At 46.4% G+C, this 72,089-nt stretch overlaps 3 long non-coding RNA genes across 3 annotated transcripts; 2 read left to right on the forward strand and 1 right to left on the reverse strand.

Moving 5' to 3' along the window:
* The first annotated feature begins 5,296 nt into the window (after positions 1–5,296).
* On the forward strand, positions 5,297–14,457 carry LOC144112900 (uncharacterized). Its single transcript, XR_013310533.1, has 2 exons — positions 5,297–5,398; positions 9,320–14,457. It is a non-coding gene; the product is annotated as an uncharacterized LOC144112900 (long non-coding RNA).
* Positions 14,458–20,818: 6,361 nt separating this feature from the next.
* Positions 20,819–26,089, reverse strand: LOC144112901 (uncharacterized). The gene is made up of 3 exons (XR_013310534.1): positions 25,949–26,089; positions 24,620–24,772; positions 20,819–22,011 (listed from the first exon to the last, which is right to left on the reverse strand). It is a non-coding gene; the product is annotated as an uncharacterized LOC144112901 (long non-coding RNA).
* Positions 26,090–59,517: 33,428 nt separating this feature from the next.
* LOC144112902 (uncharacterized) lies at positions 59,518–64,161 on the forward strand. Its single transcript, XR_013310535.1, has 2 exons — positions 59,518–59,638; positions 63,573–64,161. It is a non-coding gene; the product is annotated as an uncharacterized LOC144112902 (long non-coding RNA).
* The last annotated feature ends 7,928 nt before the right edge of the window (positions 64,162–72,089 follow it).

The raw sequence follows: 72,089 nt of genomic DNA on the forward strand, positions 1-72,089 counted from the left end.
TCGGTGTTCTGCCTTCATGTATACCCCGAACCAGACGGGTTTCTGTCTAACCCTCGACTTCATCAACTTACGCCGGTCGTATGGCCAAAGAGCAATCACCGAAATCTGTCGATTTACTTCCGTGACTACTCGAGTGGCATCATTCAAAGGGCACTTGACCTTCAACATGACATGCAAGACACTTGGCCTCATTCCTCGGCCCCTCCGCCTCAACAGGCCCGTTGCAACAAGTTTCGGCTACAGCATTGTCGCCAAGGCTGAACGACTTCTACTACAGGCAAGAATTTTGGATTGCAAACAAACGATTAGGAAACTAGAAACCAAAGCTTTCTTTGCACGGTGCCGGCTAGAGCACCAGTACTCGGCAGTATTCCCAAGCGTGCAGCTACATGCCAATTTTCAGGCCAAATTATCTGCTGCCAGAGCAGAACAGTCCCACGAAAACAAACTCAACAGGCTCACACATCAGGATAGGCCTGCACGCACCAACGTCACTTTGTCAACAGTCCACAACCTGTCCGCTTATAAGCCTGATCCTGCTCAAATGTCTGCACTCAACCTGGGCCTAAACTTCAATGTGGCACTGGCCCCAGACCGCAGAAAATATTGTATGCACGGTGGAGAACGCAATCAGCAAGGTGGAACCTTCCCGCCACGAAGAAGCACGTACTCGTGCACTCGGCGTTTCGAGGCTGCAAACGCTTCAGGCCTCCTCGACACTCTTCAGTTCAGTGCAATGCCATCAAGCAACTCCACGCTAATGCCGGTTTGGTCATTCTACCAGCTGACAAAGGAAATGCCACTGTTCTCGACAAGGTCTACTACTGTGCCAAAATGCTGGCCCTGCTGAATGACCGGAGCACTTACGTGTCTCAAGGAGGATCCAATGCCAAAGATACAGACACAGTTGCAAAAGCTTCTGTCGGAAGTCTTTCGCGTGCTGCCACCCCAACATAAGTCTCTCTACTTAGCTCTACTATGTCACAATGACTCAGCACCGGCGTACTATGGCCTTCCTAAGGTACACAAAACCGATGTTCCAATGAGGCCTATCGCAGATTTTACCCATTCACCCCTCTACAAGCTCTCCGGCTTCCTGCACCGCATACTGGCTCCGCTCATTGGAAGAACCCCCACCAATGTGCCTCATTCTGCTGACATTATATAAAAAGTTCGAAACGTGCATCTTGAGGACTGTGACATGATGGTCTCTTTTGATGTCAAGTCGCTCTTCACGAGTGTTCCAACTGACTTAGCAGTCGAGGTTTGCGCGGCGGCCCTGGAATCTGATGCTACTTCGCCTGGCAGGTCGCCAATCGATGTGCCAGATCTCAGGCGACTCCTGCGTTTCTGCCTGAGTAACACATATTTTACTTTCGACCAGGTGTTTTACAAACAGGTTCACGGCGCAGCCATGGGTGCTTCAGTTTCTGTAACCGCTGCAAACCTAACAATGGAATAGCTGGAAAGCCGCACACTAGATTCATTCAGCCCACAGCCAAAGATTTTTGTGCGGTACATTGATGATTGCTTTGCTATTATCAACAAGGATGTTTTACTTTATTTTGCAGCAAATCTGAACAGCATCGAAAGAGTCGTCCAGTTCACAGTCAAAAAAGAAGAGGATGGACAGCTTCCGTTTTTGGATGTCTTAGTGAAACGAAGCCAATCCATGCTCTCATTCAAAGTGTACAGGAAGAGCACTCATACTGGCTGCTATCTTCACTTTCACTCCCTTCACCCAGCCTCTCACAAAAGATCAGTGGTTGCCTCGCTTTTTCATCGAGCATACCGGATCTGCACAGAGCCAGAGGATGTGAAAGCCGACCATCGAAGTGTTCGCAAGGACTTCTCCGAATGTGGCTACCCGTTGCCTTTCGTCAACGCTGTGGAACGCAAACTGCTGCAACCCCCACGATCTGACAGTAGCCCAGCCGCCAAAAAATGTGCACCTGTGCCATACATGCCCGGGATCAACGAAGCCTTGGCACGCATCTTGCGATCTTATGACTCTGAGGTGTCACACGTGCCGGCAAAAAAGTTGCGGCAAGCCCTCGTCAACGTAAAATACTGCCTGCCGAAAGAAAAATTTCCGGGCATAGTGTACACTATACCGTGCAGAGACTGTAACCATGTGTATGTGGGGGAAAGTGGAAACTTTGTTAAAAGGTTGAAACAACACCAGCATGATGTTGCAAACAAGAAAGCGTCGTCAAATGCACTCGCCGAACATTCTGAAAGCCAGCAGCATGATGTAGATTGAAGCAATGCACGCATTTTAAAAACAGAAAAGAACCTCTAGAGCCGTCTATGCCTAGACTCCTTAATCATTCAGACAACCGAACACACTCTTAATCGCACTGACGGGGCACTTTCTAGAGCATACGCCTGCTGCCTAGGGCACATTTTCAAGCTTAAATAGCCAGCCTTACACATCTGCACCTGTTTGTGAACAAGGCTCCCGTGTGGGAGCTGAAACATCATTTAGGAGTTTATTTTATTTTGCCCGATGTTCTGCCTTCTCCACGTACAGCCCCGACCAGACAGGTTTCCGTCCAACCCTCGACTTCATACAGCAAGCATATACTTTCTAGAGAGCCCAACAGGGGACCTAAACTCAAACGCCTGCATGTGTTAGTTCAAGCTCTAAGTCATCCTTTTAGTATTGCAGCCACGGCAAAAAAATGTGAAGTTGCTTCCGTGCATGTTGCACAAAGCATTATCTAACATTGTCTCTAATCCTAAGTTTCAGTGTACTTCAAAAATGCAGAAAGATGACACTGAGAAACTGCCAGAAAGCACATGTTAGGTCCAACAGGTTTGCAGCATAAGAATCCAGTTATCTAAAAGCTTCCTGCTATATTTTATTCCATTGCAAGGAAAGTAACTTCAAACACTCTGTGGACTGCAGCTACTAGCCTGCTAAATATACCTATTAACTGAAACAGGTGCTATCAGACTCCACAGCCTTGGCAAAAGAAGAATAGGAAACTGGAAAGGGGTAGGTAATGCAGGCAGCACTGCAGCAAAAACGCTTTTATAACCAAAGAGTAGACATGAAGACGTGAGAGGCACTGAATGGAACTGTAAAGTGAGAGTGCGATTTATTTGTGTCCTAAGTCTGTGTACACAGTGCTGTATCAAAAATATCGTTACAATAGCATGCATATATTCTTAAAGACTGAATAGAAAATTCCTGTTGACAGTGTCAGCATGGAGCCTCTTGTTTTGTTTTGAGTTTCAGATTGCTAACTGTTTTAGGGCAAGGATAATATTGGGGAATGGAAGATGCTCTTAGAATGCACATTCACAATGTAGTCCAAAGTGTTTAAGGGAAACACTAGAGGCGAAGTGCATTTCAATTAGGCAGCAATTACTCGTGAGTTTCAACTTGATCGCAGTTATAGGGTTGCAAAGCAAAGCTAGACAGCTTTCTCAGAAGCTTTGCAGCTGGAGGAAAATTCGTCTTAGTCTTGGGATAAAACCAGGGACCACTGCTTGCTTGGGTAGTCACTCTACATTTAAGCTAACCAGGATGCCTAGCAGATGTCATGGTGAGGTCGAATTTGTCAACAACCTGAAGCAAGAATGGTGTTAGTCTCTCTCTGAGCTGTTGATCAATTAGTTCTCTTTACCTAAATGGTTTGAAGCTTCTGACACCATGAGACACTAACTACGCAGGAAATAGTTCGGGATAGCCCTTCGCCTTTTGCTTCTGACAGCCTATGCAAAAGTTCTGGAGGCAGCATGGTCACATTGCATTAAGTGTATGTCTCTTCAGTCTTCTTTACGTGCTTGAAATTAATCCGGAGCCCTCCACTAAGGCGACCCTTGTAGCCGGCGGGTTGTTTTTGGATGTTAAACCCTACAATTTACAAATTTTACACGTGCGGTATGCAGGTGCCGTAGATGGGGCAGAGAGAAAGTCAAGAAGAGAGGCAATCCAGTGATTTTTACGCTGCTCAGAAGTCAAGTCGCATGTGTTGAGCGAAGGCACAGCGGATTCGAGGGCAGAGAGGCTGGCAAGCTCGGCCAGTAGTGGAGAGCGGGACAAGGCATCAGCATCATGGTGCTTGCAGCCCGAGCGATATACGGCACGTATGCTATATTCTTGTAGATGGAGAGCCCATCGAGCCATGGCAGGCAACCGGAGGGATCTTTTAGCGAAGAAAGCCAACATAGGGCATGGTGGTTGGTGACCACGTCAAAAGGACAACCATTATGATAAAGTCGAAACTTGCCAAGGGCCCAGACAATGGCCAAGCTAGGCCACCTTAGCCAAGCACTCTTTAGTATACTTCATACACTGTCTGGCGACTTACTAGCGAAGTGGAGCTGCAATAAACGTTTTTCCAAGAACTCTCGTCCCGCAAACTTTTGTGCCCGATAGTACATATGTGAATAGTGGCGTGTCGCGTCCGCGAAATATGCGGTGCGGCACTGCTGTATTCTTGTAAACGCGGCTTATCTCAGCCTGCAATCTTTGCCCGTCCAATTGTGAAACGAGATATGACGCATCGAGAAAAGGGGTTGAGACTGCACAATTATAATAGCTTCGCCATATCTTCCATGTACCGCCATGAATGCTAGCACCTCCGTTCAGCCGCTGCTGTGGTTATTGTGCTCGGCTCCTGACCCGAAAGACGCGGGTTCGATCCCGCGGCGGCTGTCGCATTTCGATGGAGGCGTTAATGCTAGAGGCCCGTGTACTGTCTGATGGCAGTACACGCTATGGAACCGAAACCAATCTTGTTTCGGTTACGAGAGAGCATTTGATTCAAGAAAGAGTATCTAGACCTACGGTGTACATATGTAGCTTGTAAATTTCTGCTTGAAATACTTTTGCCTGGCAGATCTGCCGCTGCCGTGATGCTGGCGCTGTCGCGACTCGGACAGGAAAAAAAAATGATGCCGGTTTTAGGAATAACATTTTCACGCATCAAAATTGAGACTCAAGTTGGTGCAGCTGTAGGTCAACGCGCTTCGATCACAAAAAAAAAGTTGAAGTTGCCTTCCGAGTGCATTCTTTGCAGAGTTTCGGTTTTGATTTTACGGTTTGCAGTTTTGTCTAAAATCTGTACTTTCGTTATTTTTGCTGTCAGCTTTCATTGTTTTTATGGTGCTATTGTGGTGTCATTTCTTAATAATTCTGAGCCATGTTTCCAGCGCATTTTGTATCACTTGCAGAAAAAGTTCATTTCGTAGGTAGCGTTGTAGCGCCATCTGCCTGGGACGGCCTGCCCATCGACATCAGCATCATCCGTCGTGCCGCGGGTCGTTTGTATCTGTGGCTGGATTGGGGCTGTTCTTGCGTTTGTTGTAACACTAAGTGCATTTTTAAGCGCAAGCAAAAAGTTATGCTGCAGTGTTCAAGTATGACACGTTGGAGCAAGTTCAGGTGAGCTCTCCGTGCTGCGCGGCTACCTACACGGCCTTCGTCAGTACTGTACTAATTTTTGGGAAAACAGCAGTTGAGGTACCATATGGTCACTTTTCTTTTCGGAGGCTTTTACTGCTGCGTAATCCTACCAGGCAGGGTCGAGTTCATACCGCGTAAATGTATGTACCACCAGCAGCAAAAGTTATTGGGGTGCGTGTTCTCGGGGAAGAAAAGTTATTGTGGGGCTTCCTCGCGACCTAGTGCTTTAAAAATGCTACCAGCGTGTGGCGAATGCAAGTCCCCTCGTTCAGACACTTCGAGCGATTGGCTTACGTGGCGCTTGGCTACTGTGCCGGAGTTCCCGGGTTCGAACCCGACTGCGGCGGCCGCGTTATCGAAGGAAGCCAAACGCAAAGGCGCCCGTGTGCTGTGCGATGTGAGTACACGTTAAACATCCCTTGGTGGTCGAAATTATTCCGGAGCCGTACACTACGGCACATCTTTCTTCTCTCAGTCCCTCCTTTACCCCTTCCCTTACGGCACGGTTCAGTTGTCCGACAAGATGCGAGACAGATACTGCGCCATTTCTTTTCCCCAAAAACCAATCTTCTTCTTCTTCCCGGTACACTCCCACCTCGTAAATTTTGCCTGCCGATAGTACCTCCGTGTGACGCGATTCGAAATTGATCACTTCAGGCCTGACCTGTTCAATTAAGCGAGTTCACACAGTTAATTTTCTTTGAAATACTGAGCGCAGTGTGTGAGCTCAGCCACTGTGACCCTGTATAGTAAACGGGTACCGCACAAGGGAGGGGGAGAATGGTAGGGTTTTAACGTAGTTAAACCGAGTATATGTGTGCTTTGCTTTGGTTTTGCTTTGCTAGGTCGTCGGCAGTTCTGGCGACGAGACTAGTTCTAGAGTAGTTGTTGATGGAAGACGACGACATGCAATGCACAGCGCGAGCGTGTGTTGCAGTTTAACGCGAACCGGGGTCGTCTGCGGCAGCAGCATGGTGCTCTCGTGCACAGGCCAGCGAAATTGATCTGCTCGCGCCTTCGCGGGTTCGAATCCCAGTCCCGGCAATATTTATTTTATTATGTTTGCCAAGGTCATCCTCAAGGTCAAGCTTCACACTAACTCTGTAAGCCAGTTAGACCTCATGAAGTAGTACTTTCACACTAAAATATTAGCCCTCCTGAGCCGAAATGACAGTGACAACGTTTACAATTGCTGTACAGTTGATGCCTTCATAACCGTATAAAGACACTCCATAAGCACATTTCTGACCAGTCCAGCTCGATTCAGCACCTCAAATGAGTGTGAACGCGGCTACCAGTTTAGTTTGACATAACTAGTGTTAACAGAGGTCATCAACATGCTTCAGCAAAGCATCTGTATTTGATAGCCTCTTCTCTCTCTTTTTTTTCTTACTGTAAGTGTTGTTCACCACCACTGCCTGCTCATAATGACAACAGGTTAACATGTCTTGTATTTGGCAACAGCATGGCAAGACAGCATAATACATTTGTAGCGAAGTCTGCCAAACAAGTTGTGGTACTATGTATTGCTGAACTTGGCATCACCGTATGCTGATATTGTGAAATAACATTGAGTGGCAGTTAAGTCTTGGTGCGTTTTTCTCAGATCTATCTGCTGTAGATCAAAGTTTGGGCACATGAGTGCAAAACAGATTTGTTGAAAATACTTTTCATGAAAACAGTTACTTATGGTACTGAGTACTATGTAACAAGAAAGTATCTGCTGAGACTATGTTCAACTTTTAAAAAATGTCTGAACAGTGAAAAGTAAATCATTCATAGTGTCGTGGCACAGGGGTTCACTCGAACCCGGGCTCCGTTGGGTAGCGGGTCCGAGCCTTCGGGTTGAAGAAATATGGAACTTCAAGCTTGGGAAAACGAAAAACAAACGGGTTTCCTGGCACTTTTCAAGAAACTTGATTACATAATTTAGAAGGAAACAAAGAGCAAACAGTCAAGAATTAAAAGTTGATAGCGTCGAGCAACTGGGTGAGCCTTGTCGTCAGGGCCCAGAGCGATCGTTCGTACTCAGGACACTCGTTAAATACACTGAGGCTCCGCCGCTTTCACCACACGATTCACAGATCGGAAGAGTCGCCGCACATAGCACGCTGAGCCCTGTAGGAATGGGCAAGGAGGATACGGAGGTCCGCTGCTACTTCGTCCTCGGGAATGCGCTTCTGCCCACTTCCTTTCGTCATCTTGTCCATCGTTGGTCGCGTCTCACGGTCCGACATAGGGGAGCATGCGTGGGAGATTCCACGGGTAGTTTCCCCGAGACATCTTTTTTTTCTTTTTCGTAAGGTCAACGAGGGGTCAAACAACGTGCCCCCAGCAGGGTTGTAAAATTGAGAATAAGAAAAGGAGCATTACAAAAAAACCTGTGTTTGCTTATAAGAACAGATAACAGTGTCCCCAAAAATATCTGGGAGGAATGTATGCAAAAGGACGTAGCAAACATGTTTGAAGTTATCTGCCAGCATCTCGCCTTCCCCCCCCCCCCCCCCCCTTTTCCAGAAAAAAAAAAAACTTGAAGCATGTTATGAGTAATACAAGAATGGGTACAAGTGTTTAAGTTCATTCTAAATATAGATTTTTTAAAGTATTTGCAAGATACCAAGTTATCATGAGAAGTACTGATTATAGAATATTCAATCTGCGGTAGAAGCACCAAAAGATATTGACAGAAGAACTAGGGGGCTGTGCTGATCCTGTGCCATTGTCTTGTGGTGCTGCTGTTGCCATGGTATACCAACAACTCACCAGTGTACGGTTCTCCTCTGTTGTATGTTAACTATGTGCTTGTTTGACACAGAGTATTCCATGGCCACTTTTGTTAAATCCTATCATCCAGAAATCTTTAGTCACAGTCTTGATCTTGTGCTGCACTGCTATCTTCTGTTTTGTCAGCCTCAAAGGTTTGCAGAATGTGGCTGTGTAGGAAAAACTTCATTGGTGTGCTGGTGCCTTGTGTACCAATTGCCTGGCATTATGCCAGTGAATGGAGCGTGCATGTTCCCTCATGATTGCCTTGGAAATGTTGCTATGGGTTATGGCGCATGTATATGGGTTTTTCTGCGCACCCAAATTTCGTTGACTTTTGTCAGGATCATACATGTCAGAAGGGCTGGTAGTTATTATATCAGAGCAGTGTGAATGTGAAAAAACAGTGCAGTGGGTAAATGAAAACTAAAAAGACTGGTACGATGTAAAGCTGCTCAAACCGCTCACCAGTTCTTGAAAAAGTGAACATATCACCTCTAAATTAAAGCTTCTGTTTGGGCGAGTTGGTAATGATCCATTTGCTTCAGTGGTTGTGTTGCATGTCTTCCTTTCATGTGTCCTGTCTTCCCGCACTCTTTAACAATGACATCACTACTACGCTTCACAGTTTTTTACCTAATGTGTTTGTCTTGGGTGGCTTCCAAAAATTGCTCAAGCTTGCAGATCTGCAATGTCAACAGGCCGGCATATCAAGGTCCACAGAATGTTAAATTATAGAATAACTTGGACGGTGATCTGCGTGCATTGCTAAATAATCAATTTCAAAAAGAACTGCCTAACTATGTTATTGACATTGTTGTAATCAAAAGCTGTGTAGCCCACCCCTGTTACGCCTCTAAAAGAAGAGACAGCAGTGTGTGTAAATAAATAAAAAAATACTCGAATGCTTCCTTCCCAAAAAATTGATGCCATGCAATGACACCATTTTTTAGACATCAACTGATAATCCTTATTGCATGCTTTGTAGCATTTCCAGCCTTTGTAGCGTTTCCAGCAGTCAGCCTGTCTGTAAAGGTGTTTTTTGTTATTGTTTCGGCGATGTAGGTGCCGAATGGGCTCGGCAGCACTGCAACGATGTCCACGTACGCTCACCTGCGTCGCCTTTTTGTCGTGCAGGTGCTGGCGCTCGTGCCTTTCAGTCCGCCGGCTGGTTCTTGTGCTGACGCGAGCTGGGCCATCGGCAACACCCTCCTGCCGGTACCATCGCCATATCATCCGTGGAGCAACAACGCCTGGTTGTGCATCCCGGCCGGACCCTAGTCGGCTGGATCACTAGGGTCGACCCAGTGCCATCTACGCCCTCCCTCAAGTAGGCCTACCTTGGAATACTGCCCAAACACCAGCTTTGGTTCCTGTCTGAGTACAGCGCATGTGCCACTCTACCCACCCAACCTCCCCCCAACGATGATAGCCAGCATGTCTACGTCACCGCAGCGTCCACACTACTTAAGGACAGCACCAACGCCGAACGCGCTTAATGGGCTCGGCAGCACTGCAACGATGTCCACGTACGCTCACCTGCGTCGCCTTTTTGTCATCTAGGCAAACTATGAACACTCATTATTTGTGCGGCGTACCCGTTATGCGGCATTGCTAGTGCTGCCGAGCCCTCAGTGTTGTGTCGCGACTGCCTTTGAATGCCTCGGTGTCATCCGCCAACTGCTGATTTTGGCGGGTGATGTTGAATTAAACCCCGGTCCAAACACCCGCGGTGCTGCTCCGCAAGATTCTTCCGACATAATGGAAGCTTTGAATGAACTTCGATCTGGACAGGCATCTTTGCTGGCCGAAATGAAAACAATTTGCAGCACGTTAACCCAAAATGACAAAGCGCTAGGTGAAAAAAGAAGCAGACTATCTAAAATTGAAAAAGATTGCGAATCATTTGGCGCCATAAAGGATGATATAAGCGAAGTTCGGGAGCTTGCGGAGCAAAATGCAGGTGAAATATCGAACATTATGTCTAAGCTGGCCGACTGTGAAGACAGGGCACGCCGATCCAATTTGTTGTTTTTTTGGCTTAAAAGACACTAACCAAGAAACCTGGGCTGAATCTGAAAAGATTGTCACTGAAGTATGCAAAGAAAAACTAGACGTCACAATCAACCCAACAGACATTGAAAGAGCTCACAGACTGGGAAAGTTTGATGCTAACAAAATCAGGCCGATTATTGTTAATTTTGCTCACTATAAAACAAAAGAAAAAATTCTTTCTTGTGCTAGCAAACTAAAGGACAGTGGCTATAGTGTTTCTGAGGACTACTCTAAAACTACTCTCTTGGCAAGGAAGCAGCTACTTGCATTTGGAAAATCGCTAACCGAAAAATACAAACTCCGGTATAATAAGCTCATCATTGGTACCACTACGTACACTTATGACCATGTTACAAACAAAGTCGTTCCCCGCACTCCATAGCTACCCAATGGCCCTTCCGAAAAGACTAAGCTCCGCCCCTTGACCATTCTTTACACTAACATCCGCAGCCTTCCACCTAAGCTTGACACCCTCGCCAGTCTCGTACGCACGACGGAGAGCAACATAATTGTACTAACCGAAACATGGCTAAATTCGTCCATAGGAGACTCCGAGATACTTTCCGTGTTTCCAAATTTCAATTTCTTTCGACGTGACAGGATAAACAGGCGAGGAGGTGTACTAATCGGTGCTCATCAGTCATGTCGTTGTTCCGAGATTAATCTTGCATCCCCTCTAGAATTGCTTTTCATTCAATGCCATGCTTCGTTCCCTCCAGTTATCATCGGCGTTTGCTATCGACCACCTGATCTAACAGATTCCTTTGTGGCTCACTTCCATGAAACACTCCGCGTCATAACTACGTCACATCAGCACATTCCCATTCTTCTTTATGGTGACTTTAATTTTCCCGATATTACCTGGTCTGACCTCCCTGCCATTCCATCCAAAGATAACATCGAAAGTGACTTTGTTAACACGTGCCTAACCTTCGGCTTGTCCCAGCTCGTATCTAACCCTACCAGGCAAACTGATCATTCTTCTAATATTCTTGACCTTGTATTCACTTCCCACCCAGATAACGTGTCACTTCTGCTTCATTTACCTGGGTTTAGTGACCACTCCGTAATACTAAGCACATTTTCCTTCAAACTGCCATACCTGAAAAAGCAAAAAAAGACACTAACCTTATATGACAAAGGGAACTACACAGCCATGAACGCAGAACTGTCCGACTTTTGGGCGTGGCTGGTCCTTGACTTCTCAAGCCGGTCTATTGAAACTAACTGGTCTCTCTTCAAACACAAAATGCATCAACTGATTGATAAGCACATCCCTACTATCACCATCACAGAAAAATCATCGTCACCGTGGTTTAATAACGAACTGAAGCACCTCAACAAGAAAAAGAAAAGACTTTTTCGAACAGCCAAACGCCTGAATAGCGCTTGCACGTGGAAAAGGTATCAGTCTGCGGAAAAAATATTCCAATCTTTAGCAAGCCAAACCAAACGTTCCTTTTTTTCATCTCTTTTACCGTCTATGCTGCGCACCAATCCTAACAAGTTTTAGAAAACTATTAACCCTACACGCCACAAACCTCTAACATTACACAAAGATGGTAACATTCTCATACCGGAACAAGAAGTCTGTAGCACTCTTAACTCCTTTTTTTTTTGCTCAGTTTTTACTAAAGAACCTGAAGGCAAATTACCATACTTCCCTGTCTTCGATCACCCTGTTATGCTAGACATTCTGTTCGATACCAGTGGAATTATGATACTAATCGAATCATTGAAAGTGCCCTCTTCATCTGGTATTGATGGCTTAAACTCTAAAGTTCTAAAAAATACTAAGAACATTGTTAGTGTCATCTTATGCCACCTTTTTCAACAGTCTCTAACATCAGGTGTGCTGCCACAAGACTGGAAAATAGGTAAGATCGTCCCAGTCCCCAAAAAAGGTTCATCTTTTTCTTGTAAAAACTACCGCCCTATTTCCCTCACAAGCATTTGTTCAAAACTGATTGAACATGTTATTTATTCTCACATCATTAAATTCCTAGTCTCAGTAAACTTTTTTCACCCTAAACAACATGGTTTCTTAAAAGGACTTTCCTGTGATTCCCAACTAGCCCTTTTCATCAATGACCTTAGTTCGCATCTTGACTTAAATATCCCTCTTGACGCGCTGTTTCTTGACTTTGAAAAAGCCTTCGATAAAGTACCGCACAAAAGATTACTACTAAAACTCTCGCGTCTAAACCTTAATCATTTAGTGATGAACTGGCTTCAAAACTTTTTGACTAACAGAGAACAATTCGTCTACGCTAACAAATCGTCGTCCCCTCGTTCTCCGGTTACTTCAGGTGTTCCTCAAGGCACAGTGCTCGGACCCTTGCTTTTTCTCATTTACATTAATGATCTTCCTTCCAACGTTACCTCTAACATCCGGCTATTTGCAGATGATTGCGTAATTTACTGCCCGATTTCTACAAGCACCGACTCCGACACCCTTCAACAAAATTTAACCCGAACTGAAACCTGGTGCAAGCCGTGGTTAATGTCCCTTAATATTGCTAAAACATGTATGATTTCCTTCCATCGCGGGCAATCCCACATTCCCTCTAGATATGTTTTTTTTGGTTCTGAAGTGCGTTCCGTTCTTACCTGTAAGTATTTAGGCATTACTTTAACTCATACCCTAACATGGTCTTCACATATAACGAACATCGCTAATGAGGCTAACCGCACCCTTGGCTTCCTACGTCGAAATCTTCGTTTTGCTACCCCTTCCATTTAATTATTAGCTTACCAAACTTTCGTCCGACCTAAATTAGAATTCGCTTCAGCAGTATGGGACCCTAATCAGTCGAACCTCTCGCTAACACTTGAAAAAATACAAAATCGCGCTATCCGCTTTATTTACTGTGATTATTCATATTATACTAGTGTGTCTTCTCTAAAATCTAGAGCCTCTTTGTCTAGTCTTGAAACAAGAAGAAAAATATCTCGATTATGCTTGTTCCATAAGTTTTATCATTCATCTTTAGGAGCATCGATCATATCAGCAGCACATCATCTGTCCAGCCGCATTCACCACAGCAAGACAGTGCACCCTCCCCCTGCGAGAACCGCATCTCATTTACGATCTTTTTTTGTCAAATCATCTCGGGACTGGAACGATCTGCCGCCGGAAGCCATACACCTTACCAACCCCACCAAATTCAAGAAAAAGATTGAGGCCATCATCTTGTAGTCTGTCATGCCCATCCCTCATGTAATGCCCCATATCTGGGGTCTTTAAGGTAATAAATAAATAAATAAATAGATTAAACCAAGGTGCAGTGTTAGTGCATGAATCAGTCAATAAGAACAGCATGTTTATCAACGTGTACTGTACGCGTTAAGTGGCATATGAACCAAGTCACTCACACATGGATAATCTAGTCCGCAGAAAATGTTGCTTATTTCGCACGAAACGCGACCACAGAATGGAAAAAGCCAATTCAGCAGCGAGAAGAGGTAATTGATGTGTTGTGGATGTGAAAAATGAGATCCAGGCATGGGGACAGAATGCCGAAAAGAAACTCCGGACCATAATCAGCTCGGCATTTTTTCCGGCTTTCCGCAGCAGCGCCTCGCGGAAAGTCAACTTCACGCGACTGCATGTTCCCTTTAACAGTGTACCATACTGTACAGAAAACTAACATCCATAACGGTGTGACGCTGCATGTGACCGAGGGTGTGGTTTGACTGCCAATTTATGAGGACTGGAAGGAATACATCACTCATCTGACATCCGCACTGTGCAGAAAGTTGTGCGGACTCTTGTGCAGCTCCATAGCCGCCGTGGTGGCTGAGTGGTTACGGCGCTCGGCTGCTGGCCCGAAAGACGCGGGTTCAATCCCGGCCGCGGCGGTCGAATTTCGATGGAGGCGAAATTCTAGAGGCCCGTGTACTGTGCGATGTCAGTGCACGTTATAGAACCCCAGGTGGTCGAAATTTCCGGAGCCCTTCACTACGGTGTCTCTCATAGCCTGAGTCGCTTTTGGACGTTAAACCACCATAAAACCATCTTGTGCAGCTCCTGACCGCAGCAGTGGCCAAGTGGTTGAGCATCCGCCTCGGATGCGGGAGGTGCGGGGTTCGATCCCGTGCCGCCGGGTACCCACCGGTGATACAATGGGTACAAGCTTTCCCCTGGTCTGGTGCTCGGCTTATTTAGGGTGAAATGCTTGGAAAACGGGTCCTTGACCCCACCTTGAGAAAAAGAAAAATACCTTGTGTCATGGCGCTCTTTGGCCTTAGATGCCCTTGCGCCATAAAAATCCATAATCATAATCATAATCTTGTGCAGCTCCTTAACTTATGTTTCAAACAGAAAACTCGCAGTGCCTTGGTGTGAAGTACCTTGTAGGAAATGGCTTGTTTGATGAGAAGGGGCCTGGTCTTGCAGCGTTGGTAATCGTAATTTTTATTTTTGGTTAAGTACATAGACAGTGAATACAGGGGAAAGGATGATGCACTACTGCTGCTGCTTGCCATTTACTGTTCGCACTCTTGCACAGACTTATGCAGTAAAGAGTGCTGGCACTGTGAATGAATAAGAATCATCATCATGACGACATGTTTCTGTAGTAAAATGTCGGCCGGAGTAGATGTGCAGTTTTCTCTTTTCAGACTATGAATTATTTCTGTTCAGACAATTTCTCGGGTTATCAGATATGCTTCTTCTCGTTACAATATGTCAAAGATATGTTGGCATCTGCATACTCTGCAATGAAAGCTGAGGAAACCACCATTCTCTGACTTTTACATTTTTGCAATGCTTATAAAAACAATCATTTAAATGTACCCCAGTCTGCCGTTAAAGAAACTGTACCTAAGACAGTGGGATCCAATGTACAATGAATCCTGTGCACTGAAAAAATCTGATGTTATGTTGTTTTTTTTCGCATTCTATTCGTGCAAGAAATGGTTGGCCTAGTCATCTGGCACAACGATTGCAGCTCATTTGGCACAGAAAACAACCACTTTGACATTAAATCGCTGTCCGATTTTCTCTTGGCTATATACATATATGGCAGTTTGGTTGCGCTGAAGAGCAATGAGGAGACAGTGCTTTTATTAAAGGACTGCTTCAATACAATTCATTCCACCGTAAACTTGCCAAGACAGCTATCATGAAGACATCTCTTCAATGTCATGTTCACACCATGTTGGCATCAGGTCCTTAAAGGACGCACACTTAGCAGAAGCACAGTACCTTAACTACGTTTTGGCCAATGTTGCTGAAGGGTTATGGGGGTTAACGTCCCAAAGCGACTCAGGCTATGAGGGACGCCGTAGCGAAGGGCTCTGGAAATTTCAACCACCTGGGGTTCTCTAACGTGCACTGACATCGCACAGTACAAGGGCCTCTAGAATTTCGCCGCCATGGCCTGGATCGAGCCCGCGTCTTTCGGGTCAGCAGCCAAGCGCCATAACCACTGAGCCACCGCAGCGGATGTTGCTGAAGGCTTCATGGTATAGTCTCCAGGGCATTTCAGCTGTTGCATAGCTTGAAAATCAAGCAGCAAACTAATGTCAGTGTTTTTTTTCTGCACAGCACTAGCTGCATTACTTTGTAGGGTGAGAGCAACCACTTCTGGGAAAAAAGTGTACAAAGAAATATGTAAGGAAAAAATTCCACTGTACATTATTCGGTGTATTAGACCCTGCTGTCATCGGGCAGGTGTTCAGAAGAGCACACTGGGGTACATATTTTTTCCGCTCCTCACGCCACAGTTTCACCTGAGGCTGCAGGATGTGAAAATAAATAAATTTTCAAATGACCACCTCCATAAGCATTTCAACATTGTAAAGAAAAGAATGGAAGCTTCTTCAACCTTTGTTGCGCCAACCTGCGCGTGCAAAGAGAACAAAGCCACTCAAAAAATAATGAAAACAAAGCTGTTCACTTGCAGTGTGATGACCACTCTGGAAAAAAAAAAACACACAAGAAAAACAGTTGCGGTGAAAATTAAGCGGTATTTGGTCTTGAGATATGACTGCGGTTAAGCGCAGAGGAACTGAGCTTAACAGCAGTTGAAAGCTCTAAATTTACAAGTATAAGCAGCAAGAACAATTTAATTTAGTCCAACCAGTGAGGAATGAAACCGAAATTAAACTTTGGGAGTTAGGCAGGTCCAACACTTGACCTCAGCTTTGATGCACAGACTCTAGCATCGATACTGCCAGATTCGGGAATAGCTCAACTCAGCAGTGCAGTGTCTGTCATTGTGCAGACATCCTGCACAAGAATTGGAATTTCGTTATGGAACATGCAAATGGTGCTAACATGAACACAGAACCATATGCAAACAGATAGGTGAACCAGGGAACCTAAAACTCCAGTACAAAAAGTGCAAACGCACACAGAAACCTGGAAGGATTCTGCATAGCCAACAAAGCCCACATATACATTGGCTCACCATCGATGTCACAGAGCAGCCAAGAAATCGCATTCCTCACAGGGAGGTCACAGGCAAATGAATGTGCTCATCAATGACATGCTCCTCATGAGTCTTCAGGAATGCCTGCAGCTGATGCAGTAGACCAGGAAGTGATGAACAACTGGTGAACAAGCAAGGCGTCTGCAGGGCCACTGTGGATACAACAGCAAACAGAATCGGACACCCAGTGCGAATCCTGCCATCATGTCTCTCACGGCCTGTGAGGCACTTCGCACCGCAGTACAACTTTTGCGACCGGGAAAATGTTCAAGTTTCTAAGATTATAATTTGAAATTCACTGCTTGTTGTTATGCAGAAAAGCATACTGTAATCCCAGTGTATATATATGAATAAATGTTTTTTTTTATTTTTCTTCCCAATTTGTTATGGACAGTTTTGACGGGGGACGAAAGTACCATATTAACGAGGCATGCCTCTATAACCATGCAGTATTCGAAAAACACCACCTGGTTTCGCATGATATGCATGGCCTTCCTAAGGAACGTCCCTCATCCCTGCTATGACAAAAAAATACAGAAATGGTAGGGCAGTAAGTTGAGCACACAGAAAAGGTATTATGCAAAACTTTCTGAAGTAAACAGCAACCAGCCAAACAAGCTTCAGTGTTCATTTTGAGAGTCCTTTCAATGTTCCTGTTATGAGGAAGCCCACTAACTTTGCATGCATCTTCTAATGTGGCTGTATCAAAAGACGAACAGCATGATAAACACTGCCACTATAGTGGGAGCGATGCATAGGGAGACTCTTTGGATACCAATGATGGCAGGGGAGTCACCTTTATCTCGGCCATGGAAGAACAGATGTGGTAACTTGCAGACAGTGGCTACATACAGAGTGCTACAATGTGGCGTTTCTGGGGTGCACCCATGGCAATAAACAGTCTCACAGTAAAGTATTCCTGCATCATAGTCAGCTGCTGAAGTGTCAAGCAAGAGTGATTTCTGCATATTTCCAACCAGTCTGCTGGCACTTAGTGATTGCCAAATGGCCACTATTTCAAACAACATTTCTCGTCATGTGCCACTCTGTGTCAAAAAGAGGTGGCACCTTGCCCATTTTCAAAGTTCACTCGCACTTGACAAGCAACTGCGAGAACCAGTCAGAAAGTCAATGCAGCAAGCAATACGGCACTTGATGTAAACATTAGGATTTCAAGTCAGCATGATATGTCCGGCAGTCTGTCCCACATTTCCATTTAAGAAGGGACGCAACTTTCAACAAAATTGAGTTTATTTCTAGAGTATTTACATTAAATTTTTTGAGCAATTTAAAAATAATTTTATAACAGCTCATCAAATGTCACTGTTTTATGTGCAGAACATTATTTTCTGATATATATTTTTATTAAAACCTGCAAAGCTAAGAAAATGTGGCAGAAGGCTAGTTCAACATTCATTGTTCTTGCAGGGTGAAGTCATTCTTGTAATTCTTTTTGTTTTGCAAAGCTCAAATTTTCGTTTTGAATTTTTGAGATTCAGTGTTTGTTGACATATTAAAGTGAGAAGAAAATTTCATACAAGTAGTTTAAAATTCATAAATTTGAAAAAACGGTTGTCTAGACCTGCGCTGCGGTCCTAGGAGTGCAACGAAACAAGTGGTCCAGAAAGCATAAAACTGTTGGGGACAAGTATGCTCCGTAAGGCATGTATCTAGGCAGAAAACCTTAACAGAGAAAATTGCCCGTTTCTTGAATGTTTCGTCACTATTCACAGCCGCCGAGGTTCATGAAACAATTTTTTTTACAGTACTTCCCAGTCGATTTCAAGAGTTAAATTTGGGGACAGCAGAGTCATTCCACGCGAAAGGAGATGCACCAAATTCTTGGTATTGTAGATTTCGCTGAGAAAATTCATGGACGACCAGTCCCAACAGAAGTGTAGACACCTTCTTTCAAAGAAAAAAAAATTTTTCTCCATATATCATGCTCCAAAGTGTAAGACATCACCTTCATCTGGGCATTTTGCAAGAATTATTGCTCAGGAAACGGTCCTTGTCAGCAAAGTTTATCTCCGCATGTAGTCTGGTATTGAGATGCCCTGTCATGCCTCAAAAAATAAACTGGATGATGCCATTTTGGTTTAAAATGGAAGTGCTTAACAGGAGAAAAATTTGAAGATTTCCGCATTTTTAAAACTAAACTTGGAGTCTAAATTTAACCAAACTTTTTTGGAGTTTTGCCTGAAACCTTGATCTAGCATTGTTTGAATTAAACTTGAACCTTGCGTTGTTCTGTAATTTAAGAAAAAGTGCACAGATTTCTGTGGAAACGGCCACATTGAGGACCAGAAAACGCTATGTGGGCAACGGTGCTGGACAAAAAAATTAGCCAAATGGTCAACCCATTTAGTTTCGCATATTAAAAAAACTAGAAAAATATTTTTTGTTGCCGACAAATAAATTTTTATAAAGGAGTTCCAGCGATGTGGTGCCAGCACCTGTTACGGTCCGTCCGGTAAAACCCTGCTTTTATTTCCGGCCTTGCTAAACTCTAGCAATTGCCATTAGCATTGGACATATTGTGAGAAGATGGCGCAATGGAGCCATTTCAGTGTTTTCATTTATTCTTAAAGAATATGTTTGGGCGGAATACTCATGGTATACAGGGTGTGCCATGTTATTCCCTATAGATATGACCTAAACGCAGGATTTAAAAAGCCAATCTGAAAGTGTTATATGGATAAGCATTTATTATTTACATTGCACTTGACTGAGGCATCAGCCTCGCCGATTATTCAACTTCCAAAGCTGTGGTGTACAGCATATGCAATGTTTAATCAACCATTTGCATTGAATTAAATCGGACACCTTGTATATGCACAAAATATGAAGGGGAGACTGCATACTACAGCAAAAAAAAAGGGTTATAACATCATGTGGCCTGAATTACAAACAGCTGGGGATAAGAGTTAATGGAGAATACCTAAATAATCTGTGATTTGCTGATGACATTACCTTGCTGAGTCACTCACGAGATGAATTGCAAAGCATGATCAATAATTTAAACAGGCACAGCAAAACGGTGGGTCTAAAAATTAACATGCAGAAAACCAAAGTAATGTTCAATAGCCTAGCAAGGGAACAGCAGTTCACAATTGGAAGCGAGGTGCTGGAAGTGGTAAGGGAATATGTCTACTTAGGGCAGGCAGAAACTGTTGACCTGGATCATGAGAGGGATATAACTAGAAGGATAAGAAGGGTGGAGCGCATATGGGAGGTTCTCTCAGATCATGAATAGCAGTTTACCAATATCCCTCAACAGAAAAGTGTACAACAGCTGTATCTTGCCGGTGCTCGCCTACAGGGCAGAAACGCGGAGGCTAACGAAAAGGGTTCAGCTTAAGTTAAGGACCACGCAGCGAGCCATGGAAAGAAAAATGTTAAGTGTAACATTATGAGACCGGAAGCGGGCAGAGTGGGCGAGGGAACAAACACGGGTTAATGACATCCTAGTCGAAATCAAGAGGAAGAAATGGGCTTGGGCAGGGCATGTAATGCGAAGGCAAGATAACCGTTGGTCCTTAAGGGTAACGGAGTGGATTCCAAGAGAAGGCAAGCGTAGCAGGGGACGGCAGAAAGTTAGGTGGGCGGATGAGATTAGGAAGTTTACGGGGATACGGTGGCTGCAGCTGGCAAAGGACAGGGTTAATGGGAGAGACATGGGAGAGGCCTTTGCCCTGCAGTTGGCGCAGTCATGCTGATGATGATAATGATGAAGATAGCGTGCTCATATATTTTTGTCGGCATTCTTGGTGATATGAAAGCCCCAGTTTTACCTCTTGCCTTTGCAAAGAACACTGTAACACTGTGTTTTCAAGGGCAGGGCAGCAGCCATGTTTCTTGCATTTGCTACAGTGCATTGCCAAATGGGCATACTCCCACACGGTAGGCGAATCTCTGCCTGTATTCCAATTTGTGTCCCTTTTGAAAACATCCCTTTCAGCGAAACCTAATTGGCCAAAATGCCAGAAGCAGATGTGCATCTACTTCCGCCATTTGGGGCAGTCAGGTGTCACCGAATGAAATTTTGAAAAAAGACAATGCGCAAAACTAACAACACAGGAGAAAGACAGACGTAACAAGTGCAACTCTGCAACTGTGTATTCACTTGAAAGCGAGTGAATAGATCAGCAAAAAGGCAAGACCAGGCTTCAACAAGCTGGCTATCCTACTCTGCTCAGTTGCCAAAGTGTTACTGAAAAAGGTTAAAAAAAGAAAAGTGTAATAACTGTGCAAGAAACGATGTTGCCAAACAGAAAACTAAACCTGTGATAATTCCTTATATTCATAAGATGGCACACAATCTGAAACATGTTGAGGCAAAGTTTAAAGTTCGTGTAGTTTTTCCACCCCCAAGAAGCTGTTCTCCTTGTGTGGCAAAATGGATTCAAACAAACCGAAACAAGCAGAATGCCAGAAAAAGCATGTGACGCCGTTTGTGAAATGTGCAGTGGGCGTAGTTTATCAGATCCCATTGACGTGTGGGAAATCTTACATTGACCAAACGGGCTGATGTATTAATGATAGCCTTGCTGACCATAATCACGCATTAAAGAACGGCACGGGTTCTTTCTTACCACATTACTTTAAATCCTGCAGTGAAAAAGAAGAAAAAATGCCAGGCGAAGCTGAAGAAAACAAAAATCTTAAGCAGGGGCAAAGATACTACAGCCCGTGAACTTATAGAGGCGTTCCATATCAACAAAGGCGAAGAAAAGAAAGTGTGTTTTTAGATATGTGCTGAGCCACATTTTTTTCTATAGCCATTTGTTACCTTTTTGTTTCTACTTGTGCGCATGTGTGGGTCCCTCTCTGCTCTTGCCTTTTTGTCTATATATTCACTTGCTTCAATAGGTGAATAAACAGTTGCACTTGTTTCGTCTGTCTTCCCCCAGCATTGTCTGTTTTGCACGTCTGTTTTCAAAACCATGCACCAACTTAGCCCTACAGAGAGTATTACCAAATGGGATGTTTTTGAATGAGCCGCAAGTTGGAATAAAGGGCCTTGTTGATGGCCCTGAGGCGCATTGTGTTTGCTTATGTGTTTTTTTGTGAACTCTTTCAGCTCTTAATCTTTTGCTCAACCTTGGGTACACTTTGGCAAGCTTATGAGAGGAGGTCTAAAATTTGTGGCCGTTAGTTGATGGAACGAAAGGCAAAGGTTGTACCAAAAGAGTCTATTCATTCAAACATCTCTCAACATATTTGCCATTGATGTCAGTGTGTTTCTTGTGACAGGTTTATTTTTCCTAATATGCTTTGAAATTACTCCTTTGTAGCTTTTGCACTTCACTGTTCCGAGTGGCAGTGGTCTCATTTCTGGAAATAAACAGTGGTCCTAGATGAATCTTCATTCACAAAATGCTGTTGGAATTCAACAAATCAATAGGGGGGCCTGAGCCCATAGTGAAAATGGTACAGTATCCTTGTTCATTTTTGTTCTTTCAAGAATGCCGCCGTTGTCTTTGCACCATCTCCACATTTTTCTCATATTTATAGTCAGTATGTGTATTTGGAAAAGCACCATGAAGCAGTTATGCCTCTAGAACGACATAGGAATGCCACTCTAAGCTTGACAAGACAGAACATTCATGCAGCAAAATGTATTGCCAAAGTCCACAAAAATTTGGAGCTCCTCGCATAAATGGCACCAAAAACATAGGCTTACTTGTTACCTGCCTGCAGCTTTCTTGACGTGAGAAACATAATGCAGGTAAGGCATGGAACACACTCGCTTCCTCTCTTCATTGCTCTTCAAATGCTGTGTGTGTGTGTGTAGTTCTCATTTCTCCTCCTACCTTTCTTGCTTTTTCACTGTTTCTTTTTTCGCAGGGCTATACCCACCAACCAAATCTTTGCTTGCATGTTTTCTTGTTTGAAACGATGCATTAGACATTAGTATATATGGATCACCCCATACACATCAGAGTCACTAAATAATTTACAATCGAATTTTCTCTTGATGCTGTTTTGATTCCAGCGGCTAGGAGGTGGTTGTGATATCAAGGGTTGGTGTACGTCACATGCGGCATAAAATAAACTGCAATATAACTGCTCCTTCTTTGTTTTCATTAACTGCAATGCTAAAACAAGGCTGTCTCAAGAGCTAGAATGACTACAAATGAAGAAGCAGTGACCTATACTGACCGTTGATGTCATAGCCATTGTCTGGTTGTCTAAACCGAAACAGCATGAGAAAATAAATTGAATTTTAAATCACATAACAGTCGTAGCTAAACGCCATGCGGTGATCCATGCATTCTAATATCTTATGCTTCACTACAGAGAAGACAAGATGTAACTAAAATCGGGTGTCATTTTCAAAAGTGAGTAACAGTATGATATTCACTGTGGTCTCCCTTTATTATTGTTTAACCATGTTCACAATACATCAACCTTTTCATGCAGTGCAGATGATAGTAACTGCATGAAGCTTATCTATTTAATAAGGTACACTACTTGTGCAATGTATGAAAGAACTCGGACCGGCACCTACAAAATGTGCCAACTTTCTTCTGTCATGAGCATGTTTGCGATTCGTAACGGTGAGAGAAAGCTGAGCTAGCAGCACAAGCGGCCACTTCAGCAAGAATGAAACAATTAATGACCTCACTGACACCACGCCTGGCCTCATCTTTTTTTGAGATGCATATAATTTCGTATATGTAGAATTGCAAGGGAAATTAGCAGAGCTCAAAACGGGACGAAGCCTTTGCAAGTTTGTCCAGCGTTACACTATGCGTATGACCCTTTTAATTGTTGAGAACTGGAAGTAATTTCCTCACTAAATTCCCTTGAGATGATAAATTCATGCATTTACATTTCGAGCACTCTATCTCGAGTCAACATACACTGAAGCTGGGTGCAACACTAATGAGGTGTATAATTCAGTGTTTGGTGTTCAGAAGCTTTGTACACCACAGCTCTCTGGAATATGAAATTGCACATGTGAGCATATGAAAGATCTGTTTTTAGATGGACCAGCTTATTATTAGTCATTATACAACCTCACTTACACAGCTTTACACTCGATATCTAAAAGCAATCTTTGTGCAACGCACAGTTATGAGCAGGTTTTATTGCTTTCTCAGTGCATAGCAATCGTGAACTTCATGTATAAGTAATTTTAAAGTGCTCTGAAAAATTTCAGCCCCCAAATGAATGCCGCATAACTACACACAACATAAGCTTCAGTTATCACTGGGCAACCAATTGACCTTACAGGGGAAGCCGCCACAGTGGCTCACTGGTTATGGTGCTCGGCTGCTGACCCGAAAGACGTGGGTTCGATCTTGGCCACGGCGGTTGCATTTTGATGGAGGCAAAATATGCTAGAGACCCGTGTACTGTGTGATGTCAGTACACATAAAGGAACCCCAGGTATTCAAAATTATCTGGAGCCCTCTATTACAGCACCCCTCATAGCTAAAGTCGCTTTGGGATGTTAAACCCCACAAATCAAGCAAAACTTAAAGGTACACTGAGGATAAATTAAAGTTGACCTGCTTTTCGATAGACTATGATATTCTAATGTCAAAGGAACTGCTGTCACCAAAAACTGAGCTTTAATAAGACGGAAAACACCAAAAGGTGAACTACAGGTGTTGTCATCACCAGCTGATTTTGCAAGTAAACTGTGTGCGTAGGCACCAAATTTTGGGCATGGATTGCAAAGGCTATGTTACACTGCCATTCACTTCAAAATGGTGGTAACCCGACCTTCTCGGTTCGGATATCATGAGTTTGACTCATGGAGCAGGGAAACTTTTAAATTCAAATTTCTCAGCCATAATTAGCATTTGCTGGAGAAACTTCAGCACATCCAAAAAAAGCCAGAAAATGCCAGGAGGTTCTAAAACATTTGCATGATTGAATAAGACGAAAATAGCCCAAGTTGTGGCAAATTTCTAAGCAAAAACAGCATTACCTAGAATATTTACCAGTACCATTTACAGTACCTTCTTCTTCACAACTTCCTCAGTTCCCCTCTAAGAAGAAAGTCCACAGGGTAAACTGTTCTGTGGTCGTGGAAGAAGGGCGCAGCCATTGAAAGACCCCACTTCTCGCAAGAATTTCTGGACTGCTTCAAAAAAGTGAAAAACACATTTTCAGATGAGAGCATTGGATCAAATGGGCATTACCTTGAAGGAGATTAAATATGGGGCACCGGAAAATAATTACACAATTTTTTGATAAAAAATCTCCCCTCATAAAACAAGATGTTTGGCTAATTTCAGCCATACATTTATTCACAGTATGAATGACGATTTTGAGACATAGGTGAGAGGATGCACAACAAAGGATGCATTAAAAAAAACGGTTACCTCCACATGATGTGGCCCACAAAATCGTAATTTGCGGATACATTGAATTAAGCTTGCCCAAGCGGCACTCTTTTACGCCATGTATTCTAGCAGTCTCTTAAGCACTAAAAAAAATGGATACATCCACATGATGTGGCCCACAAAATTATAATTTACACATGCCTTGAATTAAGCTTGTCCAAGCGGCACTCTTTTACGCCATGTATTCATGCAGTCTCTTGCGCCCGAAAAAAAAAAACGGATACATCCACATGATGTGGCCCACAAAATCATAATTTACACCTGCCTTGAATTAAGCTTGTCCAAGCGGCACTCTTTTACGCCATGTATTCATGCAGTCTCTTATGCACTAAAAAAAAAGATACATCCACATGATGTGGCCCACAAAATCATAATTTACACATGCCTTGAATTAAGCTTGTCCAAGCGGCACTCTTTTACGCCATGTATTCATGCAGTCTCTTACGCACTAAAAAAAAAAAAGGATACATCCACATGATGTGGCCCACAAAATCATAATTTACACATGCCTTGAATTAACCTTGTCCAAGCGGCACTCTTTTACGCCATATATTCATGCAGTCTCCGTGGTGCAAAATGCTGTTCATTCAGGTGAGTTCCTCAACTATAACAACTGCTATACAATGTTGAGCAAGTGGAAAAATAAATGTGAGGGTAAACTGTTACACTTCAAATATAAAAGGAATGTTGTTTTATTTTCCTGCATTTCAGAACTTTTCCGCAATGAAAAGAAAAGGCAACAGCTGCGATGTCCTTGTGACAGCACAGTTGTCCCACATAAATTACTCACCTGCATTAAACTTATCCCATACTACCCATACGGCAGACATCGTTGCTTCACCGCCTCACCGGCGTTCAAATAAATTACCTGCGTTATCGATGAAAACAATGAAAGCGAAGAAAATACCCACCTTGAATTAAGCTTTTGTAAACGGCACTCTGATAGTCACCGCAAGCGGCAGACATCGTTGCTGTCATTGAAAAGCACGAAAACCCAAAGGCGGCAGGGCGCCGCCATTTGCAATTACCGGCGTCGCGTCTATTTTCCACACTTGCCATGGCAACAGCTGCTCCGCGTGCGCGTTGGCGTAGGCAACCATGGCATGTACATAGTTGTCATGGCAAACAGCTGCTCCGCGCGCGCGTTGGCGTGGGCAACATTGAGCTTGTATGCAGCGGTAGCAGCGGCTAGCAAACGGAAACACGGTCGAGTATGCCGTGTTGTATCTGCCACAATATGTTCTGGGTGGACAGTCCAGCCCGGAAACCAATCATGGTGGGGGGAAAGAGGTCCTCCTTGTCTACGTGGGTGTGAAGTCTGTGTAGAATGATGTGCTCCATAGCCTTCCCCAGGCAAGACGTGAGCGAGATGGGCCGGAGATTTCCTAGCTCGAGTCGTTTGCCTGGTTTGGGTATGAAGATTACCTTGGCATGCTTCCAGCAGTCCGGAAGGCGACCTTCATGCCAATGGTGGTTGAAAAGGTCCGGAAGAGCTTCGACTGAATGGTCGTCGAGGTTGCGTAACATCTTGTTGGTGATGCGGTCGTCGTCGCCGGCGGCCCCGGTGGTGGTTCAGGGCGGCGCGGACTTCCGACGCCATGATGTCTCTTTCCATGTCTGGGTTCTTAGATCCTGTGTATTGCGAGGGGATGGGATGGGTATGTCTGTGGAGATGTTGATGTATTTGTCTTTCAAGGTAACGAGGAGTTCCTCGTTAGTGCCTTGAAACGCGTGTATGGCGCTGTTTAGATTCCTGTGGGATGCAGACTTGGTGTGTATTGGATCAAGCAAGTGCTTGAGCAGAAACCAAGTGTTCTTGCATCCCAACTGCCCGTTGAGGCGGTCGCAAGTCTGGTGCCATTGCTCATGACTGAGTTTGGCAGAGTAGGCTTCGATCTCTCGTTCGAGGCGAGCGAGGCGAAGCTTGAGAGGACGGTTGTGTTTGCGTCTGAGCCAGCGAGCGTGGAGGCTGCGCTGGGCCTCCCACATGCGCATGAGTTTGGCGTCGGGGGTGAGGCCATCCTCCTCTTGGGTGGCCATGCAGGTGGCGTTAGCGGCGTCGCGGAGCAGTCTCTCTATGTGACGAGGTCGTTTATGGGGTCCTGCGGACACTGAGCTCGCACGTACCGGAAAGCGTCCCAGTTGGTGTGTGCGACGGGGGCCCTTGCTGTCTGTGGAAGGTAGTGCTGAGAACATAATGATCGCTACCTATGTTCATACCGAAATTTTCCCAGCGCGCGTCTGGGATATTGCGGGCGAAAGTGAGGTCCGGACAGCTGTCTTGCGTGACGCTGTTGCCGAAACGGGTGGATCGTTCGGGGTCAAGGAGTAGCGTGGGACCCAGAGTCTGGGCTGTCTCCCAAACCTTGGCTCCTTTGCGACCACAGGCTTTGCGGGGGTAGCCCCACTCGGCGTGCGGTGCGTTAAAGTCGCCCATTATAAGTTGCATCTCGTTTCGCGCGGCTGCACAGGCCTTGCGGAGGAGAGTGGCTACTTTAGTGCTCTTGTCACTGGGGGGATGTACACGTTTCAGATGTTGAGCGGGGATTGGGTTCGGCTGTTGGGAAGGACCTGCACGAAATTGTGCGTAACTTCGGCGTAGTAAAGATCGAGCTGATTGGCTGTGAGGTTGCGGTGTACGAGGGTGGCGGTACTCGGGCAGAGATCCGGTGCCACCGGTTGGTTGTAGGTGACACAGCCGGTGAGATTGGTGTCAGTGTACGTTTCTTGGAACGCTATTATGTGGGGTCTGTATGGCTTAACCTTCAGGGTATGCTCCAAGGCCCTCCGCTTTGCCATGAAGCCCCTGCAGTTCCACTGCCATACCGTGATGGGCGCGCTAGCCGTCGCGTTTCGTGTAGGGTTCGGGGCGCTGCGGAGGCGCTATGGCGGTATTGATAATACCACCAGACCACGCGCGCGCGACTGCACTCTCGGGCGCAGGACTCGGACCAGGCCACTGAGTGCGCGGGGGGGGGGGGGTAGACCATTTGAGACAGATGGTGATGGTGTGAATATTGGCTGCCATGGCGGAACAGCCGTCAATGAGACGGTCAATAGTTGGGGTCAGCCGTTGGAGGGCGCCCTCTATTTTAGAGACACGAACGTCAAAGGCATCGAATTTGGCATCACTGTCGGAGGTGGAGGGTGGGGGAGCCTTGCGCTTAGTGCATTTGTGCTGGTCGGTGTCCATGTTGGAGTCATTGGTGTGATCGGGGTTGGGAACGCTAGCCATCTGCTGCGGCTGCGGTTTTTCGTGTGCCTGTGCCGACTCCAGGCTGTGAATTTTGGCATTGCCCTGTGCTAGCTGGAGCTGTATTTGTTTGACCATGCCTACCAGTTCCTTTACCTGCGGGTTGGCCAGTTATTTGGCTTGGAGCTGGTGGAGGAGTCTTTTATCCGACTTGCTTGGCGGGCTTGCTCTCCGGCCTGGTCTGGGAGTTAGCCCGAGAATTCCGAGAGCGTGATGAGGAGCGGCTACGGCTCTTGTGGCTGCAGCTGCTGCTTCGCAGTGGCGCGAAAGAGTCACCTCTCGGGGGTCGTTGTTGGTTGCCGCTGCCTCCGGACTGGCGGCCATGTGGCAAGGTTCCGGGTCAGTGTCAGTATCCGTGGATGATTGGCATGATTTGGGCCGGTTGGTGGCCACGAAACGGTATTTGCAGCTCCTGCTGCCAGTGGGATGTGGGCCTTTGCACACGATGCACGTGGCTTGACAGGTGAGTGGTTGGCCTGCTGGTTGGGCTCCTGTGGCCCAGCTTGCGACAGTTGAAACACGCCTCCGGGCGCCCCTTGTAAAAGAACACCTCGAAGGTAAAGCCTTAGTACCGCATGTATCGGGGAAGATTGGTGGTAGCGAAAGTGACGACAAAGTGTCGTGTCTGGTCCATACGGCGCACAGCAACGATGGGGAGGTCGGTGTTGCGAGCCCGAAGCTAGGCGAGGATTTCAGCGTCGCTTTCATAGCTGTATAGGCCCGGTACAGGATCCCCCGCACGGAATTGTGCGGGGCTGGGGCATAGGCGGCGACCGGTACTGCTGTGGTGTCGATGGTGATGGTTTGGACCTTGGCGTAAGACATCACGGTCGGGCGTGCTGACTGACTGTGTTGTTAGTGGGGTGTATTCGGACCTGGTCGGCAGTGACTGCCAGGCGTTTGTCGACTTTGGCGGCTTCGCAGATGGCAACAGCCAGTCGTGCGGGGCTGACGGTGTGGAGGTTTAGTGTGCCCTGCGGGCGGGGGACTATCTTGAGGTCTTCCAAGGGCAGGTGGGGAAGCGGACGTTTCTTGGTCGGCGGGGGAGGGCGGCCGCGACGCCGCGGTTTCGGGATAGCAGGTGTCGAGGCTGTAGTCTGGGCTCCAGCAGGTTGTTGCTGAATCGGAGATGGTCTTCGGTATCGGCGTTGCATCTCGAACGCCGTCCATGTGCCGTCGGATAATTCCGCGGCGGTAATGTCGGTGCCTTCCACAGTGTACGGCATAGTCGAGGCGTAGTTGGGCTCGGCGGGACGCGGCGTCGCCGCCGCAGCTGCTGGCGTGGCCAAACGAAATTGGTCGAAAATTCCGGAAATCTTGCCTACCTGGGTCTCAAAAACACAACACCGGGTCCGGAGCGGAAGTTGTACGTCCAGGGCAAAAAAAAAAAGGTGAACGTAAGTGGCCCGGAACACGGAATTTGGTCGGAGAAATACGGAACGCATGTGAGGTGCGCCCGTTTGCTCCGAGCGCTCACGGCGATCCAAGGGCATTGGCGGTCTCCTCTGCCTCCTCGGGCGTAGAGCCCGACGGAAGTCGCTGAGTTAGGGAGTGAGGTAGGGTTTGATTGTAGGCAACTGCTACCGCTTCATGCGCTGTACATGCGGCGCCTACCCAAATGGCATCGTGGGCTTGCCCGTAATACTTAAGGAGGGTATTAGCGCGAGCTACGCGGCGAGGGATCTGATATTGGGGATGGGCGTTTCGAGGAAGGGGTTTCACAACGTGTGGTGTATGGATGCGTCAGTCTATAGGGTTGACTGGTTAGCCAGTGTGTTGGTGCGAAGGGAGGAGAGTATGTGGCGGCCAGTGGCGCTCGTGGCAAGTCTAAGGTACTGTGTCTCAAGGTGCGCGTCAACTAGTTCTTGAATGGTGTTATGCATGCCTAGTGCAAGGGGTTTGGCTGTACTAGTGCTACGAGGTAGGTTTAGGGCTGCCTTAGTCGCAAGGCGGATTCTGAACAGGTGTGGTGGAACCGCAGCTGTCTACGAGTGGTACTGTGGAGCAGCGTCTGTTTTTTAGAAGAGGCCTAGAGACCTGCCCTGAATCAAACCTCTTGGATTCAGCTTACGGAACACCCTTCGTCCTTTTGTGCTGAGCTCGTTGCAGTTCAAGAAGCACTCTGCTCCGTGGCCGACATAACTATGCTCCCTGCGGCCCGCGTTGTCATCCGCACTGACGCCCTTCAAGTTGTCCGGTTGCTACGACGTGTTAGCCGCTGTCCAACGATATGTCAGGTGTTGCGTCTCGCCTACGACGCGCGGTATAGCCGGCGCGGATGCAACGGACGCCGCGGCTTCGTTCTAAGTGGCGGTCATTTTGGGCCCGTTCATCCTTTGCCGGGACCTTCGGATGTTTCCAGCTTTGCCCCAGGCCGCCAGGCCAACGCTACCCTTGGGGCTTGCAACCCATTTGCAACAACTGGTTGCCAGCGGTGAGATCCCGACAACGGAGGCCAGCAGCGAAGATATGCGGTCAACTGTATGCTGAGCAGCACAACGACCATCCGGGAGCAGTGCAACGAGCCCTGTGTGATGACTGGTTGCCTGCAGCGGAACGACTGCGCTGAATTCTTGGCTGCGAGGTTTGGTGAGTGCGGGACTTTCTTCTTCTGAGTTTTGCCAGGCTTTTGTTAGTGTCAGAAACAGAGTTGGTAATTGTGTTGTCGTTGCTGCCGGGTTAGTTTGCGGCAAGACAATAGTAGGCAGTAGAGAAAGCAGCATTCGGAGCAGCCATGGATTTGAAGTCGTTGCGCAAACCGAAATTGCTGGAGCTTGCAAGAGAGTTGGGTCTGGATGTCTCAGACAAACTCAGAAAACCAGAACTGCTAAGGGCTATTCTTGAGTTGGAGGCTGAGGATGACGAGCTGTCGGAATGCCTTGAGACCATTGACGAGAGGGAACAAAAAGATAAAGAGAAAGAAGAGCGCGACCGTAAAGAACAAAAAGAGAAAGACGAGCGCGAACGTAAAGAACAAAAAGAGAAAGAAGAGCGCGACCGTCAACACGCTTTGGAAATGAAGCGTCTCGAGGTAGAGATGGAACGCGCTCGTAATGGAAGTCAGGCACACGGTGCAGGAGAACGGGTATCGTTCAAAATGACTGACCTGATGCGGCCGTTTAAGCTTGGAGAGGACATTGGTTTGTTCCTGGTTAACTTTGAGCGAACGTGCGAGAAGCAGGGGTTCTCTCGGGAAACGTGGCCACAGCGCTTGCTCACTTTGTTACCCGGCGAGGCGGCCGACGTAGTCGCTCGGTTGAAGAGAGAGGAGGCAGAGGATTTCGACCAAGTGAAATCGAGTCTGCTAAAAAAGTACAGGCTGTCAGCGGAGGCGTTCCGTCGGAAGTTTCGGGAAAATGAAAAAGGCAGAAGTGAGTCATATACAGAGTTTGCCTACAGGCTTATGTCAAACATGCAGGAGTGGCTCAAAGAAGAGAAAGCGTTTGGTGACCACGAGAAAATTCTGCAGTGTTTCGGGCTGGAACAGTTTTATAGTCGGTTACCTGAGAACGTGCGGTACTGGGTCTTGGATAGGCCAGACGTAGTACAGTGGCTAAAGCCGCCGAGCTAGCCGAGGAGTTTGTGACGCGTCGGGCTCGCGGAGCTAAGGACGGTCAAAAGGGTGAATTTGGCTCCAAGTCTGAGAGGCCGAAGTTCACACCCATGAGAGCAAGGGGGGACACACGTAGTGCGGATGCGAGTGAAAGCAGTCCGACCGAACGTAAGGAGACGGCGGCAGCCGAAGCCGAACGCAGAAAGCGGTTCGAGAGGAGGCAAGCGCGCGTGTGTTATACGTGCCAGAAGCCGGGTCACTTTTCGGCGCAGTGTCCAGAAACAAAAAGAAAAGTCGTGTGTTTGTCATTATGTAGCACTGACGAGAACATGAAGCTTCTCGAGCCTTACATGCGAGACTTCCTCGTGAATGGGAAAGAGTGCCGAGTGCTTCGTGATTCCGCAGCTACAATAGATGTAGTTCACCCCTCTTACGTAGAACCCGATATGTTCACGGGCGAGTGCGCATGGATCAAGCAAGCCGTGGAAGCTCACAGCGTGTGTCTGCCCGTAGCAAAAGTGCTTATTGAAGGACCTTTCGGAGCACTTGAGACGGAGGCCGTAGTGTCATCTATGCTGCCCCCCCAGTACCCGTACCTATTTTCGAACAGGTCCGATCACCTCCTGCGCGAGAAGGGGCTTTTGTTTGGTGAGGCTAGCGTTCAGGCCTTAACCAGATCGAGAGTTCGGGAGCTCGCTGCAAAGGCGGTAGTTGCGGGGCCGACGTTGTCGAACAATGAGAAAGGGTCGGAGGCGCAGCAAGCTGATATTCCGAGCACGTCAGAACTGGATAAAATTGAGCCTGTAGCGTTGAAGGCACCAGGTACTGGAGAGGAAATGCCCGACACGGGAAAGTTAGAAGAGCTTCCGGTCGAGTTTCCGGGACTAGGCTCAGTGACGAACAGGGAAGACACTGATCAGGTCATTAGTGACTTAATCATTAAAGCACCGCTGTCGGCTGAGCAGAAAACCGAACTACACCAACTCTTACAAGAGTTTCAAGGTCAGTTCTCTAAGAGGCCTGGTAGGACTTCTGTCCTTACTCATGATATAGAACTTACCTCCCCAGAGCCAGTACGATCCAAGGCGTACCGGGTGTCACCCCGCCAGCGCGATATTATGGAGGCTGAGGTAAAGAAAATGCTACAGCTCGGAGTTATTGAGGCGGGTGAGAGTGATTATACCTCCCCTTTGATTTTAGTTGAGGTACCGGGCAAGGAACCTCGTCCTTGCGTCGACTACCGCAGGCTTAATTCCATCACTAAGGATCAAATTTATCCGATCCCTAACATCGAGGAGCGCCTTGAGAAAGTTAGTAGCGCTCAGTTTATTTCCACCCTAGATCTTGTCAGGGGTTATTGGCAGGTTCCACTTACAGAAGAGGCTAGTAGGTATGCGGCGTTCATTTCACCAATGGGAACATTCCGTCCTAAAGTTTTGAGTTTTGGTTTGAAGAACGCGCCATACTGCTTTTCAAGCCTCATGGACAGTGTTGCGGGGACAGGAAGAATTCGCTTTACCGTATTTAGACGACGTAGCGATATTTTCCGCATCCTGGTCTGAGCATATGGCACACTTGCGGGCAGTGCTAACCCGCCTGCGCGAAGCGGGCTTGACAGTCAAGGCTCCCAAGTGCCAATTAGCACAGGCCGAGGTTGTCTACCTCGGTCACGTGATTGGACAGGGTCGTCGCCGCCCCTCTGAAATAAAGGTGGCCGCTGTGCGAGACTTCCCGCAACCGCGCACGAAGACCGATATTCGGTCGTTCTTAGGTGTCGCCGGCTACTATCAGAGGTACATCCCCAGGTACTCCGATATCGCGGCTCCCCTGACGGATGCTCTAAGAAAAACAGAGCCCGAAACAGTCGTCTGGAGCGAGACAAAGGAAAGAGCTTTTAGCGCCCTAAAGAGCGCCCTAACAAGCCAGCCTGTGCTACGATCGCCAGACTACACAAAAGGGTTCGTTGTTCAGTGCGATGCTAGTGAACGAGGCATGGGCGTTGTACTGTGCCAAAGGGACAATGGAGAAGTGGAACACCCCCTCCTGTATGCTAGTCGTAAGCTGACCTGTCGTGAGCAGGCGTACAGCGCCACCGACAAAGAGTGTGCGTGTCTCGTGTGGGCCGTTCAGAAATTGTCATGCTACCTAGCCGGCTCGAGGTTTATCATTGAGACGGATCACTGCCCTCTCCAATGGCTGCAGACCATCTCTCCCAAAAATGGCCGCCTCCTGCGCTGGAGCCTCGCTTTGCAACAATATTCCTTTGAGGTGCGTTACAAAAAGGGGAGTCTCAACGGTAACGCCGATGGCTTAAGTCGAAGCCCCTAACGTGGGAATCCACCTCAAAGTTGTTTGTTAGTGATGTTTTCTTCCTGAGGCAGGATTTTTAACATATTGCTTTTGTTAGTGTTTCAAAGTGATTATGTGCTTTCTAGTGCAATTTTCCAATTTGTGGACGCGTTCTGAGTGCTGCTTGACTACTGTAAGGAACTAGGCAGTAGTATAAAAGGGGAAAGAGCCTGGCAGAGCTTAGTGAGGGTTGTCTCGTGCTTGCTGACTGAGCGGTTGCGTTTCGGCGTAGTTCTAACGCTTGCTGGGAACGAGCACAAAAATGGCAACTCTCCCGAAGTCACTTTGCAGTGTCCTGTGTGATCCTGAACCTGAGAACGAGGCCTTCTCTGTGCGCTGCGCTCAAGCAACGTCGAGGGACGATCGGTTTCGATTACGAGCATCATCGAGCGACATCCCTCTGGACAGCGGATGCAGTCCCCTGACCATCGGGATCTCCTTCTCCCGGCGGGGCGGTCTGTTACGTCTCGCCTACGACGCGCGGTATAGCCGGCGCGGATGCAACGGACGCCGCGGCTTCGTTCAAAGTGGCGGTCATTTTGGGCCCGTTCATCGCTGCCGCAACGCCTCCCGCCAAGCGCGTCCAGGCAGGTTTCAGTGCCACGTGTCGTCGTGCGTGCGTGTGTGTGTGTGTGTGCATGTTGGTGCCCACGCTTGTCAAAGCGCGGCAGCCGGGGAGAGGAGCTCCCCAACTGGGAGGCGAGGAGGTCTGACCGGCGCCGGCCCGGCGGACGCGCCCGTCACGTCTGGACATGTTCAAGCGTCGCCGTATCGGACGCCTCTTCCCAAGCCGTTCCTTCTTGCCCTCGACTCCGTGGGTATAAAGGGAGCTGCCCCGGACGCCAACGAGAGACTTCGATTTCTTCCTTCGAGTAACGTGGTCGCCCTGACCGGCTGCTCTTTTGCGATGCCAGAATAAACAAGTTGTTCTGTTGCCAGTCGACTCATCCTTGCCGGGACCTTCGGAAGTTTCCAGCTTTGCCCCAGGCCGCCAGGCCAACGCTACCCTTGGGGCTTGCAACCCATTTGCAACACAGGACATCCACCGGCTCGCGGCACGCATCTGCAGCCAGTAGTATTGAGTGGGTCCCACGGATCTGCTGACCTATCAAAGCCCGGCATAATTAGCGACCCGCCTTGGCGAATACAACTCATCGCCGCCTCGGCTCCTTCATTTGGACAATTTTACCCTCCTTTCATCAAGAAAGGAACTCCTCCGGCGCCGCACACGTGCTCTCATCCCTCCGTGTGCTTTAACCCTCCCCCGCGGTCTTACCCGTGCAGAGGAGGTTGGGCTTAGGATGATCCGGGTCGGGGTTGCCCTCACACCAGCCATCACTCGGAAGTGGCCTTAGTACCGACGAGGATTGTTTCCTCGGCCAGGGTGTCCGATATGTAAACACGAGGACATTGAGGCCGACATTCATCACTTACTGTGGGACTGCCCAGCTCACAAATATACAAGGAACCGGCACCTGATGGTAGCAGGTCTTTCACCAAGCAACCCTGCTTCATACATTGCCTGGACGCAGGGACCGTACCATCGTTCTCTACTGGACTTCATCAAATCAGCTAACCTTTTTCCATTCATTTATTCTCTACTACATCATCACACCTTGACCAATCATTGATGCCCTGGGGCAATAAATTTCGCTTTAAAAAAAAGAGCGTTAGCTACGGGAGTGTCGTGCTTACATAAGTGTGCTCTGCAAACGCGGAGAGGACCAAATCCAAACATCTGCGGATGTTTTTTTTTTTCGGAAACATCCCTTCTAATTAAGGTCCTCTGGACTTTACTTCTAAGACACAAGCAGCGCCATCTACCTCATGGATATTGCACTATTATTGCTACTTATGGACCTCCTGCATGTTTGTAAACAAACGAGGTGGCGCTGCAGTCGCTAGCGAGCTCGTGGTAGGCAAAAGGTCGGGGAGTGGCGTCGCGGATAGGTGTTGAGCGCGGGTTTTCAAGGCTTGTAGGCGCGTTTGCAGTTTCTGCGAATCATAGCAATGGTCGATGCTTCCAACTTAGTAATTTGTTGAAGTACACGAGCTCGCGTCGGCCACGTGCGGCCTATAAAGAGAAATAGTTTTCCACTGTATTGTATATATGGTTAGTAGTAAACATGTAGAAAGCGTTCCTGCAGTTTATTTATGCGCCAGGCATTGAATAAAACAAGTTTTGACACTCTGCACTAGCCGGAATGATTTTACTTCGGGACAATAGTGAGGGGAAGTGCTGGCCTTGTTTCGTCGGAGCAGACGTGCGCTCATCGTCTGCTGACATATGTACGCGTCGCGCTGTGCGAAAAGTGGGGACAGCGTCGTGTCCCTGATCTCCTCTGTCTCGCTTAGCGCTGTTTTTAGCCGCATGACCACGCACCAGCCAGGCCGACTTGTCCTCTTGTTAAGCTGGTCGATTTGGTGAAAATTTTTGATTTCTAGAATTATTTCTTTCTTAGCCCTGAAGTCTAGTTTCGTGACGAAAAATTATAGCAAAATATTGAGTACAAATTTATAAATTACGCTTTTTAGAAGTGTGGTCGTCAGAAATTGTGAGGTAATTTCTTTAATTTCAGTGCCGCATTTCTTTGACCAAAGCGATAGCGAAGATGCCATAAACTTTAAGGTTCGTTTTGTGACCTCTCACATTTTCTGCGACTGGATCGCTCACCTTCGTAATTCGCATGAAAATCAAATGATTCCATTTGTCGCAAACTATTCCTGAGACGTTGAGGAGCGTAATAAACCTCTCGATTTTTTTCCCTACACGTGCAGTACTGTGTTAGTTATTTCTTGTAAGAAACGTTTTCATGTAACTATGCATGCATAAGTACTGATCATATAGAAAAAGAACTAATCGCGTCATCGTGCAGAACAGCTAGGGCTTTATGTACATGCTGGCATAAAAAAACTGCGCACTATCTACTCAATTATTTGAGACCTTGGGGGGACTTGACGACGGTGTTAATTATAATTACCCAGAACTGCACCAGGTATAGCTATAAATAAAAGGAATTACTAAAACTAGCGTAGGAATTTGATATTTGCACCAAGTTTAGTTACATATCACATGCATGAATAACGAAAACACTTTTCATTGCCGCGTCCCCTCTCAATCTCGCCACGTGTCTGTTAGTAGCACGCGTGCGGCTGCTTCTTTTCAAACAAGCTTCGCGATCATGTACTACCTCATGAAACATGACACATGCATGATGCAATGAAAAACATATGGCGTTTAGCATACTTAAGGTACGCTATTTTAAGCACACCAACGCGACCGCGCAAGATTGACGCAACTTACCAGACTTCTTTCTACTCGAATGAAATAATTACGTCGTCATATCAAGAAAGAGTTTCAAGTAAATATTAAATGTCATAAAACGCGCCATTAAAACATGGTGTGCTATTAACAAAAAAAACGCATTCCTTGGGAGCGAGTGAACCTGTCGGCGCCCCGTGCACTCCGGCTCAAGGTGATAAGTACGTGTGCAGCTACATATGTCTTTTTTTTCCTTGAGCAATTATCAGCCTACTATCCTGAAGTTCAGGTGAATGAACGCAGTAACTTGCATGCTATTAAGTGCATTGAGTGGCAGTGCCTATCGAATCCCAGACTTCGCGCTTTACTACCGTGGCGTAATGCCTGTTGGCCAGTTTCCGAATGCGGCATTTATGCGCGAGAAACCTATCGAGGCTAATTTAATATTTTTTATGCTACTACGCGGATCCAGCAGTGACGCAGCCGGTCAATACATGCTGCTTCTGCAGTTCACAGGCTTGAAGCAGCCGCCGGTAGCTGCGGCAGCTGCGGTAGACACGGGCAAGCGTAACCTGTTTTGCCTACCATGCGAAAGTCGCTGCTAACATCAGCGCCACCGCATCTTCGTGACGTCGCGGGGTGAAGGAGGTCCATAGCCAGTTGCTATATCCGGTATAATTCTTCATTATATCAGCTAATAAATTCTATAAACGCGTGCATCACGGCACGACGAATCATTTGACACCATCCAGTACCCCCTGCGACAAACGGTTCGGCCGTAATGGCCGTTTAAAGTTACTTGAATGCACCGTTTGGCGCCGGAAAAGTCGTCGGTATACGAATCCCACACATATTTTGGTCTTCATCTCAATTAGTAATTTTATCCTCAAAAACATGCCAAGTCGTTTGACACCACTTCGAACATTATGCGTCAAACGGGTGGCCCCCAAATTTTATTATATCACCCGCCGCGGTGGCTCAGTGGTTAGGGCGCTCGACTACTGATCCGGAGTTCCCGCGTTCGAACCCGACCGCGGCGGCTGCGTTTTTATGCTAAGGCGCCCGTGTGCTGTGCGACGTTAGTGCACGTTTAAGATCCCCAGGTGGTCGAAATTATTCCGGAACCCTCTACTACGGCACCTCTTCTTCTTTCACTCCCTCCTTTATCCCTTCACTTACGGCGTGGTTCAGGTGTCCAACGATATGAGACATACTGCGCCATTTCCTTTCCCCAAAAACTAATTATTATTATTATTACCAAATTTTATGCAAATGGTGGTCCTGGGGGGGGGGGGAGATCCCACTTCGATGGTCGCTATACTGGCATATATATAATGGATCGAAAGTATATGTATTAATTGAGGCCACGCGCTCACTTTTGCCGTGTGATATACTGTGGTCACGTGGTTGTGTTGTGTTGGGTTTTATGGCACGTAGGCCATTAAGGCCATCATGCGCCAAGCTCAAGGTATAGAATTTGTTTTCTGTAGAATGTTTAGGAATATGAAAAATCGTCGATGGTGTAGATGGCCGAAAGAGATTGTACTGTCTAGTAATAACAGAGAAGAATAAATCTATAAATGGCTAAAGGTAAAAGCCCTAGAGAAGGCCAGGTAGCCTCAGCAACTATCCTTGGCTGGGCAAGGATCCTGAGGCTCCCAACCAATCAAAAAGCCCCACGCTTCTCAGGAATGAGAAAGTGGCTGAGGTGCATCATGTAATAAAGCAAACCAGTGGTTCAAAATTTAGTTTTTCAAGTACCCCTGCTTCTTTTAAAAAGCTAAAAATGGAAGGTATGTTAACAATGGCATTATCATCTAAGAGCAGTGCTGGATGAAGAGGAATGCATTCATTATAAAATTGAGTAAAGTACTTTTTTCTTAGTTTTTCCAGTTTCACAGATGAAAATAAAATGTGATTAACCGTAAGATCATCTCCGCATTCGCAAACAGGTTTGTCTTGATTTGTTAGCAAAAAGTTGTGCGTAAGGTGCGCGTGTGGCCTATCTGGAGACAACATAAAATCACTTCCTTAAAACGTTCCTGGTGCACACAATTTAAATTCACCCAAAACCGGCTTTACCAAGTGTAGTTTATTATTCACTTTGCCGTTTCATGCCGACTGCCATTTTTCACTTAATTTACGTTGTACTAAGTTCATGCAATCCTTAAAAGGTAAATTTACTTTCTTTATTTCCTTGCCATGAGCTTTTGCAGCGCAGACATCTGCCCTCTCGTTGCCTTTTATTCCGACATGACTGGGAACCCAGCAGAATTTTGTGTTTTGTCCTCGAGCTGTGGCTTTTGCTATCTTGTGTATGTCACCAAGAATCGGAGTCACTGCATTTGTAGAGTCCAGAGCTGTAAGTATACTGAGGGAGTCTGTGTAAATAATACTGTTGGTGAGGTTCTCATTTTCTATATTTTTCTATGGCCACACAGACTGCGTAACATTTTGCAGTGAAGATGGATGAGCACTGTGGAAGTCGTACTGTTTTTTCAGACTTCCCTCGGACTACTGCGCTTCCTATGTAAACGTCCGTTTTTGAACCATCTGTATAAAACTGAGTAGAACTACTGTATTTTTCTTCAAGTGCAAGGAATTCTTGTACTATAATTTGTTGTGGAGTTTGTTTTTTATGGCACAGTCTAAGAATGAGATCACAGATTGCAGGAAAATTTTACCATGGAGGCAGTGGATCTCGTCGCTGAGCAATATCAGGTAATGTATCTAGTGCGCCGAAGTTTTGGCACATCTGTTCAAAACGCAGGCCGAGTGGCCCGATAGCTAGCGGTTTGTTTTGAAACAGTGTTCTAGATGGGCACTTTGTGACTATTGGGTAACATAGGTGTTTGGGCAGCAAATGGATTTTTAAAATGTATGAGGATGTGAGCATGGTTCTTCTGTCTGCAGGTGACGGTTTGTTGATTCCTACATAAAGACTATTTATGGGCAACGTCCTGTAAGCACCAGAGGAAAGACGCAAACCTAAATTATGTATTGGATCTAGTCGTTTCACGGACGAAGGTCTCGCCGACCCGTAAACTAAACATCCCGTAATCTAAGGTAGAGCGTACCACTGAGCAATAAATTTGTAAAAGAAATGTCCTGCCAGCCCCCAAATGCTTACGTGACAGTACTTTGAGTATATTTAGGGATCCGGAGGCTTTTTTTTTTCAGTGCGTTTATACGAGGCAGGAAAGTGAGTTTTTTGTCAAAGGTTATCCCTAGAAATTTGTGCTCATTTTTGGCGGGTATCCGTGTTCCGTTCAGGTGTATGAATGGGTCGGCTTGTATGCCTCGATTCAGCGAGAAAAGAATGGCTACTGTTTTCTGTGTGGAAAACTGGAAACCGTTCTGATCTGCCCATGTCACTTACTGTTTTGGTCAATTTGACCTTCATTGCAGACAGACACGTCCTTGACAAAAGCAGTTAGTAAGAGCTAACGCTCTTAAAATCAATTGAGAGTAAGGTTCAGTGGTTAGGGCTTTCAGCGACTGAGCTGGAGTACCCGGGATTGAACACGACCGCGGCAGCCACGTTTTGATGGAGGCCAAACTCAAAAGGCACCCGCGCGCTGTGCGATGTCAGTGCACGTTAAAGATCCCCCTGTGGTCAAAATTATTGTGAAGCCCTCCACTATGACCAACCTTTCTTCTTTCACTCCCACCTTCCTCCCTTCTCGTAAGCCCCCTTTGGGTGCCCACCAAGATGTGAGACAATTACTGCGCCTAAATTTCCTTTCCTTACTAGTTTTTTCACTTCATCAGTCTAGTCATTCTCTTCTCTCTGAGTCTTTGTAACCTATTTGCACATTTTCTTGCCCAAAGAAGTGATGTACACAGCAAAAAACAACTACACAGGTAGTATTCACAAGTTTTAATGCATATAACACAACTCACGGCTGGGCTCGAAGCCAGCTAAATCTTATTATCAGAGTGCAAAACGTTTATAAATCATGTTTGCTTTATTTGCAACATGTGATGGCAGGCTGTTCCAATATATATATGTGGTACATAAATGACCTTCCGTAAAACAATTAGCATCACGTTATGCATTTTACTTTGTTATCATGGCCGCAGTGCCAGAAGATAGCGAGAAGTGGCTGAAATAAATCGTCATAAAGTATGGAATGATAGTAGAATTTGTGAAATAACATAAGTCTAGCAAACTGCTACCGTGATAGTGACTCTAGCTCGAAACAACTTTCCAATTTTGCTTTATTTACTATTCATACAGTCTTGCTTGATGTTTACTACACTTCAAATGCTTACCACTTCAATTCATAAGTGCACGTCATGCCAACACATACGGTCGGAAACAAAAATGGAGTATACCACTCGAGGTTCACTTACCATTGCTGTGCTATTTCTTGGCAGGATCAGGTGTAAAAACAAGTGAGGAGGTGACTGCTTTTATCTCGAGGCAAACCAGTCTGCTCCATCTGATCTGTAGCATTCCTGCCCAACGAAAACACCAAAAGGCATCGCAAGAGCAGCAAGCAACACAGTAGCACGAGGCATACAGCAGTTTTGCTCCTGGCAGCAGATGTAAAGCTAGCCTACCAAAGGCCTTTCACCTATTCCAAGGCCATAATCAGTCCGACTCCACGCAGGCATCCAGCAGGCATGTATGGCTAGAGTTAGTATTGGCTGCTGGTATGCATAGGAGATGCTTGAGTGATATTTTTCGTGTGTTAAGTGCCACATGCATTTCTAGGCCATGCAAAGTGGTGCTCCATCAAAATGTACTCATAAGGTGATATCTACAATGTTAGAGCAGTTGACACCATACCAACCACAACAGAGAAGTGTTAGGTTGTCAAAGGAAGCATATGGACTACCAGAGAAGTGGAATAAACAGGGTAAGCTTATTGTGTAAGTGAAGCACCTGAGGCCAGTGAGCTATAAATTGGTTTTGAGGGAGGGAAAGAAGCATTAACCGTCTCACTTCTCCATGGACACCTCAACCATGCTGTGAGGGAAGGGATGAAGGAGGGAGTGAAAGAAAAGGGGGGGGGGGGGGTAAAGACAGAAGGTGCCACAGTGGAGGGCTTTGGAAAATTTTCGACCACTTGGGGATCTCTCTTTCGCGTGTGCTGTGCTGACATCGCACAGCACTTGGGTGCCTTTTGCGTTTCCCCTCCACCAAACCCAGCTGATAACCTTAGCCGTGCTCTGAAAGCATCATGCACTAGTATTGTTGCAGCCAGTACTTCATCACTGAACCATATCACAGGAGAAAATGTGACAGAAAGTAAAACAAAATAAAGAGCCATTGCAGAGCTTGCTCTGGTAGCTACACAGTGTTACACAGTGGCTCGAGCCCAACTTGTGGACCAGGATCCTCTAAACTGTGGTAGTCCAATGGAAGTGATCCTTTACAGACATGGCAGCTATGTGCTTGGACCACTTTTTGCGTGTCCTGAGGCCGTATTTTGTGAAAATCCATCCCATTGCTATTTCATTTGGTCCTTTGCCATTCGTTGCTGCTCCCATTGCCGCAGGGCATTAGAGCAGGTGTTACGCTGGTTCTGACAGAAACATGCTCACAATGCCACCTGCTTGCATTAACACATCTCAAGTCCGTGTCGCACTGGCTGGCGGGCATAGATGCCAAAGAAAAACGACATCTTTGACATGCCTGAAGAGCTTTATCACCAATAATGCCCTCTCAGGAAAGAGCTTCTAAGACAAATTGGCAGAGCGTGGTCCGTGTGACTCGGCCGGACTGGATGTGGCAGCAAGATGCTGGCTAGTGGCGGTGCTGTGGCCACATTGGCTATGTCTGGGATTTAGGCATTCACTTTCCTACCTGCTGTTCCTTTTGCAAAATTGACAACATGGCTAAGTGGAATGGATTATTTATTACAGAATACAGCCCCTGGAAGCTTTGTCCCCAATAGTACCCAGTGCCACTAAAAGCACTATTCTTTCTTTTTGTATCATCTAATCTCAATTCCTGCACACTTTGAGTGGTGCAGATGATGAAGAGATAGGAGAGCACCTGGAAAGGAGCAGACCATCAGCTTCAAACATCAAGCCTGGCATAATGTTGCACATCCATTTATCATAAAACTTAACTCTTTTGTACAACTCTTGCCACAAATTTTCGTTATGACCCACTTAACGTTGCTTGTTTTTCCAGCTTTGCCTCAAAATGCTGAGCCAGTGCTGAATGCACTCACATTTTCCAGCGAGTTTTCTATAAAAGCTAAGCACATTATCAAAGAGAATGAAATTGTTTCTTCAGCTTCAAACCCATGTGTAGTTTCTGCAAACGTTTCTGTGCAGTCAGTAAGACTTTCATTCCTTGTACTATACCTTTTATTAAATGAGAAATCAGTTTTCTCTGCATGTACCTCGAACACAAAAAATTTATTATTCACTGAATGCATAGTGCACGTTGCTACTGTAAAAAAAGCACAAATCTCACACTTATTACTAAATTTTGGGCCAGAGTCATTAGGTTTGTCAAGGATAAATGCATATAAATGATAACAATGCATGCAATGTCAAACATAAAAGATATTACACACCTAAGAAGGCCCCTTAAGGGCTTTTGTAAAGATGGAGTGCACACTAACTTTGGTACACAGTCATCAAGCTCTGTCAAAGGTAAATTCACCTACTTAAAAATACAATTAAACTCAATCAAAAACAAATGACCATCCACACCTAAGAAAATGCCACACTTGTTTGCATAAACATCAAAAACAAAACATCATGCACACCTAAAAAGGAACCCTACGAGTTTTTGTAAAGATGGAGCGCATACGGCATTCTTCTTTGAGCGTCTCTTGCAAGCTGTCATACAGTCAGTTACATTAAGGAGCTTATCATCCTTGAAAAAGAATAGCCTGACATGCAGAAGTCCGTCCAAAATTCGGACAATTTCAAAAGGAGGTCCTTGCGAGTGACGCAGTTCAGAAACACCTCACGCATTTACGCGTCCCATCCTGTCTTGTCACCGGGGCAACTGAATCCATCTCCCACAATGCAAGCCGGATGTGCCTGCAATGATGGCAAGTGTGCGAAGCACACATCGAGGGCCTTCACCTTCTCCTCTGGTACCCACTCATAAAACCCGAAGTCCACAAAGAACACCTGGAGAACATCACTGTGGCCAACTGACACAACTTGTCCTCTGTACCAACGCGCGTCGTGATTGCTCCTCGCAGCCACAAGCTCTCTTTGGCCTTTGTGAACGATCTGACCTCGCTGAATTTCCTGAGATTGCACTCACGTTGCATGTCTTCCATGAGGCCTTTCAAAGACAGCTTTGACCTGGAAGCCATGCCTACGACAATCAGCTGCACAAATGACTTTTCCCATAAGGCAATACCAGGAAGAAGAAACTTGGGCTATTATTGCATGCAGACACCTGTCCAAACACCCAGCTTTCCACAACAGGTGGCTGCATTATTCTTGAAAGGCTCAGAACTGGCTCATTTACGTGCAGTAGCGCTTAATTAGCTTCTTCAGCAACATGGCTGTAAACGCAATATTGTCCGTGCTTACAGGTGCCTTGTGCGTTGAAAAATTTGCAGATGCGGTGACCATTTTTGACAGTAAACTTCGAGGTTGCCACACCTGGGTCATCGGTGTTCACACCGTAGCTATTAAGCACATCGTTGTAGTCATCCTGCATAGGATCAAACTGCATGTCTCCAAAATTTGTACTTTGTCCAGGTGTTGTCTTTCTCGCCTTTCTTTCAATCGGCATCCTTGGATAGCCATCTCTGATCCTGCACTCAGCCACATTGCCATGAGTCTTGCTAAACAATTTTACCAAGTGGACTTTGTCACCAAATTTGTCACCACAGTTCTGTCTCTCCAGAACTTCCACTGTAAGCTTGGTGTCAGCCTGAGTGAGTGCTTCAAAACTCGCGACAGCTGCCTCTGTCCACTCTGACCATGGTGCAATACCAGTAAGATGGAACCTCAGTGCAAGAGGGTTTATGGAACGAAGCCTTCTGTCTAGCCTGAACAGGCATGAAGAACTCACTACTTTCCTATTGCCATAGTCTATTAAAAATATGAAACATCACAGTCCAGAACCTCTTCAACTCTTACCCTGGCTCCCGTCGCATGTGGAAAATCACGACAGATCAAGTATGAACCTTTTTTAACTTCACGTTCAGGGCATGCGCTCTCGCTGCATGAGGAGCTTATAATGCTGCACACTTCCAAAAGGTCTTTCGATCTGGAAGTCAGCTGTCCATGTGATCAGGTGTGCATTTAAATATATGTGACTATAATGTCTCAGGAACATCCCCTTGGTTCTTCCGCCGTCGCTAATTCACAGCAAGGCGCCGACCCCTCGCTGGGAGTGTCAGCGCGGTCTGAAAGAGTCGATGGTGATGTTTCAGGCGTCTTGGTGGAGCCTTCTTCACACGAGGGCGATGCAAGCCTGCTTGTAGCTTGGGCTGGGTTTCCGTCCATAGCCGGGATGTCATAAAGTTAACTCAGGAATTGGGCATAGCCACCTATAGACAAGATTCTCGTCAACATTTAGTCTAACCGGGTCCCATTCTCGTTGTGGAGCATATAACGAACAGATCAACCTCGCAGACGCCCATGTCTGAGACGCTGTGGAATATGGCTTCGTATTCGCAGCTGCTGGGCAACATGTTCATCAAGTCCCAGCGTGTGCTGCTCAATGTTGGCCGTAACCTACGCAGGCAGCATTCCACGGTCCCGCGCGGTTCGGCTGCCGCTCGCTCGTCGATGGGGGTACACACAGTTCAGCTCGACAATATCTTCGCAGCCGGTGTCTACGTACAGGATTCTGGCCAGTGCATGTAAGCCGTTCGAATTTCTGTGCACGTCTCTTATCTGCGCGCGAAGACCCTCTTCCATTCTGCCGTCCCTGGCACACCAGGCAAAACATTCCAACAAAGGACATTGTGTAAGTGGCGTCTCCCGTCGCCAACGCAGAACTTCTCGTAGGGGGTATTCAGGCAAGCCAGGCGGGTTGTAACGAAGAAGACTTTGGCTGGTCATCGTAGTAAGTCACACGAACTGGGACGCGAACTTTAAAAGGCACATCACGCGGCCGTGGTATTGAATGCGTCGCAACCACTGCAGTCTCAACATAGTTCGCCGGAGCCATCGTGGATTTTCCGTAGACGCCTTATGCCACAGCTATGATCTCGCACAGCAAGAGAGAGACCGCGGCACGACACGACTAAGCCATAAACAAGGAAAATTAATGGAGACTGCCGAACACCCCGTCCAAAAGCGCTCGGAGCTGTATGAACTGTGAGCCCCGCGGCACCGTGAAGCTGTCCAGCGCCTCCAGCGTCTCGAACATGTCTCGAACTATTTCGAACACAGAGGACAAAGGCAGAGCCGGGAAGCGCACGTTTCCGTTCGATGATGATGATGATGATACTGGCTATCCCTTTGTATCGGGAGATCAACGGCACTAAAAACCGGATCAAGCCAAGAAGGTAACAAACATAAAAATTAAAGAATAAAAACACCTAACACACGCTCATGGCACGTTTTGGTCCCCTGAGCCTTCAAGGAGCGTGACCGTGTCGTGTGCGCCACCAATGTTCCAAACGTTTGCTTCGTTCGCTCATCCAGCTTCCATTGCGATGGCTCGTCGGGTCGGCGAAAACCGAGTGCCATCGCTAGTGCCCCGAGGCTGTTGGATCTAAAGCCCCTAGATACGCTTTTTTTAGAAAAGCTCATGAAGGGACTTTAATTTGATCCGCTGATCGCGTCAGGTGGCATGGGACCTACTGAGGAATTGTCCTGTGCATCCGAAACCGACGGGTGTAGGCCTGCACATTCCAACACGATGTGCTCGATGGTTTTATCAGCGCCTCCGCAGAGTTCACACGTCGTGCTCATACCCTCCGTGTACTTTGCTCGAAGACATCGGGTGCGTAGCACACCGCTCCTAGCTTCGCACAACAGTCCACTTCCCCTAGTGTTGTCATATAGGGGCTCTTTTTCAACCTTCGATTTCCCTTGTTGGTAAACGGCCAGGGCTGGCTTCTCGCGGGCTGTCTGCTGCCAACGACGCTGCTCCTCGCATCGCACTTGTTCTCGGATCTTTTGCCGTCCGTTGGGTTGGAAACTTGAAGTAAGGGGGGGGGGGGGGGGTACTACTCTGTATTTATCCGCCAGACTCTTGGTGCGACGGGCCCACTTGGTGTTGACACACCTCAGGTGGACATACTTGAACACTTCCCGCGCCCAGCGACCGTCCTGCATTTCGCTAAGACGGCGCTCGTAGCTCAGTTTGGCTACGGCTTCCCGTGCCTCAAAGGAGGACCACCCCAGATCACCTTGTACCGCCTCGTTCGGCACACTGCCGTGAGCTCCCATGACCATTCGTCCCACCTCTCTGCCGCGTCTCCAAACCTTGGCGAGTCACGGAGGATAAACAGATGACTGCGTTGCCGAAGGTAAGGCCTGGCACCGCCACCGCCTTCCATAACGATCGGGTGACTTCAAAACGTTTGAAAGCCCATAAGGCGCGTGAGCTCAGGAAAGCCCGTCGTCTGATGGCCTTCGTCCGGAGTTGCTTCTCGAAATCCTGTACATAGTTGCAGCCCGCCGAGATTTCTGTTCCCAGGTATCTGTAGGACGGCAACCAAAGGACACTGTTGTTCTGAAGATGCAGGGGTAGGGTCTCTTGTCCACTGTCCTCGGACGCCTCCGGCGGGAACCTGACTGCTGCAGACTTTGTGGCGTTCAAACGGAGCCCGAGGCCATCGCCCTCAGATGAGCATATGTCTAGGAGGCTCTGGAGATCTCCCGTGTTGTCCGCAAGCAGTACTATATCGTCTGCGTACAGGAGGGCTGGTAGCCTCTGAGTACGAGTGGCGCCATCCTCCATGTAGGTGAGGCTGAACCCAACTCCGCTCTCCAAAAGGCGCTGCTCCATCCCCGAGATAAACAACATGAACAGGATCGGCGACATAGGGCAGTCCTGACGCAATCCCCTAGACACGCTGATTGGCCTGGTGATTGAGGCCCCCCAGTTAATCACAGCCTGGGTTTCAGTGTATAAAGCCTTCACCAAGTGTAGTAGCGGTTCTGGGATAGCCTGTGCCTCCAGGACCTCCCACAGTTGATTGTGCTCCACTGAGTCGTATGCCTGGGCTATATCCAGAAAGCCCAGTACCAGCTCTCGCTTCTCTTTGGTGGCGATCTCAATTGAAGATGTCACAACGAAAAGGTTGTCTTCCAGTCGGCAATTGGGTCGAAAGCCATTTTGCAGTTCGCCCAGAATTTGAGCACCTTCCGCCCATCTCTGTATGCGAGCTTGCAGAATGCGGCAAAACAAGCGATACAAAGCAGATGTTACCGCAGTGGGTCTATAGCTTTTCAAGAGGGCCTTGTCTCCTCCTCTCTTTAGTACCAGCGGTATCCTTGAGCACCGCCACCCTGGTGGAGCAGTGCCTGTGGTCATTACATCGTTCAAGGCGTCCCTGAGCTGTTCCCGTGTTCTTTTTTCCATCTTTTTTATTAGTAACGGTGGTATGCCATCCAGCCCTGCTGCCGAGCTTCCCGCCATGTGTCGCAGTGCTCGCTTCAGCTCCCCCTCTGTGACTGTGTCACATCCCGATCCGGCAGGTGGGCTTGCGGGTGGTAGTGCTGCACTATCCTGGCCTATCAGGGATTGGAACTGGTGGGCCATATGTGTTTCAATGTAGCCCAGGCAGGCTGCTTCCACGTACTCCTCCCCTGTGGTTGGTTCTCGCAGGGTCACCGTGTCAGCTTTAGCCACTGGCTGAAGTGTCTGGATATATCGGCAGAATTTCGCTGGGCCATCTCTGCCAGCTGATTTGATTTCATGGAGGAGCTTTCTGTTAACTGCCAGCATCTTCTGTTGTACCAAAGCGGCCATATGCTTTTTCGCTTCAATGTATGCCTCCCACAGCCTATTTATTATTTCAGGTGTGCCCTGCAGTGTAGCATGTCGAAGCTCTCTACAAGCGACTTTACGTTGCTTTAGGGCATTGGACACCTCTTTGTCCCACCATGCTTTAGGTCTATGTCTTCTGGAGTACTTCTGGATTGGCCGGCTAGCTTTTACTGCAGTTATTGCCTTTTTTACCCAGAGTTCAAAGTCTTCATATGATTGCACATCTACACCCTCCGCCTCGCTCTCCAGCATGCCACAATGTCGTCAATTTCTGTCGTCAAATCATTTCAATGTTCTGGGTGTGCCCTGTCAACATGTGTATGACCCTCCCTTCCAAATGACAGCACAAAGCTGTTGTGGTCGCTTCCAATGCTTTGGGAGCCTTCTTCATCTATCACCATCTCTTGAAGCTGAGGTAGAAAGGCATGTGCTATTAAGCAGTAGTCTATGCTGCTGGTCTTCTTGTGCATAGTCCAAGTTGTCTTCCCCCTACACTTGTCTGTGGTATTTACAACCACTATAAGTCTTGTCTTTGGGACCAGTCCAGAAGCAGTCTGCCCATTCTATCCGTCACACCATCTAGATCCAAGGTCCTTGCATGCGTTTTTCATTCCTTCATTCCACACTGAAAGCCCAGTAGGGGTGGTTGCCGTCTGGGGGAGACCGTATACTATGAAGCGGTGCTGTGCAGCCCGCTGCAACCACGTATCCAGGTGGCCTTTCACTTTCTGAAAGGCATCCTCCGCTGGCCAATCCTCCTTTCTTGCATCATTTATCCCAGCATGTAGTACCACCAGGGCCTCCTGCGCCTGCCAGACATCCGTTGCATCATTGAGGGCCTCACAGGCCTCTTGGAGGGTTGCGTCTGCCTCTGTCCTGATGTGTACTCTCTTGTGCCACTTTGAAGCCTGTAGTATAGCGGGCTTCATACGGTAGGCATTGTGATCCCCGTATAGGAAAACACTTTGGTCTTTCCTTTCCTGTCCATGTGGGCTCCCATGTTTCTCCCCTTTTTTTTGGTGTCTATACTCTGAGCCTCGTACTTTAGGTGTTTGGTGGCGCGGCTGCTGGATATACTTTGCTGTTGTTTGGGTACTTCCTCCTGTGACAGGGTGGGTAGTATCAGCTAAGCTCCTGGCCTCCTCCTCTTCACTTCCACTTGTGTTCTCTTTTCCACTTCTGCATGGCTCTGGTGCAGGCTGTCCTGGCATTTGCTCCTTTAGGGGGTGCCCACCGACTCCCCGGCCATTGGTTCGACAGCGGCTGGCTGCCGCACACGAGTTGTCCCCGAACACAGCTCGCTCAGTGTCTGCCTTAGTTCAACTACTTGTTCTTCCACAGCAGTCCTCTTTCTTCTCTCCGCCTCAAGCTCCGCCTTTAGGCCGTTTCTTTCCACCTCAATCGCGGTGAGTTCGGCGTCCAACCGCGCCTTGATGTTGGCGATCTCCAGCTTCCAGTTTTCCTTCTCTTTAGCCGCTTAGGTAGTGAGCTCATCCCGCAAAGCGTTCATCCTTATGCATTGGTGGCACTTGAAAGCAGGGTCTTCCCGAGCTTCGTGTACGGTGTCGTAGGGCTTGTCCTCCAAAACGAGCCACGATTTGCATGTCGTACATTGGACCTACTCCTTGATCGCAGAGTCTTCCTCAGTGGTCTCCTTCGTCTGGCCACGTTGCCTTATGGCAAAAAGGGTGGTGGCGGGAAAAAGGGGGTGTCGTTCACTCACTTCTGACAATCTTACTCCTAACTCATCGCGTCGCAGCGCTCACACACGAATTTTCGCACGCACATCCGCACCCCTACTCCTTTAGGAGCGGATCGGCAGTTCAAATTAGTCGCTAACGGACTTCAGCACACACAAAGGCACCGCGCACTAACAGTAGTAAACCGATTCACATCAAGGTCGCCTGCCCTTGTTCGCTGCAGACAAGCCCAATGTTGCCCATGCCCGTTCCCAACAAGTGCAATGTTGCCAAAACAGACGCTACAGCCAAGTTCAGTGTCGCCCACGGCCGTTCCCGACAAATGCAATGTTGTGCAGCTGTTGCCTGCTGTTGGAAACATGCGCTGAAGACGCCCCGCATCTGGCAGGCCCAAGTTGTATTGTAGTAACGCTAACCTGGCCTGCATTTGTGAGAATAGGTGAGTGTCATGGGCAGTGTGTAAAATTCCTGGCCTTTCACAATAAGCAAGCCAACATTCCTGCTGGCACTTTTGTTTCATTGTCGGTGATTTTTCTGCGTAACCGTCGCTTTGTTGAGTCTTTTCTCTTAGCGGGGCTGCTGTAATGTCCCTGCCGGAGTGGTTTTTGTATGATGTAGGTTTTCAGCGTATATTTTCGTGGTTTACTGCAAAAATTGTCACGACAGTCCATACTCATTTTGCCCATTTTTCGTCATGGGTTGTGGCACATTTTTTTCAAATTGTTGAATCGTCAAACGTTCATATCCATCTCACACCTCTCCTGAAAGCTGCGCGCGGTTACGGGTGACGTTGTCGCATGATTGATTTGGCGAAACTGAAATAAAGTAGCTGAAGTGACGAACTGTCAGGTAACCTAGAACATTGCATTGGGCTGTAAGATCATTTCCTTTAGACGCTGTTGCAAACAGTTTCATGATGGCATATACTTGCTGTCTTATCTTAACATTGGACACAGGAATGGAAAAATCCCACTAAGCACAACCTCCCCTAACTAAACTGTTCAGAGTTTAAACAGTAGTCATTATTAATATTGCGTCCACTGCTATGTGTCTAATCTGAGCTCGATGTGGCATCCACATATCTTCTGCAATCTGTGATCTGGTAGGTCTTAAACATAGGTGATAGTGCTTCTGAAAGTACATGCTTCTCTCACTTAGAGACCTGCTTTCCATGCTTGGTTTATGTGCCTGCTCCTTTTCTCCAATGCATAATGACTCTTTTGATGTTGTGTAGTGAGCCCCCCTTTGATGGCTTGGAGTTTATCTAGTGTCCTCAGAATAAAAAAAAAGGTGGCTACTTCTCTGAACATCAACATTTTTTTTTAAGAGTTACTTGCACCACCCCATAGGACATTACAGCAAGGAGTTAAAAATGTTGAAAAAGAAAATAGTCTACTCATTGAAACCATGGAAGAAAGCACCATTGGATAATGTATGAACAGTACTTGACACTAAGCTGTTCTACTCTAGGATAGGTAAAAAACAGAAGAATGGAAAACATCATCCTTTAAGGAAAGCTCTTTTACCTTTAAATGCTTCAATATGTAATTAAGTTGTTGGTTGAGTATATTTCTCACAGTTTACAGCAGTTTTAGCAAGTAAATATTGTAGAAAGATTTTTATCCAAGATTTTTCCCATGGTCGTTCTGCTGCTGTTTCTATTACAGTTTGCGTTTGCTCTGTCATTCTGAGTTAGTCTTTAATTTCCCGGTGGAAATCAAGCAACACTGTTGTGAATTTTTTCAATTTACTTATAAGTGGCCATGTATGCAAGCCCCAACAAACACATCCATACTCAAGTATTGGTCAGAGTTGACTATCAGCTGTATTCTGAAATCACTTTGCAAATGACCGAATCTCTACTGTAATAAACCCGGAACTGATGGCTGCCTCGTTCCAAATGTAATTCACATGCTTAATCCAAGGCCTGAGATAAAAAGCACTGCTATACATAAATTTCTTGCTTGTTCTTAAAGTAATATGATTAACTCTGTACCTATCGAAGTGATTACAACACTTTCTTGTAAAGGTGATGTGAACAGTTTGCAAAGCTTTTAGCAAAGTAGGTGAATCATACACAATTTGTGAATTACACTGGAGGAATGTCATAAGGACCAAATACCTTGGCCTAATTAACATCTTGGAATAATATACCAATCCCGTTAACTCAAAATCTGACCTCCAGCATGCGGTCTAGCTTAGCAGGTGGTGTGAAGCTAACAGTATGTGAGCAAGACGGCATACAGATGACAAATAACCTCTGCAAAGTTTTGTTTGACATACATTATTGTTTATTCAAAAACTAGTGCAGTTATGAGGTAAATAAATTAGTAGAGGAGGAGGCCCCAAGTAGAAACTGTCGGGGGACCTCCTGTTGTTAATTGTATATATGACGCATATTAAACATATGGTAGATAGCAACTACATATCGGAAAACAGGTGCAGCAGGAATTAACAATCACAACAAAAAATTTGATTAAGCATGCTCAATTTTACAAACTCATTAAGGAACATGGCAAAAAGAGAACACAATACTATACAAAAGCACTCAAGCAATAAAAGCCATACACAATAAATACAGGGTTCATTGGCATGGCAAATGAAGGTAATTAAAATGTACACACTTTTTTTAAACCTTTTATGGAATGATGCTTCTGTACTAGATGATGTGATGAATGTTAGTAGAGAGTTGCAGACAGTGATTGCTGAGAATAATGAATAAAAACGAAACTCTAGAATATCATCACTTTTCAAGCCACGTATAGAGCTGTTGTCTGCACCAAAAAAAAAAAATCGGGCGTAGTGTACAGTATATCGTGCAGACTGTAAAACCATGTGCATGTGGGTGAAAGTGGAAACTTTGTTGAAAGGTTGAAACAACACCAGTATGATGTTGCAAACAAGAAAGCTTCGTCAAATGCACTCGCCAAAAATTCTTAAAGCAAGCAGCATCATATAGATTGAGCAACGCGTGCATTTTGAAAACAGAAAAGAATCTCCAGAGCCGTCTATATCTACAATCCTTAAGGATTCAGACAACCAAACACACTCTTAATCGCACTGACGGGGCACTTCCTAGTGCATACGCCCGCTGCCTAGGGCACATTTTTAAGCTTAAATAGCCAGCCTTTCACGTCTGTACCTGTTTGTGAACAAGGCTCCCGTGTGGGAGCCGAAACGTCATTTAAGAGTTCATTTTATTTTGGTCGGTGTTCTGCCTTCATGTATACCCCGAACCAGACGGGTTTCTGTCTAACCCTCGACTTCATCAACTTACGCCGGTCGTATGGCCAAAGAGCAATCACCGAAATCTGTCGATTTACTTCCGTGACTACTCGAGTGGCATCATTCAAAGGGCACTTGACCTTCAACATGACATGCAAGACACTTGGCCTCATTCCTCGGCCCCTCCGCCTCAACAGGCCCGTTGCAACAAGTTTCGGCTACAGCATTGTCGCCAAGGCTGAACGACTTCTACTACAGGCAAGAATTTTGGATTGCAAACAAACGATTAGGAAACTAGAAACCAAAGCTTTCTTTGCACGGTGCCGGCTAGAGCACCAGTACTCGGCAGTATTCCCAAGCGTGCAGCTACATGCCAATTTTCAGGCCAAATTATCTGCTGCCAGAGCAGAACAGACCCACGAAAACAAACTCAACAGGCTCACACATCAGGATAGGCCTGCACGCACCAACGTCACTTTGTCAACAGTCCACAACCTGTCCGCTTATAAGCCTGATCCTGCTCAAATGTCTGCACTTAACCTGGGCCTAAACTTCAATGTGGCACTGGCCCCAGACCGCAGAAAATATTGTATGCACGGTGGAGAACGCAATCAGCAAGGTGGAACCTTCCCGCCACGAAGAAGCACGTACTCGTGCACTCGGCGTTTCGAGGCTGCAAACGCTTCAGGCCTCCTCGACACTCTTCAGTTCAGTGCAATGCCATCAAGCAACTCCACGCTAATGCCGGTTTGGTCATTCTACCAGCTGACAAAGGAAATGCCACTGTTCTCGACAAGGTCTACTACTGTGCCAAAATGCTGGCCCTGCTGAATGACCGGAGCACTTACGTGTCTCAAGGAGGATCCAATGCCAAAGATACAGACACAGTTGCAAAAGCTTCTGTCGGACGTCTTTTGCGTGCTGCCACCCCAACATAAGTCTCTCTACTTAGCTCTACTATGTCACAATGACTCAGCACCGGCGTACTATGGCCTTCCTAAGGTACACAAAACCGATGTTCCAATGAGGCCTATCGCAGATTTTACCCATTCACCCCTCTACAAGCTCTCCGGCTTCCTGCACCGCATACTGGCTCCGCTCATTGGAAGAACCCCCACCAATGTGCCTCATTCTGCTGACATTATATAAAAAGTTCGAAACGTGCATCTTGAGGACTGTGACATGATGGTCTCTTTTGATGTCAAGTCGCTCTTCACGAGTGTTCCAACTGACTTAGCAGTCGAGGTTTGCGCGGCGGCCCTGGAATCTGATGCTACTTCGCCTGGCAGGTCGCCAATCGATGTGCCAGATCTCAGGCGACTCCTGCGTTTCTGCCTGAGTAACACATATTTTACTTTCGACCAGGTGTTTTACAAACAGGTTCACGGCGCAGCCATGGGTGCTTCAGTTTCTGTAACCGCTGCAAACCTAACAATGGAATAGCTGGAAAGCCGCACACTAGATTCATTCAGCCCACAGCCAAAGATTTTTGTGTGGTACATTGATGATTGCTTTGCTATTATTAACAAGGATGTTTTACTTTATTTTGCAGCAAATCTGAACAGCATCGAAAGAGTCGTCCAGTTCACAGTCGAAAAAGAAGAGGATGGACAGCTTCCGTTTTTGGATGTCTTAGTGAAACGAAGCCAATCCATGCTCTCATTCAAAGTGTACAGGGAGAGCACTCATACTGGCTGCTATCTTCACTTTCACTCCCTTCACCCAGCCTCTCACAAAAGATCAGTGGTTGCCTCGCTTTTTCATCGAGCATACCGGATCTGCACAGAGCCAGAGGATGTGAAAGCCGACCATCGAAGTGTTCGCAAGGACTTCTCCGAATGTGGCTACCCGTTGCCTTTCGTCAACGCTGTGGAACGCAAACTGCTGCAACCCCCACGATCTGACAGTAGCCCAGCCGCCAAAAAATGTGCACCTGTGCCATACATGCCCGGGATCAACGAAGCCTTGGCACGCATCTTGCGATCTTATGACTCTGAGGTGTCACACGTGCCGGCAAAAAAGTTGCGGCAAGCCCTCGTCAACGTAAAATACTGCCTGCCGAAAGAAAAATTTCCGGGCATAGTGTACACTATACCGTGCAGAGACTGTAACCATGTGTATGTGGGGGAAAGTGGAAACTTTGTTAAAAGGTTGAAACAACACCAGCATGATGTTGCAAACAAGAAAGCGTCGTCAAATGCACTCGCCGAACATTCTGAAAGCCAGCAGCATGATGTAGATTGAAGCAATGCACGCATTTTAAAAACAGAAAAGAACCTCTAGAGCCGTCTATGCCTAGACTCCTTAATCATTCAGACAACCGAACACACTCTTAATCGCACTGACGGGGCACTTTCTAGTGCATACGCCTGCTGCCTAGGGCACATTTTCAAGCTTAAATAGCCAGCCTTACACATCTGCACCTGTTTGTGAACAAGGCTCCCGTGTGGGAGCTGAAACATCATTTAGGAGTTCATTTTATTTTGCCCGATGTTCTGCCTTCTCCACGTACAGCCCCGACCAGACAGGTTTCCGTCCAACCCTCGACTTCATACAGCAAGCATATACTTTCTAGAGAGCCCAACAGGGGACCTAAACTCAAACGCCTGCATGTGTTAGTTCAAGCTCTAAGTCATCCTGTTAGTATTGCAGCCACGGCAAAAAAATGTGAAGTTGCTTCCGTGCATGTTGCACAAAGCATTATCTAACATTGTCTCTAATCCTAAGTTTCAGTGTACTTCAAAAATGCAGAAAGATGACACTGAGAAACTGCCAGAAAGCACATGTTGGGTCCAACAGGTTTGCAGCATAAGAATCCAGTTATCTAAAAGCTTCCTGCTATATTTTATTCCATTGCAAGGAAAGTAACTTCAAACACTCTGTGGACTGCAGCTACTAGCCTGCTAAATATACCTATTAACTGAAACAGGTGCTATCAGACTCCACAGCCTTGGCAAAAGAAGAATAGGAAACTGGAAAGGGGTAGGTAATGCAGGCAGCACTGCAGCAAAAACGCTTTTATAACCAAAGAGTAGACATGAAGACGTGAGAGGCACTGAATGGAACTGTAAAGTGAGAGTGTGATTTATTTGTGTCCTAAATCTGTGTACACAGTGCTGTATCAAAAATATCGTTACAATAGCATGCATATATTCTTAAAGACTGAATAGAAAATTCCTGTTGACAGTGTCAGCATGGAGCCTCTTGTTTTGTTTTGAGTTTCAGATTGCTAACTGTTTTAGGGCAAGGATAATATTGGGGAATGGAAGATGCTCTTAGAATGCACATTCACAATGTAGTCCAAAGTGTTTAAGGGAAACACTAGAGGCGAAGTGCATTTCAATTAGGCAGCAATTACTCGTGAGTTTCAACTTGATCGCAGTTATAGGGTTGCAGAGCAAAGCTAGACAGCTTTCTCAGAAGCTTTGCAGCTGGAGGAAAATTCGTCTTAGTCTTGGGATAAAACCAGGGACCACTGCTTGCTTGGGCAGTCACTCTACATTTAAGCTAACCAGGATGCCTAGCAGATGTCATGGTGAGGTCGAATTTGTCAACAACCTGAAGCAAGAATGGTGTTAGTCTCTCTCTGAGTTGTTGATCAATTAGTTCTCTTTACCTAAATGGTTTGAAGCTTCTGACACCATGAGACACTAACTACGCAGGAAATAGTTCGGGATAGCCCTTCGCCTTTTGCTTCTGACAGCCTATGCAAAAGTTCTGGAGGCAGCATGGTCACATTGCATTAAGTGTATGTCTCTTCAGTCTTCTTTATGTGCTTGAAATTAATCCGGAGCCCTCCACTAAGCCGACCCTTGTAGCCGGCGGGTTGTTTTTGGATGTTAAACCCTACAATTTACAAATTTTACACGTGCGGTATGCAGGTGCCGTAGATGGGGCAGAGAGAAAGTCAAGAAGAGTGATTTTTACGCTGCTCAGAAGTCAAGTCGCATGTGTTGAGCGAAGGCACAGCGGATTCGAGGGCAGAGAGGCTGGCAAGCTCGGCCAGTAGTGGGGAGCGGGACAAGGCATCAGCATCATGGTGCTTGCAGCCCGAGCGATATACGGCACGTATGCTATACTCTTGTAGATGGAGAGCCCATCGAGCCATGGCAGGCAACCGGAGGGATCTTTTAGCGAAGAAAGCCAACATAGGGCATGGCGGTTGGTGACCACGTCAAAAGGACAACCATTATGATAAAGTCGAAACTTGCCAAGGGCCCAGACAATGGCCAAGCTAGGCCACCTTAGCCAAGCACTCTTTAGTATACTTCATACACTGTCTGGCGACTTACTAGCGAAGTGGAGCTGCAATAAACGTTTTTCCAAGAACTCTCGTCCCGCAAACTTTTGTGCCCGATAGTACATATGTGAATAGTGGCGTGTCGCGTCCGCGAAATATGCGGTGCGGCACTGCTGTATTCTTGTAAACGCGGCTTATCTCAGCCTGCAATCTTTGCCCGTCCAATTGTGAAACGAGATATGACGCATCGAGAAAAGGGGTTGAGACTGCACAATTATAATAGCTTCGCCATATCTTCCATGTACCGCCATGAATGCTAGCACCTCCGTTCAGCCGCTGCTGTGGTTATTGTGCTCGGCTACTGACCCGAAAGACGCGGGTTCGATCCCGCGGCGGCTGTCGCATTTCGATGGAGGCGTTAATGCTAGAGGCCCGTGTACTGTCTGATGGCAGTACACGCTATGGAACCGAAACCAATCTTGTTACGGTTGCGAGAGAGCATATGATTCAAGAAAGAGTATCTAGACCTACGGTGTACATATGTAGCTTGTAAATTTCTGTTTGAAATACTTCTGCCTGGCAGATCTGCCGCTGCCGTGATGCAGGTGCTGTCGCGACTCGGACAGGAAAAAAAAATGATGCCGGTTTTAGGAATAACATTTTCACGCATCAAAATTGAGACTCAAGTTGGTGCAGCTGTAGGTCAACGCGCTTCGATCACAAAAAAAAAAGTTGAAGTTGCCTTCCGAGTGCATTCTTTGCAGAGTTTCGGTTTTGATTTTACGGTTTGCAGTTTTGTCTAAAATCTGTACTTTCGTTATTTTTGCTGTCAGCTTTCATTGTTTTTATGGTGCTATTGTGGTGTCATTTCTTAATAATTCTGAGCCATGTTTCCAGCGCATTTCGTATCAGTTGCAGAAAAAGTTCATTTCGTAGGTAGCGTTGTAGCGCCATCTGCCTGGGACGGCCTGCCCATTGACATCAGCATCATCCTTCGTGCCGCGGGTCGTTTGTATCTGTGGCTGGATTGGTGCTGTTCTTGCGTTTGTTGTAACACTAAGTGCATTTTTAAGCGCAAGCAAAAAGTTATGCTGCAGTGTTCAAGTATGACACGTTGGAGCAAGTTCAGGTGAGCTCTCCGTGCTGCGCGGCTACCTACACGGCCTTCGTCAGTACTGTACTAATTTTTGGGAAAACAGCAGTTGAGGTACCATATGGTCACTTTTCTTTTCGGAGGCTTTTACTGCTGCGTAATCCTACCGGACAGGGTCGAGTTCATACCGCGTAAATGTATGTACCACCAGCAGCAAAAGTTATTGGGGTGCGTGTTCTCGGGGAAGAAAAGTTATTGTGGGGCTTCCTCGCGACCTAGTGCTTTAAAAATGCTACCAGCGTGTGGCGAATGCAAGTCCCCTCGTTCAGACACTTCGAGCGATTGGCTTACGTGGCGCTTGGCTACTGTGCCGGAGTTCCCGGGTTCGAACCCGACTGCGGCGGCCGCGTTATCGAAGGAAGCCAAACGCAAAGGCGCCCGTGTGCTGTGCGATGTGAGTACACGTTAAACATCCCTTGGTGGTCGAAATTATTCCGGAGCCGTACACTACGGCACATCTTTCTTCTCTCAGTCCCTCCTTTACCCCTTCCCTTACGGCACGGTTCAGTTGTCCAAGATGCGAGACAGATACTGCGCCATTTCTTTTCCCCAAAAACCAATCTTCTTCTTCCCCGTACACTCCCACCTCGTAAATTTTGCCTGCCGATAGTACCTCCGTGTGACGCGATTCGAAATTGATCACTTCAGGCCTGACCTGTTCAATTAAGCGAGTTCACACAGTTAATTTTCTTTGAAATACTGAGCGCAGTGTGCGAGCTCAGCCACTGTGACCCTGTATAGTAAACGGGTACCGCACAAGGGAGGGGGAGAATGGTAGGGTTTTAACGTAGTTAAACCGAGTATATGTGTGAAAGCACGTGTTTAGCCTGGTTGTCTCATGGTTTTGCTTTGCTAGGTCGTCGGCAGTTCTGGCGACGAGACTAGTTCTAGAGTAGTTGTTGATGGAAGACGACGACATGCAATGCACAGCGCGAGCGTGTGTTGCAGTTTAACGCGAACCGGGGTCGTCTGCGGCAGCAGCATGGTGCTCTCGTGCACAGGCCAGCGAAATTGATCTGCTCGCGCCTCCGCGGGTTCGAATCCCAGTCCCGGCAATATTTATTTTATTATGTTTGCCAAGGTCATCCTCAAGGTCAAGCTTCACACTAACTCTGTAAGCCAGTTAGACCTCATGAAGTAGTACTTTCACACTAAAATATTAGCCCTCCTGAGCCGAAATGACAGTGACAATGTTTACAATTGCTGTACAGTTGATGCCTTCATAACCGTATAAAGACACTCCATAAGCACATTTCTGGCCAGTCCAGCTCGATTCAGCACCTCAAATGAGTGTGAACGCGGCTACCAGTTTAGTTTGACATAACTAGTGTTAACAGAGGTCATCAACATGCTTCAGCAAAGCATCTGTATTTGATAGCCTCTTCTCTCTCTTTTTTTTCTTACAGTAAGTGTTGCTCACCACCACTGCCTGCTCATAATGACAACAGGTTAACGTGTCTTGTATTTGGCAACAGCATGGCAAGACAGCATAATACATTTGTAGCGAAGTCTGCCAAACAAGTTGTGGTACTATGTATTGCTGAACTTGGCATCACCGTATGCTGATATTGTGAAATAACATTGAGTGGCAGTTAAGTCTTGGTGCGTTTTTCTCAGATCTATCTGCTGTAGGTCAAAGTTTGGGCACATGAGTGCAAAACAGATTTGTTGAAAATACTTTTCATGAAAACAGTTACTTATGGTACTGAGTACTATGTAACAAGAAAGTATCTGCTGAGACTATGTTCAACTTTTAAAAAATGTCTGAACAGTGAAAAGTAAATCATTCATAGTGTCGTGGCACAGGGGTTCACTCGAACCCGGGCTCCGTTGGGTAGCGGGTCCGAGCCTTCGGGTTGAAGAAATATGGAACTTCAAGCTTGGGAAAACGAAAAACAAACGGGTTTACTGGCACTTTTCAAGAAACTTGATTACATAATTTAGAAGGAAACAAAGAGCAAACAGTCAAGAATTAAAAGTTCATAGCGTCGAGCAACTGGGTGAGCCTTGTCGTCAGGGCCCAGAGCGATCGTTCGTACTCAGGACACTCGTTAAATACACTGAGGCTCCGCCGCTTTCACCACACGATTCACAGATCGGAAGAGTCGCCGCACATAGCACGCTGAGCCCTGTAGGAATGGGCAAGGAGGATACGGAGGTCCGCTGCTACTTCGTCCTCGGGAATGCGCTTCTGCCCACTTCCTTTCGTCATCTTGTCCATTGTCGGTCGCGTCTCACGGTCCGACATAGGGGAGCATGCGTGGGAGATTCCACGGGTAGTTTCCCCGAGACATCTTTTTTTTCTTTTTCGTAAGGTCAACGAGGGGTCAAACAACGTGCCCCCAGCAGGGTTGTAAAATTGAGAATAAGAAAAGGAGCATTACAAAAAAACCTGTGTTTGCTTATAAGAACAGATAACAGTGTCCCCAAAAATATCTGGGAGGAATGTATGCAAAAGGACGTAGCAAACATGTTTGAAGTTTTCTGCCAGCATCTCGCCTTCCCCCCCCCCCCCCCTTTTCCAGAAAAAAAACAAACTTGAAGCATGTTATGAGTAATACAAGAATGGGTACAAGTGTTTAAGTTCATTCTAAATATAGATTTTTTAAAGTATTTGCAAGATACCAAGTTATCATGAGAAGTACTGATTATAGAATATTCAATCTGCGGTAGAAGCACCAAAAGATATTGACAGAAGAACTAGGGGGCTGTGCTGATCCTGTGCCATTGTCTTGTGGTGCTGCTGTTGCCATGGTATACCAACAACTCACCAGTGTACGGTTCTCCTCTGTTGTATGTTAACTATGTGCTTGTTTGACACAGAGTATTCCATGGCCACTTTTGTTAAATCCTATCATCCAGAAATCTTTAGTCACAGTCTTGATCTTGTGCTGCACTGCTATCTTCTGTTTTGTCAGCCTCAAAGGTTTGCAGAATGTGGCTGTGTAGGAAAAACTTCATTGGTGTGCTGGTGCCTTGTGTACCAATTGCCTGGCATTATGCCAGTGAATGGAGCGTGCATGTTCCCTCATGATTGCCTTGGAAATGTTGCTATGGGTTATGGCGCATGTATATGGGTTTTTCTGCGCACCCAAATTTCGTTGACTTTTGTCAGGATCATACATGTCAGAAGGGCTGGTAGTTATTATATCAGAGCAGTGCGAATGTGAAAAAACATACTGCAGTGGGAAAATGAAAACTAAAAAGACTGGTACGATGTAAAGCTGCTCAAACCGCTCACCAGTTCTTGAAAAAGTGAACATATCACCTCTAAATTAAAGCTTCTGTTTGGGCGAGTTGGTAATGATCCATTTGCTTCAGTGGTTGTGTTGCATGTCTTCCTTTCATGTGTCCTGTCTTCCCGCACTCTTTTACAATGACATCACTACTACGCTTCACAGTTTTTTACCTAATGTGTTTGTCTTGAGTGGCTTCCAAAAATTGCTCAAGCTTGCAGATCTGCAATGTCAACAGGCCGGCATATCAAAGTCCACAGAATGTTAAATTATAGAATAACTTGGACGGTGATCTGCGTGCATTGCTAAATAATCAATTTCAAAAAGAACTGCCTAACTATGTTATTGACATTGTTGTAATCAAAAGCTGTGTAGCCCACCCCTGTTACGCCTCTAAAAGAAGAGACAGCAGTGTGTGTAAATAAATAAAAAAATACTCGAATGCTTCCTTCCCAAAAAATTGATGCCATGCAATGACACCATTTTTTAGACATCAACTGATAATCCTTATTGCATGCTTTGTAGCATTTCCAGCCTTTGTAGCGTTTCCAGCAGTCAGCCTGTCTGTAAAGGTGTTTTTTGTTATTGTTTCGGCGATGTAGGTGCCGAATGGGCTCGGCAGCACTGCAACGATGTCCACGTACGCTCACCTGCGTCGCCTTTTTGTCGTGCAGGTGCTGTCGCTCGTGCCTTTCAGTCCGCCGGCTGGTTCTTGTGCTGACGCGAGCTGGGCCATCGGCAACACCCTCCTGCCGGTACCATCGCCATATCATCCGTGGAGCAACAACGCCTGGTTGTGCATCCCGGCCGGACCCTAGTCGGCTGGATCACTAGGGTCGACCCAGTGCCATCTACGCCCTCCCTCAAGTAGGCCTACCTTGGAATACTGCCCAAACACCAGCTTTGGTTCCTGTCTGAGTACAGCGCATGTGCCACTCTACCCACCCAACCTCCCCCCAACGATGATAGCCAGCATGTCTACGTCACCGCAGCGTCCACACTACTTAAGGACAGCACCAACGCCGAACGCGCTTAATGGGCTCGGCAGCACTGCAACGATGTCCACGTACGCTCACCTGCGTCGCCTTTTTGTCATGTAGGTAAACTATGAACACTCATTATTTGCGCGGCGTACCCGTTATGCGGCATTGCTAGTGCTGCCGAGCCCTCAGTGTTGTGTCGCGACTGCCTTTGAATGCCTCGGTGTCATCCGCCAACTGCTGATTTTGGCGGGTGATGTTGAATTAAACCCCGGTCCCAACACCCGCGGTGCTGCTCCGCAAGATTCTTCCGACATAATGGAAGCTTTGAATGAACTTCGATCTGGACAGGCATCTTTGCTGGCCGAAATGAAAACAATTCGCAGCATGTTAACCCAAAATGACAAAGCGCTAGGTGAAAAAAGAAGCAGACTATCTAAAATTGAAAAAGATTGCGAATCATTTGGCGCCATAAAGGATGATATAAGCGAAGTTCGGGAGCTTGCAGAGCAAAATGCAGGTGAAATATCGAACATTATGTCTAAGCTGGCCGACTCTGAAGACAGGGCACGCCGATCCAATTTATTGTTTTTTTGGCTTAAAAGACACTAACCAAGAAACGCTGAATCTGAAAAGATTGTCACTGAAGTATGCAAAGAAAAACTAGACGTCACAATCAACCCAACAGACATTGAAAGAGCTCACAGACTGGGAAAGTTTGATGCTAACAAAATCAGACCGATTATTGTTAATTTTGCTCACTATAAAACAAAAGAAAAAATTCTTTCTTGTGCTAGCAAACTAAAGGACAGTGGCTATAGTGTTTCTGAGGACTACTCTAAAACTACTCTCTTGGCAAGGAAGCAGCTACTTGCATTTGGAAAATCGCAAACCGAAAAATACAAACTCGGGTATAATAAGCTCATCATTGGTACCACTACGTACACTTATGACCATGTTACAAACAAAGTCGTTCCCCGCACTCCATAGCTACCCAATGGCCCTTCCGAAAAGACTAAGCTCCGCCCCTTGACCATTCTTTACACTAACATCCGCAGCCTTCCACCTAAGCTTGACACCCTCGCCAGTCTCATACGCACGACGGAGAGCAACATAATTGTACTAACCGAAACATGGCTAAATTTGTCCATAGGAGACTCCGAGATACTTTCCGTGTTTCCAGATTTCAATTTCTTTCGACGTGACAGGATACACAGGCGAGGAGGTGTACTAATCGGTGCTCATCAGTCATGTCGTTGTTCCGAGATTAATCTTGCATCCCCTCTAGAATTGCTTTTCATTCAATGCCATGCTTCGTTCCCTCCAGTTATCATCGGCGTTTGCTATCGACCACCTGACCTAACAGATTCCTTTGTGGCTCACTTCCACGAAACACTCCGCGTCATAACTACGTCACATCAGCACATTCCCATTCTTCTTTATGGTGACTTTAATTTTCCCGATATTACCTGGTCTGACCTCCCTGCCATTACATCCAAAGATAACATTGAAAGTGACTTTGTTAACACGTGCCTAACCTTCGGCTTGTCCCAGCTCGTATCTAACCCTACCAGGCAAACTGATCATTCTTCTAATATTCTTGACCTTGTATTCACTTCCCACCCAGATAACGTGTCACCTCTGCTTCATTTACCTGGGTTTAGTGACCACTCCGTAATACTAAGCACATTTTCCTTCAAACTGCCATACCTGAAAAAGCAAAAAAAGACACTAACCTTATATGACAAAGGGAACTACACAGCCATGAACGCAGAACTGTCCGACTTTTGGGCGTGGCTGGTCCTTGACTTCTCAAGCCGGTCTATTGAAACTAACTGGTCTCTCTTCAAACACAAAATGCATCAACTGATTGATAAGCACATCCCTACTATCACCATCACAGAAAAATCATCGTCACCGTGGTTTAATAACGAACTGAAGCACCTCAACAACAAAAAGAAAAGACTTTTTCGAACAGCCAAACGCCTGAATGGCGCTTGCACGTGGAAAAGGTATCAGTCTGCAGAAAAAATATTCCAATCTTTAGCAAGCCAAACCAAACGTTCCTTTTTTTCATCAGTTTTACCGTCTATGCTGCGCACCAATCCTAACAAGTTTTAGAAAACTATTAACCCTACACGCCACAAACCTCTAACATTACACAAAGATGGTAACATTCTCATACCGGAACAAGAAGTCTGTAGCACTCTTAACTCCTTTTTTTTTGCTCAGTTTTTACTAAAGAACCTGAAGGCGAATTACCATACTTCCCTGTCTTCGATCACCCTGTTATGCTAGACATTCTGTTCGGTACCAGTGGAATTATGATACTAATCAAATCATTGAAAGTGCCCTCTTCATCTGGTATTGATGGCTTAAACTCTAAAGTTCTAAAAAATACTAAGAACATTGTTAGTGTCATCTTATGCCACCTTTTTCAACAGCCTCTAACATCAGGTGTGCTGCCACAAGACTGGAAAATAGGTAAGATCGTCCCAGTCCCCAAAAAAGGTTCATCTTTTTCTTGTAAAAACTAGCGCCCTATTTCCCTCACAAGCATTTGTTCAAAACTGATGGAACATGTTATTTATTCTCACATCATTAAATTCCTAGTCTCAGTAAACTTTTTTCACCCTAAACAACATGGTTTCTTAAAAGGACTTTCCTGTGATTCCCAACTAGCCCTTTTCATCAATGACCTTAGTTCGCATCTTGACTTAAATATCCCTCTTGACGCGCTGTTTCTTGACTTTGAAAAAGCCTTCGATAAAGTACCGCACAAAAGATTACTACTAAAACTCTCGCGTCTAAACCTTAATCATTTAGTGATGAACTGGCTTCAAAACTTTTTGACTAACAGAGAACAATTCGTCTACGCTAACAAATCGTCGTCCCCCTCGTTCTCCGGTTACTTCAGGTGTTCCTCAAGGCACAGTGCTCGGACCCTTGCTTTTTCTCATTTACATTAATGATCTTCCTTCCAACGTTACCTCTAACATCCGGCTATTTGCAGATGATTGCGTAATTTACTGCCCGATTTCTACAAGCACCGACTCCGACACCCTTCAACAAGATTTAACCCGAACTGTAACCTGGTGCAAGCCGTGGTTAATGTCCCTTAATATTGCTGAAACATGTATGATTTCCTTCCATCGCGGGCAATCCCACATTCCCTCTAGATATGTTTTTTTTGGTTCTGAAGTGCGTTCCGTTCTTACCTGTAAGTATTTAGGCATTACTTTAAATCATACCCTAACATGGTCTTCACATATAACGAACATCGCTAATGAGGCTAACCGCACCCTTGGCTTCCTACGTCGAAATCTTCGTTTTGCTACCCCTTCCATTAAATTATTAGCTTACCAAACTTTCGTCCGACCTAAATTAGAATTCGCTTCAGCAGTATGGGACCCTCATCAGTCGAACCTCTCGCTAACACTTGAAAAAATACAAAATCGCGCTATCCGCTTTATTTACTGTGATTATTCATATTATACTAGTGTGTCTTCTCTAAAATCTAGAGCCTCTTTGTCTAGTCTTGAAACAAGAAGAAAAATATCTCGATTATGCTTGTTCCATAAGTTTTATCATTCATCTTTAGGAGCATCGATCATATCAGCAGCACATCATCTGTCCAGCCGCATTCACCACAGCAAGACAGTGTACCCTCCCCCTGCAAGAACCGCATCTCATTTACGATCTTTTTTTGTCAAATCATCTCGGGACTGGAACGATCTGCCGCCGGAAGCCATACACCTTACCAACCCCACCAAATTCAAGAAAAAGATTGAGGCCATCATCTTGTAGTCTGTCATGCCCATCCCTCATGTAATGCCCCATATCTGGGGTCTTTAAGGTAATAAATAAATAAATAAATAGATTAAACCAAGGCGCAGTGTTAGTGCATGAATCAGTCAATAAGAACAGCATGTTTATCAACGTGTACTGTACGCGTTAAGTGGCATAGGAACCAAGTCACTCACACATGGATAATCTAGTCCGCAGAAAATGTTGCTTATTTTGCACGAAATGCGACCACAGAATGGAAAAAGCCAATTCAGCAGCGAGAAGAGGTAATCGATGTGTTGTGGATGTGAAAAATGAGATCCAGGCATGGGGACAGAATGCCGAAAAGAAACTCCGGACCATAATCAGCTCGGCATTTTTTCCGGCTTTCCGCAGCAGCGCCTCGCGGAAAGTCAACTTCACGCGACTGCATGTTCCCTTTAACAGTGTACCATACTGTACAGAAAACTAACATCCATAACGATGTGACGCTGCATGTGACCGAGGGTGTGGTTTGACTGCCAATTTATGAGGACTGGAAGGAATACATCACTCATCTGACATCCGCACTGTGCAGAAAGTTGTGTGGACTCTTGTGCAGCTCCATAGCCGCCGTGGTGGCTGAGTGGTTACGGCGCTCGGCTGCTGGCCCGAAAGACGCGGGTTCGATCCCGGCCGCGGCGGTCGAATTTCGATGGAGGCGAAATTCTAGAGGCCCGTGTACTGTGGGATGCCAGTGCACGTTAAAGAACCCCAGGTGGTCGAAATTTCCGGAGCCCTTCACTACGGCGTCTCTCATAGCCTGAGTCGCTTTTGGACGTTAAACCCCCATAAAACCATCTTGTGCAGCTCCTGACCGCAGCGGTGGCCAAGTGGTTGAGCATCCGCCTCGCATGCGGGAGGTGCGGGGTTCGATCCCCAGTGCCACCGGGTACCCACCGGTGATACAATGGGTACAAGCTTTCCCCTGGTCTGGTGCTCGGCTTATTTAGGGTGAAATGCTTGGAAAACGGGTCCTTGACCCCACCTAGAGAAAAAAAAAATACCTTGTGTCATGGCGCTCTTTGGCCTTAGATGCCCTTGCGCCATAAAAATCCATAATCATAATCATAATCTTGTGCAGCTCCTTAACTTATGTTTCAAACAGAAAACTCGCAGTGCCTTGGTGTGAAGTACCTTGTAGGAAATGGCTTGTTTGATGAGAAGGGGCCTGGTCTTGCAGCGTTAGTAATCGTAATTTTTATTTTTGGTTAAGTACATAGACAGTGAATACAGGGGAAAGGATGATGCACTACTGCTGCTGCTTGCCATTTACTGTTCGCACTCTTGCACAGACTTATGCAGTAAAGAGTGCTGGCACTGTGAATGAATAAGAATCATCATCATGACGACATGTTTCTGTAGTAAAGTGTCGGCCGGAGTAGATGTGCAGTTTTCTCTTTTCAGACTATGAATTATTTCTGTTCAGACAATTTCTCGGGTTATCAGATATGCTTCTTCTCGTTACAATATGTCAAAGATATGTTGGCATCTGCATACTCTGCAATGAAAGCTGAGGAAACCACCATTCTCTGACTTTTACATTTTTGCAATGCTTATAAAAGCAATCATTTAAATGTACCCCAGTCTGCCGTTAAAGAAACTGTACCTAAGACAGTGGGATCCAATGTACAATGAATCCTGTGCACTGAAAAAATCTGATGTTATGTTTTTTTTTTCACATTCTATTCGTGCAAGAAATGGTTGGCCTAGTCATCTGGCACAACGATTGCAGCTCATTTGGCACAGAAAACAACCACTTTGACATTAAATCGCTGTCCGATTTTCTCTTGGCTATATACATATATGGCAGTTTGGTTGCGCTGAAGAGCAATGAGGAGACAGTGCTTTTATTAAAGGACTGCTTCAATACAATTCATTCCACCGTAAACTTGCCAAGACAGCTATCATGAAGACATCTCTTCAATGTCATGTTCACACCATGTTGGCATCAGGTCCTTAAAGGATGCACACTTAGCAGAAGCACAGTACCTTAACTACGTTTTGGCCAATGTTGCTGAAGGGTTATGGGGGTTAACGTCCCAAAGCGACTCAGGCTATGAGGGACGCCGTAGCGAAGGGCTCTGGAAATTTCAACCACCTGGGGTTCTCTAACGTGCACTGACATCGCACAGTACAAGGGCCTCTAGAATTTCGCCGCCATGGCCGGGATCGAGCCCGCGTCTTTCGGGTCAGCAGCCAAGCGCCATAACCACTGAGCCACCACAGCGGATGTTGCTGAAGGCTTCATGGTATAGTCTCCAGGGCATTTCAGCTGTTGCATAGCTTGAAAATCAAGCAGCAAACTAATGTCAGTGTTTTTTTTCTGCACAGCACTAGCTGCATTACTTTGTAGGGTGAGAGCAACCACTTCTGGGAAAAAAGTGTACAAAGAAATATGTAAGGAAAAAATTCCACTGTACATTATTCGGTGTATTAGACCCTGCTGTCATCGGGCAGGTGTTCAGAAGAGCACACTGGGGTACATATTTTTTCCGCTCCTCACGCCACAGTTTCACCTGAGGCTGCAGGATGTGAAAATAAATTTTCAAATGACCACCTCCATAAGCATTTCAACATTGTAAAGAAAAGAATGGAAGCTTCGTCAACCTTTGTTGCGCCAACCTGCGCGTGCAAAGAGAACAAAGCCACTCAAAAAATAATGAAAACAAAGCTGTTCACTTGCAGTGTGATGACCACTCTGGAAAAAAAAAAACACACAAGAAAAACAGTTGCGGTGAAAATTAAGCGGTATTTGGTCTTGAGATATGACTGCGGTTAAGCGCAGAGGAACTGAGCTTAACAGCAGTTGAAAGCTCTAAATTTACAAGTATAAGCAGCAAGAACAATTTAATTTAGTCCAACCAGTGAGGAATGAAACCGAAATTAAACTTTGGGAGTTAGGCAGGTCCAACACTTGACCTCAGCTTTGATGCACAGACTCTAGCATCGATACTGCCAGATTCGGGAATAGCTCAACTCAGCAGTGCAGTGTCTGTCATTGTGCAGACATCCTGCACAAGAATTGGAATTTCGTTATGGAACATGCAAATGGTGCTAACATGAACACAGAACCATATGCAAACAGATAGGTGAACCAGGGAACCTAAAACTCCAGTACAAAAAGTGCAAACGCACACAGAAACCTGGAAGGATTCTGCATAGCCAACAAAGCCCACATATACATTGGCTCACCATCGATGTCACAGAGCAGCCAAGAAATCGCATTCCTCACAGGGAGGTCACAGGCAAATGAATGTGCTCATCAATGACATGCTCCTCATGAGTCTTCAGGAATGCCTGCAGCTGATGCAGTAGACCAGGAAGTGATGAACAACTGGTGAACAAGCAAGGCGTCTGCAGGGCCACTGTGGATACAACAGCAAACAGAATCGGACACCCAGTGCGAATCCTGCCATCATGTCTCTCACGGCCTGTGAGGCACTTCGCACCGCAGTACAACTTTTGCGACCGGAAAAATGTTCAAGTTTCTAAGATTATAATTTGAAATTCACTGCTTGTTGTTATGCAGAAAAGCATACTGTAATCCCAGTGTATATATATGAATAAATGTTTTTTTTTATTTTTCTTCCCAATTTGTTATGGACAGTTTTGACGGGGGACGAAAGTACCATATTAACGAGGCATGCCTCTATAACCATGCAGTATTCGAAAAACACCACCTGGTTTCGCATGATATGCATGGCCTTCCTAAGGAACGTCCCTCATCCTTGCTATGACAAAAAAATACAGAAATGGTAGGGCAGTAAGTCGAGCACACAGAAAAGGTATTATGCAAAACTTTCTGAAGTAAACAGCAACCAGCCAAACAAGCTTCAGTGTTCATTTTGAGAGTCCTTTCAATGTTCCTGTTATGAGGAAGCCCACTAACTTTGCATGCATCTTCTAATGTGGCTGTATCAAAAGACGAACAGCATGATAAACACTGCCACTATAGTGGGAGCGATGCATAGGGAGACTCTTTGGATACCAATGATGGCAGGGGAGTCACCTTTATCTCGGCCATGGAAGAACAGATGTGGTAACTTGCAGACAGTGGCTACATACAGAGTGCTACAATGTGGCGTTTCTGGGGTGCACCCATGGCAATAAACAGTCTCACAGTAAAGTATTCCTGCATCATAGTCAGCTGCTGAAGTGTCAAGCAAGAGTGATTTCTGCATATTTCCAACCGGTATGCTGGCACTTAGTGATTGCCAAATGGCCACTATTTCAAACAACATTTCTCGTCATGTGCCACTCTGTGTCAAAAAGAGGTGGCACCTTGCCTATTTTCAAAGTTCACTCGCACTTGACAAGCAACTGCGAGAACCAGTCAGAAAGGCAATGCAGCAAGCAATACGGCACTTGATGTAAACATTAGGA

This window comes from Amblyomma americanum, chromosome 1 (genome assembly GCF_052857255.1).
Source record: "Amblyomma americanum isolate KBUSLIRL-KWMA chromosome 1, ASM5285725v1, whole genome shotgun sequence".
Classification (NCBI taxonomy): Eukaryota; Metazoa; Arthropoda; class Arachnida; order Ixodida; family Ixodidae; genus Amblyomma; species Amblyomma americanum.